At 36.6% G+C, this 72,089-nt stretch overlaps 1 protein-coding gene across 1 annotated transcript; it reads left to right on the forward strand.

Annotated features, from left to right (window-relative positions):
* Window positions 1-18,066: 18,066 nt before the first annotated feature.
* CLDN1 (claudin 1) lies at window positions 18,067-34,016 on the forward strand. The gene is made up of 4 exons (XM_079155941.1): window positions 18,067-18,736; window positions 26,991-27,155; window positions 29,696-29,780; window positions 31,462-34,016. The coding sequence occupies exons 1-4, from the start codon at window positions 18,514-18,516 to the stop codon at window positions 31,622-31,624; spliced, it is 636 nt and encodes a 211-aa protein (XP_079012067.1). The 5' UTR covers window positions 18,067-18,513; the 3' UTR covers window positions 31,625-34,016.
* The last annotated feature ends 38,073 nt before the right edge of the window (window positions 34,017-72,089 follow it).

Here is a 72,089-nt window from a genome sequence, read left to right on the forward strand (position 1 = left end):
TTTACTATAATTTTTTCTATTTCTATAAGAAATGCCTTTGGGAATTTGGTAGTATTGCATTGAATTTTTATATTGCTTTGGGTAGTATGAGCACATTAGCAATATTAATTATTTCCACCCATGAGCTTTGATTATCATTTCATTTGTGTTCCCAATGTTTTCTTGGTTTCAGTGAACAAATCTTTTACAGCCTTGGTTAAATATATTCCTAAGTAACTTATTTTTTGATGCTATTGTTAGACCGTTACTTGTGTATAGAAATGCCATGAAATTCATTTATTATATTTTACCAGTTTGTGTATGTGTGCATGTGTGTATTTGTGTGTGTGTGTGAGAGAGAGAGAGATTTTCTACATAAGTTTCATGTTATCTACAAATACAGATGATTTAAATTTTTCCTTTCCGATTGGAGTACATTTTATTTCCATATTCAATCTAGTTGATCTAAAGAGTACTAATAGTATGCTAAGTAGAAAATATAAGAATGGGCATACTTGTCTTTTGACAAATCTTAGAGGAAACTCCCTCAGTTTCTTCTATTGCTTATGATGTTAGCCATGGAACTTTCATTTTATATCTAAGCTAGTAAGATGTTTTATCAAGAATGGGTACTAAGCTTTTTTGATTACTTTTTCTGCATCAATTGATATGATCATGTTTTTTTGTCCTTCACTCTGTTAATGTGATATATCATATCAATTGATTTTCACAGATTAAACCAGCATGCGAAGGATAAATCCCATTGGATAATAATGTATAAGCTTTATAATGTATTGTTGAATTCAGTTTGCTCTTTTATTGATGACTTTTTCATCAGTGTTCATCACAGATCACGGGGTTTGTTTGTTTGTTTGTTTTTTGCTTTCACAGTGTTTTGTTTATAAACCTAGTATAGCATTTACCTTGTTTGGTCTTTTATAACAACCACCAAAGTAGGCACATCTCATTATTAAAACTATAAGTTCCTCAAGGATAGTAGTAATTTTTTTTTTACACATGTAGAAAAATAATCGTAAGGCCTTATACGTGGTTCCAGTTCTCTTAGGAAGTTAAGACATTTTAATCTTTAAATGATTTTCACTGCCTACCTATCATTCAAATTTACCCCAACGTGCTATCTCCATGGATATTGAAGTTTAAGGTTTTTTCAATCATTTTCTGGATTATTACCATAACCTATTAAAGGATCTTTTTACAGCAAGACTTGCCTTTCTCACAATCTCTCCTGCAGTATGCTGCCAAACTGATCTTTCTAAATGTAAATCTGATCCTATCACTCCCAGCTTTCCCCTGCATTTTTATTCAGGATTGTGACAGGAAACCAATGTCACATGCAAATGCAGGAATTCAGAAAGTTAAATGAAGGGGTTATATTCAAAAATGTTAGCAACATTTAAGGAATGGTAAAGCTCCAACGACTATCAACAGGGAAGCTAAGTCTCCTAAGATGGCAAAGGAGATTCAATCTTCACCAGAACCTAAAAGAGAGGTGTACACAGAAAATGAGCACCAGAGGAGACTGTGATCCTCAGAAGAGGAACACAGCCTGCCAGTGCTACACCCGGTTGGTTTAGGCCAGGGAACCAAGAAGTGAACATGAGGTAGGGGAATCTTGTGCATGTGATTTATGGAGGAAATGCTCCTTACAGAAATCTATAAGAAATTAAGTAGAGCAGGAAAAAGCTAAGGAGGGAGTTAGGCAAGAATGCAATTTCAGGAGATGTCCAGACAAAACCTAACTCCATAGAAAACTCTAGAGCATCGATTGTAACCAGAGGTTTTCCTGCACAGAAAAAAAAAAAAAAAAAAGACCTATACTGCCACATCCCCCCATCAGTACCTCAGTGACTACAGACTAACCCTTTGAGGAGAGAAGAGTTTAACTCTTCAACTATCTCCGGGTGATATCTGCAATGATCTTAGAGCAATCCTTCAGAGAAATGTGCCAGTTTGAACAGTTTTCAGCAAATGGGGGAATGTGTGCGCCAATGTGTGCACCTGCCCTGCCATAGGAAACTGAAGAGGTACCAAGAGCTTCAGCCAAATTGACAGAAAAAGCTTTTTCTATTTATTCTCAGCTTCTTCAGAATTTGGGTTGGTCTTAATTTCTGGGAAAGCTTGTGAGAGGGGCTTTCACAGGATAAATTACAACCTTCTCTGCTGCAGTTGTTCTCAAGACTGCAAATATTACTTATCATCTCTTTCGCCTATACTTCTAGATTCTCTTACTGTCACTGAGAACTTCTATGGTCTTGGTGGTTTATATGACAAGAAGATTGATTTCTTAGTTATAATGTCCTCCCCAGACAATGATTACTGTACGTCTAAATTCATGGTTAAAATTGGTGGTACCAAGATGGACCCTATGGTTCACCTGCATATCAAAATATTATTCCACACCCCTATCAATTAGCAGAGACTCTATGTCCTTAGACAAACATGCTAAGAGATCCCAGTTCATATTAAAGTATCTCGGTGTATTCAACACTGCCCTTATGACAGTCTTTCCTTTGCTTGCTGGTCTATGGACAAATGTGAGGTATCAGGTATCAGCCATGTTTTTGAGTTTAGTAAAATTCTTGCTATGTCACTGATTAAAAGTATACTGCTCTGAGAAACAGAACCTATAAACTCACAGTTCTAAAGAAAAGAAGACAGGAAATTGACATCTCCTGCCAGGTCCTGGAGTGATGTAAGTACAGATACCACTTCCTCTATCTCAGTTGCTGAACTCATGTATTCTATCTATTGAGGACCCAGCATGCTGAAAAAGACCCCCAGTTTATGATAAATGTACTAATTCCTAAAAGATCATGTTCTCATTTGAAGATGTCATCTCCAAGCTAATACTGCAGTTGCACCTTAAAAGTCAATCTCCATGCTGTATCAGGTGTGTAATCGCAAATGATTCAATGTGTTATAGAACCAGAGGGGTCTATAACAATATTCTCTGCAACATTCCCACTCCAATACCACCTTTACAATAAAGGGGGTTCTCCTGGTTTGAGTTGATATTATATGGAAGCCTATTCAATAGGTTTCTCCATGAGCCTTTTGGAATGATGCTGAGATTTTTGTGGTAGGAAAGGCAAAAGTGTATTTGAATAGATATCAATACTACCCAGGATGAATTGTTACCTTGGTAAGGATGAGAAAGGTCCAGTTTGATCAGCTTGCTACCAAGTGTCTGGCTTGCTTTCTCAGAGGATAGTATCATATCAGGTTCTAAGCATAGGAATTTATTCCTGAATAGGTTGGACATTTAGCCATGGCATTAGCTGTATAAGTTTCAGTGAGAAGAGATCTCATGATCTTGGGTTCACAGATTGTCTCCATCTCTGCCACCTGCTGGTTTATAGTCTACTGGTCTAGTCATTCTCTATACTTCATTGGGTTGTGTCTCTTTGACAACAGATGCTCTGCAATTAAGTCCTGTAGCTGTTCAGCAGACATTCACTTGGCCTACTTTCCAGCAGCAGGTGACCAGATACAATGGCAAGTTACACTTACTTTGTTTCCATTACCATATGTCCACTCACATTTTTCTTCCCTGGACCAAATTATCCCTAATCTGAGAATTTTACTCCCTTCAGGCCAAATTAGCTGAGACCTTCACCATTGCTCCTACATTCAAACATGTGGTTACATGTGGTCTTGCTTTCTATAGTTTCAAGTAATTGAAACTATAGGTAACTGTGGTCAAACATGGTTAGAAATTATCAAATGGAAATTTCCAGAAATAAACAATTCATAAATTTTAAAATTGAATACCACTCTGAATATTTTGATAAATCTCACACTGTGCCACTCTTTCTCATCCAGGATGGGAAACTTTCTTTTTGCCAGATACCAATACTATGTACAGTATTCCTGTTTCTTCATCCTTGTCTCCATTAGAAGATCTACTATCAAGGTATCTCAGTGCTTGTGTTCAAGTAACCATTATTTTACTTAATAATGGACCCAAAGCACAAGAGTAATAAAGCTGGCAATTTAGATATGCCAAAGAGAATCCATTAATGTGCTTCCTTTATGTAAAAAGATGAAAACTCTTAACTCTATAAGGAAAGAAAAAGTTATATGCGGAGGGTGCTAAGATCTAGTAAGAACAAATCATTCTGTGAAATTATGAGGAAGAAAAAAAGAAATTAGTGCTACTTTAACTTTTGCTTCTTGAACTACAAGTTAAAACACATGTGTGCAAAGTGCTTATTTAAGATGGAAAGGGCATTAGATTTGTATATACATGTGTATGTACAGAAAAAGTATAATACATGTAGGGTTTTGTACTATCCATGGTTTCAAGAATCCCCTAGGTCTTAGAACATATCCTCTGCAGAAAGTGGGGCAACCAATGGGTCTTTATTTCAAGTCATTTTTTTTCTCCTAACAAAATGTCATGATGAGTAACACTGCCTGCAGTCCTATCTTCTGTTGGTATCTTGTTATCACTCCTGTCTTTCAGGGCTCCCCTGAGTGGGGATACATTGTAACAGCAAGCCATGTTTAGCTGACAATTAAGCACCAAGGTGAACCATCCGCAGACCAATGTTAAGTTATTTTCTTCTTCTACTCGGTGGTCCTAAGAATCTTCTGTGAGGCTACAAATGTGAGTCGAGTGAGACTCACTGGTGACACAGGAATCTGAGATACTTACCAATACAGCTTACTTATGACCTTTCGATCTGTTTGAGGGTGATCCAAGACATAGCCCTTCCATTTAACAAGTAATTGCTGCGGGGGTTGCTCAAGCTTATGATTTGAAGGTTCTGCAAGCTCTCAGCTCATGACAAACGGCTTTGTTCATGGTTATTTGATGTCGCTTGCACATTTACTTCTCATTCCCAGGAGCATTCTAGCATCTACATTTTCAGTGCTGTTCTTTGCTGCAGATGGATGGCATGGACTTACTCCAGAATCTCAGCTTCTGTACTCTTCTGTTGGGGCTTGCTGGAGACTCCACAAGGCATTCTTACCTCCTACAGATAATTCCTGTGCCACTTGCAGAATCTGTTGGGTCACATGAACTGCATGGTAGGACTGTTTATTCTATACAGCCTGACATGCTCTTTCTTGTTCATGGCCCCACTGAAAACTGGTGGCTTTCTACATCACTTGCAAAATCTTTCAGGGAAATATTCTGAAGTGTGGAATTTGCTGCATTTTGCTTCTTTCTTAATGGTCTGATGCACACGATGAAATAATTTTACTTCGGGGGATTTCTCAGTATCCCAGAACACTGGGTACTTAAGAGCATCACAGATATGGCAAGCTACTCAATCTTTTGTAATTTGTCTTTTGTTCTCTGAAACCTGCATGTCTTATCATAACATCCAGTCTTACCTAGGTTGTAAATTCAACCTTCTCTGAAATTCTGCATTCTCACAATTAAGCTCAGTGCCTGTTTACCAGCTCAGTATGCCTCCAGCTACAAGTGATAAGTGTCTGTTTAAAGATTGCCAAGGTAGAACTCTAACTTTAGCACCTAGTTTTAAATTAATAATCAGTCACTTAGTCTCCTGAATATGTCAAATACTGCTCACTAATAGCTGCCCAATACCACATTACTCGTTCTCCCCTCAAATGCCGAAGACACAGTAAAAGCAAATGTCTATCTATCACCTTAGAAAATGTGCTATTAAAAAAAAAAAAAAAAAGCTCTTCAGCCACATCAATGTACATTGCTGCTCAATTCACCATAGCCAGATTGTGGACCCAACCTCGATGTCCTTCAATTGATGAATGGTTAAAGAAACTGTGGCATATATATATACAATGGAATATTACTCCACCATAAAGAATGATAAAATTATGGCACTTGCAGGCAAATGGATGAAATTGGAGAATATCATGCTAAGTGAGATAAGCCAATCTCAAAAAGCCAAAGGACAAATGATCTCGCTGATAAGCGGATGATGACATATAAAGGGGAGTGGGAGGGGTTAGCGTTAGGGTTAGGATTAGGTTTAGGGTTAGGATTAAGGAGGGGGGAAAGAATGGAGGAAGGAAGGACTGTATTGAGGGAAAAGAGGGGTGGGAGGGGTGGGGAGGAGGAAAAAAAATAACAGAATGAATCAAACAACATTACCCTATGTAAATTTATGATTACACAAATGGTATGCCTTGACTCCATGTACAAACAGAGAAACAACATGTATCCTATTTGTTTACAATAAAAAAAAAAAAAAGCTCTTAATATGCCACAACACTAGGGATAGGATCTTCATCGCCATCTAGTTGGGGCATGTCCCAATTCCAGAATTAAATCTTTAGACTTTATAGAAGCATTTCTGGCAACTATTATCTTAAATTGGTTTGGTTTGGTTGCTGTTGTTGTTTGTTTGTATCTTTGTTTTGGAGTACTGAGGATTGAACCCAGGGGCATTTAACCACTGAGTTACATCCTCAGTCCTTTTTATTTTTTATTTTGAAACAGGGCCTTGCTAAGTTGTCAAGACTGACCTCAAACTTGTAATCCTCCTACCTCAACCTCCTGAGTCACTAGGGTTACAGAAGTAGACCATGCACAAATTAAATTGGGTTCTTTAGAATCAAAGTCTTAGGGAATCTTATCCTATTCATTTAGGCTGTTAGGATAATTTCTTGGGGTGGGGAGGGGACCAGCGATTCAACCTAGGGCCTCATACATGTTAGGTCCTCTCAGGATAAACTTTAAAGAGGAAATAGAAGTGAGATAAAATAAAGGAAGAAGCTAGTCAAAGATAAGGTTTGGAAGAAATTCATCCCTAGCCTTAACCTGTAAAAGCTTTGGCGTATTGTTTATAAAGGTGTACTAACCAGATACAAGGGACTGTGTTTTCATATCAGGTCTTTAGTCTTCCAGTGCATACTGCCTTATTTTATTTTAAAGTAATACAGAGCACCTCTGAATTTCTCAGTATTGTGGTGTTTTGTAATCTTAACAACCAATATCTGCAGGACATAGGCAATGGATATACCATCCTAACAAAGAAGATGGGGTTGGGTACCAACAGCATCTAGCACACCAATCTCATTCTCCTGCCTTCTAGTTTCCTAAAGGTGGTGCTCTTTGGCCAAAGCCAAGGGGTAAAAGATACTAAGGATGCAAATGCAAAGACTGGCCTCTTGGAGCTCAGCACAGGGAAAGATTGCCTAATAGATAAAGAGGCACATACAAACAATATTCAGTCCTATCATGTAAAATCATTCAGGGCTTCCACATAACCTAAGAAATAGAACCTAAAGGTTTTAGCCTGGCAAACTTTTCACAGCTCTCCTCCTTACCCATTTGCATTTCAAGGCTCCCTACCTTACAGGACAAATATACTGGCCAAAATTTTCACACACTTTCGTTTATGAAATACTTCTTGTCTAGTATCACTCTCCCCAATATCTCAATACACTATAACTTCCCCTCACTGTGCCAAACACATACACACACACAGACACACACACATTATCATAACAATTCCCTCATATTTATAAGTTATTTCTCAAGTAGAGTTTGAATTACTTGAGAACAGGTGTGGCTTTGTGTTGCCTTTCTTTGGCACAGAGTAATAATGAGTGAATGAATCAAGAAGCAATGAATGAATCATTTGTGTCTGTCATGGTTCAGTTTTAAGTAATATCATTTTAATGACCATCCTGGCCTCTGCTTCCCTGCCTCAAATTTTAGAAACCCCTCCTAGTCATTTCAATATACCTATATTTCAATATACCTATATTCAATATACCTATATACCTTTACCTATATTTTTCATAGAACTTAACATGGGTCTATTACAAAAGTCCTATCAGGCTCCTATAACTTCCAATGGAATATGAACCTTTTATTATTGCAAGGAATTAAGACTTTAAAGAATATAAAAGATGAATAAATGAGTGAATGGGTGAAACACGAGAAACTAAAGAATCTATGTGAGGGAAAGCATATTTTATGTTTTTAGTATTAGAGAAAAAACTCCTAACCATAATGATATGTTAATAAGTGTGGTGTGCTCAATGGGCCATGCAACGTTAAGCAGAACATCATAGCTACATGAGAGATTAATCAATAGATAGGAAAATTATAGGGATGATATAGAAAAATGATAGAGATACAGGCTTAGTAGTTTTACACAATTTTCAATTACTATAAGTGAAAATTTCCAGTTGACAATAAATGTAATTTTATCCATAGGTTTTAAGTAAGAATACTACATTTAAGTTAGAATGTTTAAGGTACTCAACACAGCCAATTTAATGATCTATTTAGAATAACATTAGCCCAAATATTTCTAAGAGTTTATTTGATTCTCAAAATCAAAATCCTTTTAGAGAAAATAAATTACTTTAAAACACTTTGATCTGAAAGTTGTGACTCCTCAAAGTTCTTAAACTCCAGCTTATTTCATTTGAAATGCTTCTATTTGCCTAATGTTATGGGGAAAAAAGCCTTCATGTCACTCTTTGGGATGACCTTCAATGAGATACCACATAACCCAAGACTAACATCTATAGCACAGAAAGAATCTGCTGTTTATGAACCTTGTTAGGTGCAAAGGTTCATTTGCTTAAGAGTCTGATAGCATTTGATAGAACTGTTGCTCTTTTTAATGGCAATGGTGTTCTATTTTTTTTTTTTTCCTTCTAAACATTGGACTAAAAGCAGGGAAATGAAAAGTTGTTTAAATGTGTTAGAATTCTTAATCAATATGAGTCTAACTTACCTGGACCTACAAGTGTTTCTTTGGTATGCCCGCTTCAGCCTCAATCAGTGAGATAGTCAAGTGAGCACCATCAGAGGTAGTGGGCTCTGTTTTGACTATTTTTACTCAGTTTCACAATTCTTTATCCACAGTATATCTTGCAACTAAAATTTAGATGTGCTCTGCTATATCTGATTAACTCATCTCTCTGCTGTTTTCTAGTACATACTGTCTTGTTTTATTTTGAAGTAATACAGAACACTTCTGAATTGCTCAATATCATGCTGTTTTGCAATCCTATCTCTTCTGCTACCTTAATTCATAAAGGAAATTTTTAAGACTTGGAAGGGACATTAGAATTAATTTTATCAAACATAAGTCCAGAGAAATTGCACAACTGAGTAAGTTTCCATGCCACAAAAAAAACCCTCTATTTTTGCGATCATTATTCCCTGTGTTTTCTTCCTTTTACACAATGTCTGTATTCACTAATTCATTCATGAGTTCATATATGCAAGCTCTTAGAATCTTAGCCTATACTGCCTGGCACATATTAAACAAATCATTAATATCTTATTTACCTTATAGTTAATTATTTAAATTATTTCATTATATGTAATCAGAATTTTATTAAATTAGAAACATGAAGGATTATATGTAATATACTTACAGAGCCTCTGTCCCCAAGGAAAATCACACCTTGTAAAATATTTACTCATCATGGTAGGTAAAGCAACAAACTTGCCCCATTGCAGATGTCCATGTGCAAAGAACTCAAGCCAGGGAATAGGTTATGTCACATGGAAAAGGGGGGGCTTAAGATTGTGGGTGGAATTAAAATTGCTCATCACTGTTGTCACAGGAGTTCTTTTAAGGGAAATAGGGGGCAAAAGAGAAAGAACTAGTGGCTGGGGTTGTAGCTCAGTGGGGTAATGCTTGCCTCATCTGTGTGAGGCACTGGGTTTGATCCTCAGAACCACAAAAATAAATAAATAAAGGTATTGTATCCATCTACAACTTTATATATATATATATATATATATATATAAATGTGAACCTTTAAAAATAGAGAGAAAGAACTAGAGAGGTGGCTTTAAGAAAAGCATTTGGCTCTATGTTGCTGGCTTTGCAAATGGAGGAAAACAGTTAGCCATGAGTCAAAGAATGCAGCCAGCCTCTAGAATCTGCAAGGACAAGGGACAAAGCCTCCAGAAAAGTATGTGACCCTAGTGACACTTAATTTTAACCCAGTGACACCCATCTGGGGTATTCTGAGATATAGAACAAAATATTACATGATAATAAATTTGTTGTTTGAAGTTGCTAAATTTGTGGTATTTTGTTAGTGTAGCCATAGGAAATTAATATGCTCATTTTTAATGTATATAAACAGAAAATTTCAAATGATGCAAATGGATGTTGAATCCAATTTAGAACTATGACCATACAGTTCTGGTGCCACGCTGAACGACACAAATGTGTGATGTGATGTTGTGTTCTATGTCTGTACTTCCCTGTAGCTGGTCAGAACCCTTGGAATGTGGCCAGGACTAAATCCTTTATGCTAATTTTAATTAGTTAATAGGAACATTGCCACATGTGACTATTGTTTATCAAGTAGTCTGGATTGTAATTAAGCTTTTCTCCCTATAACCTGCCAAGAGTTTGAAGACAGTTTTCACAAAACAAAATTATACCAAATCAGGAACAAGTCTTTACCTGCAGTAAGTACTAGAACTATGTTTGGTAAACTATGTGTTCAGTAAATATTTAGTGCAGCTCATGGGAATGTGGTGATAGCCACTATTAACAAAAGATGGTAGGGAAAGACGGTTATGAGGGAGAAGATACCAGCTGTTGGCAACCGAATTCCAGCCTGTTTAGCCTCTGCAGCAGGAACACAGGCATTTCAACCAGCCAGCTGAACTAACCTGTAGGCTCTGACGCCAAACATGTGGCATCACAAATCAGAGCAACAGCAAATCAGGTTCAAATTCATTCCTAACTATAGGAATTCTGCAATGTTGTGTCCTTTGTGCTCTATTTTCACCATTATTTATTGCTTCTGGTTTAACCTCTAACTTGTGCAAATTTCATAGGATAAATTGTTTTTGCTAAGGTTTTTTCATGGGGAGAGGGTTGAAACAGAGGCAAACTGCACTTTGATAGTTTAGTTTTTTTCTTTGGAAGTAAAAATCATACATACACACTGGGTCATTAGAAAATTATTTTTAGATACTTCTGGTTATTTTACTAGTAATTATAAGATTTATATTATTCTTATTATTTCACGGCATCATAACAGAACTTCTCCTATTGCAAAATCTCTCACCTTCACTCCACTTTCCATTCTCACCATAAGATCCTCACATCTTCCCCCACACCAAGTATTATAAGAGCTACGATTTATTGAGCCATTAACCTTTTCTAAATGTGTTACATGTAATAACCCACTCCTTGCCATCACCAGATGATGCCAGTGACACTATTCTATTTGTTTTCTTTTTTGGCACATGAAGAAAATGAGACACCCAAAGCATAATAAATAACTTGCCTAATATTGCACAGCTGGCACCTGCAAAGCCCGGACTGGAATTCGAGAACTCGGGAACTACACTTCCCTAGACATTTTCACCACATTGACTTCAGCATCCCAATCATGACACATGGCCAAGGAGCATCAGGTAGAGGATAGATCCCAATTAACTTGTTGCTATTATTATAAAATAGCATCATTAATTTAATAGTGTAATAACTAATTAGTTTCTGCATCTGAAAGTCTCAAGGCAGAGCTCTTAGAGGAGTGGGCATGCAGTTAAAATCGATCAGTGCTGTTTTATATACCCAAATTGGGAAATATTTGTAACTAGTGCATATGGAATTGCGCATAATTCTTGCATTTGACCATATATATGACTCAGTGAGGTGGGGAAGGTTGAGATCTCTATCCTATAACATTTCAATTAGTCCCTTAATTAGATGGCTAACTGGTTTCCAATTTACCAGAATACTAGTAATCTAATCCCATCATACCATTTCAAATTTTTTTCTCACTTTTGTCTCAGTTTGGACTCTTCAGTCCTGGTCTCTGTACTCCAGATTACAGCAAGCCCTCCTTCTGAAATGTGTTGATCCCTCCCTAAGTCATTTTTCACTCCTTAGAGTAGTTTTAAAATGCAAATCTATCAGGTACTGTGTCTATTAAAAACCTCTCAATGTCTTCCATTCCCTTATTCTTCCTGACTATTCCTCCCTAAATTTTATTTTTCCTCCAAATACAATATAGCAGAGTTATAGCTTGTGGGTTAAAATCATACATAATGTAAACCCCTTGAAAAATCCCTTAGAATTTTTTTTTAAGACATACTATATCAGGCTAAATGATCCAGTTTCTCTTCCACCTCACAGATGTTAAATCTGTGAGAGGGAACCATGGTCCTCTTTCTCATTCCTTACTCTCCCTTAGGGACATGTATAAGGTCTCTGTCCTGTGTTAGTCAACATCACCCAGCATTTTTTAAAACTATCAGTCAGTTTAAAATAAATACTTGAATTCTCATGAATTCTCATAAAGGCACACACAGTTCTTATCTACCCATCTCTGGCTGGTACGCCTTTCTATCTCCAATGTCCCTGGGCCTGTGTCCTTCAAAACTTGTTGACTACTCATTCCTACACTTTGCTGCAATTTCTTCATCAAACTAAACTTTGTCTCTGCCTTCTGCCACCTGGAAAAATCTTTTTTAAAAAATCTACTGAAGTTCCTGCTTGAAATCTCATAATCATCCTTTTTTGCCTACTGCATGATAAAATCACTGCTTATGCCAGGTACTGCCTATGCAGACATTGGCACCAGATGTCTGTAGGGCCCAGGGAAATGGCATAAATGAATGAATGGCAGACACTCTGGAGAAACAGGAAACAGAGAGTACACCTGGAACTGCACAGTATCATAATCTCTTTCAATTATTCTAGACAACCAGATTATCAGGTATATCTTTGAACAATACATATTTTCAGGTCAAATTTGAGGTGCAGTTTACCAGTTTGTAACTCTACTTGACATTTAGACATAAATTTATTCCTTTATCTGGAATGTTCTCTCCCTTACATAGCTGTAATTTCAATTCAAATATTTCATTGAGCATGATCAAATGAGAGCCTGCCTTCCTGTCTCCATTCAGTGGCAATGAAACACTTCCCCAGGTTCTCACAGCACGGGTATCATTTTATCCAGCACTTTCTGTGTTCCAGGTACAGGGCACAGTGTTCGAAATCATCTCAATCAATCTTATTCACTTTTCAAAAGCACTGTAAGTTACATATATTTGTTTTTACTTGACAGGTGGGGAAAAGCAGCACAGAGGACACTAACTTGTGTGACATCACACCTAATGCAGGAAGATGGTGATGTCATAGACTAGATTCTGTCTTAATCTTTTCTGCATTTACTACATCTTTTTGTTTCCATGGGTTTTTTTTTTTCCCCCTACAAAAATCAGGATGTCATTGAGAGGCAAAACTTCTTCCCCTCACTTTTGTGTTCCCAGTGCCTTAGATTCATCATCATAGAGATTAGTGATTCTTCCACCATCAGTTCATCCATCTCCTCACTCACTCATTTAGTTACCCAGCACTTACTGATCACCTGCTATTCATTCTGGTTTGACTCTGATTTGGGGAGTGGATGAGGACTGGGTTTGTGGCTATACAATCACAGAGGAGGCAGAAGTGAAGAACTGGCTTCAAGTGTAGTTTAGTGAACTACATCAACTGGCTTAGAAGCCAGATCAGCTGAGTTTGGATGACAACTCTGCTCTCTGCTGGCTGTATGTAACTTGGGGTCAAGTACTTTACTTCTACAGATCTCAGTTTCCTCATCTCTGATGATTGTTAACTAACTCACTGACTTTTTTGAGTACTAAGTAAATTCATATGAGTAAACTTTTATATGTAAATGATTAGTTGAGCATGCGGTGGTTAATTTTCTGTGTCCACTTGGCCTCCTTTTTGGTCAACACTAGCCTAGATGTCACTGTTCAAGGTAGTTTTTAGATGTTATTAACATTTAAGTCAGTAGAATTTGAGTGAATCAGATCACCCCCCATAACATGGTGGGCCTCATCCAATTAGGGAAAGACTGAGGAGTCTCACGAGAGAAGGAATTCTTCTTAAGACTCTAAGATTTCAGACTCAGGACTGCAGGGCCAACTCTCACCCCAGTGTCCAGGCTCCTGGGACACTCTGCAAATTGCAAACTTAGCCATTCCCAGAACTGCATGAACCAGTTCCCTAAAGACCCTCTCTGTCCCCCTCTCTCTGTCTCTACATACATACACACACACACACACACACACACACACACACACACACAATCCAATTGCCATTTAAAAAAATTTTTTTTTTATTTTTACAAACTGCATTTTGATTCATTGTACACAAATGGGGTACATCATTTTTCATCTGGAAAACCCTGACTAATACAGAGGGTGTTACATTAAGGAGAGTAGAATTAAAATTCTATTACTGATTTGATATCAACTCCACGATCAAATTAGTTGTACACCTAGACTCCCTAATGATTAAAATGAAACACTTCCCCAAACAAAGGAAAGGAATAGAAAGAATAGTGCCTCACCTTCAAAGCAGATATCTATGATTGAAATAGTATATTTTACAGCTGAAATTTCACATTTTCCACATTTTTCTGAATAGAGCTATTGGACAAAGTTGAAGGGAGACCTAAGGGGGAGTTTTATATCTACATAATAATAATAATGCAGATATTTGATCATAAAAATCTCAAACGAAAGCTTTACTTTACTTTCCCCTTACCCTCTAAACATCCTCCTTGGTCTCTAGGAGTCATTTGGCATCATAGGCATCCGATTCTCCCTCAGTTCCTGTCCCCCTTTTCAGGAAGGGTGCCTCAGGCTTTAGTCCCAGTCATGGGAGCTATTTAGCACTCAGATAGGGAACCTCACAGGTTCCTGGAGCAGGGACCTGGAAATCTAAGCTAATGCCCACATCCCTCTCATTGCTGCATTTTCCGTTTCTAGACACAAATTTGTGTCTTTCAGATAGAGAACTGCATGTCTTGTCACCATGATATTAAATGAGATGATCATAAAATCAAAGCAAGAAAAGTTTTTTCCTGAACAAATGTAAGGTTCATTTGTAAATGATAGGATCAGCATTTTAATAAATCCGATCTGCTCAATATGATAATAAATCCCATTTCATCTGTGCCTGTCATGCCAACTACTGTTCTAAATACCTTACAAGTATTAACGTGCTTAATGCTCACAACAACCATGGGGTTTGACTCATTTGAAAGAAGAGAAAATCTAAGGACAACAAGGACATTGTATGAATTTTTGAAGTTTCTCTGTGAATACATATAATTAGGATTGAAAAAAAAAAAAAAAACCATTGTTGTTTCTAACCACAGCTCCTCACTAACCTCTCACAAGCTCCAAGGAGTTTCAAAAGACTGTTTTAAGACGTTACATTAGGCATATACCAGTATAAGTAACCTGCATATTCTAAAATTCACATTAATTTTTTAAGTTTGAACTGTGATTGCTCTCTCAAGCCCTGAATAATTACACAGCATATTGATTATTTACTTTAGTATTATGTGCATCCATTCTGGCTTTACCACCCGAAAGAAGTCTGGGAAAGTTCAAGTGAACATCTACTACCTCTAAGTGAGAACTTACAGAGGTTGTCTTTCTCTCATCATTAGTTGTATCAGTACTCTGTTGTGCTGCCTCTTGGGACCTTGTTTCTTTTTCTACATGCTCTTCTATCTTCGTCTCACCTTTACTTCCATCTCTTCATTTATCTCTTCTATTGAGGACTATTTCCGTGGATCAGGGCTAAACAGGAGCATCATTCACGTGCATGGAGTTGACCCCTAGTGGCGTTGCTGTTGTCCTGTCTACCTCCCTCCCTGCAGCAGTGGAGCCTTCACCACATGACTCCAGAGCCTCAAGATAGAGAATGTCTGTGGGCTGCAAGAGACTTACAGAAAGGACGGTCACAGTGTTATATCTCACCATTGCCTGGAGCCAGAAGCACATGACGAGGATGTCTAAGCTCATCCAAAATGACAATTGTTCTCAGTGGACTTGGTTCACATGGAGAAACTCTAGCATAGTGGTTGAAGACGTGGCTTCCAGAGTCAAACCATAGTTTAGAATGCCAGCAATGCCTATACCAAATATGACCCTGGGTAAGAAGCTTGACTTTTTTCTCTGTCACCTTCACGTAGAGATAGCATATAAAACCCTGAGCTCAACACTTGAAGAGAATATATTACAAAGAAGTATCAGTTACTATTTCATAGAGTCATAAGACTTTAAACTTGGATGACCTTTAGATTTCAATCCTTAACTTTTATTGATAGGAAAAACAAGGCTGAGAGAGAAAGTCTGAGTGTACATAACAGATTGTCTTCATACACGAGGACATTTGCCACACCATTGCCAGTCTCTAGAATCTTCTGGATCACAGCACTGCCTTTATGGCTTACATGAAAGACTAGTGTCTATAAATTGTTTTTCCTCATGAGTTAATGGAGTTGCACTGAGCTATTATCTCACCTGTTCTCTGCTCTGAGGCTAAGGACAGAAAAGTAGACAGGATTAGGATGCCAGAGACAGGCATGGGTCACAGAGGAGCAAACAGCATTCACCACAGCCTCACAAACAGGGTTGTGGGCAGTGAGGTAATCAGCCTCACACAGACCTGGAGTAAAAACACAAAAACACAGGCCCTGCTGACCACAAAAGCTATCCCTCCAATTCCCTGCCAACTTTAGGTTAATGGAAACAGATTCCAATGCAGATTAAAAGGGCTTGTAAACAAATACATTCATTGGATTCAAATTTTGTCTTTTAAAAATGGTTTTAATTCTGAAAAGACTGGAGGAACAATGGATAAGCTGATATGATTCACAGGGCTCTGGATTAGTCCTACAGTTCCTCTGATCCGGGGAATAAATAAATAAATAAAGCATGATTGATATCTCCTCGTCCGCAGCACTGACAGGCCCCTGCAGAATATTCATATGAACCTAGAGAACAACACTGCTTGCAGACCTAGAGACAGGGGACAACATGTGGACAGAGTCTTGCCCTACAGATACTACTTGGAGCCTTTCCCAGGTATGGGGAGGCTGGTGGAAGGACAGCACTCACTTGTTTAAATATTGTTTAATTGGATCTCTTCTCCAGCTCCTTGTCACCCTCTTTCTCGCAGCTCACCCCAAATCCCGGGCCGGCAAGTCCTGTATCCTTACACCTTCACACAAGTCACCTGGAAGCAGCCTGTGGGGCACAGGGCTTTGCCACTCCTTTCACCCTCAGTGTGAACATGCTTTACCATTACTTCCTTGTCCAATCCACAGTTCCTTTAGTGTGTATGTGCAGCACTTGCTTGCTCCTTCGTGGTTTTTTCTACCTCCAGGTTTCTTCTGTTTTTACCAAAGCCATAGAAGTTTCCCCTCCCACCACACTTACACCACACACACACACACACAGAGTTGCAAAAACATTTTAATTATTCTCAACCACAACACCACTTCTGAGAGCTCTAGAGACCCATAGCTAGAACTAAAGTTTCAAGGAGATCAAAGCCTGGGAATGGCAGAGCTCTCACTGCAAAAGCCAGGATGGGACCGCAGACTTCCTAAATCCCAATAGGGTCCTCTACCCACTGGGGGCTGTTTTGATGTCCTCACCTCTGACGAACACCACTTGATAAACCATCCACTGGAACATCCTTGAGTAGGAACAGGCACTAGCCCATTCTGATAATTTGAGGTGCTGCTCTAAAACAAACTCAGGAAGCGACTGTTGCATATGAAGGGGGCGCCTTGGGGTTGGGTACTACTAGGCTGCATTTTCAAAAGGAGGATAATATATGAAAGGGCACGTGCTTCTTTCAGCTTAAGATATAAGGGCAAACACAATGCGTTAGGACCCACGTACTAGATACGCTACTAACGAGCTGTGAAATTTTATGAAAGTCGCGTTTGCTCTCTGGGTCTCAGTTTCCTAACCTCTAAAGTCTAAGGATCTCTGAGGCCCCTTGTGGAGACAGATGATGACAGGACCTTGAAGAGAGGAAAAGAAGAGGGAGAAAAGAAGAAGGGGAGGAAGCTGAACGAAGGAGAGGGAACCTGTGGAAGGAGGAAGGGAGGGCGGAGTTGGGAATGTTTTTAATAAGATATTGGGGGCGTTAAAAGTGAAACTGAAGCTTTTACCGGGGTCCATTTTCCTTTTCTTGGGTGTGTGTTTGTGTGTGTGTGAGTTTACACATCCATAGTAATTTGGGGGTAACTACGGAGTGAATGAATAAGAGACCTGACCAGTGGGAAGAAAAATGAGAGGGAGCAGGCACGGACACACTCCTGGTCATTCTCCGGTTGTCCCAACATCGCTGGCGGGACAGTCCCGTCCGGGGCGCGGTGGCCTGAGCCGACTCCAGCGCTCCGGGTCGCGCTCCTTGTGAGCCGCCCCGAAACCGCCAGGGGGCGCAGCGTGGCTGCAGCAGGGGGCGGAGCTGCTTTAAATCGCGGCGCCCAGAGGTTGCGACTCTCAGTGCCTGAGCCTGGGAGCAGCGGCCACTTCTTGCAACTAGAGTCCAGCGCTAACTCGGACTGGGACCCTGACCCGGAAATAGAGCCTCTCCAGCAGCAACACAGCAAGCGGGATTCCTTTCAATAACTTGCTTGGAGCGGCCCGGCTACCTTCGGGAGCCCTAGGTGCGCACCTGCAAACTCTCCGCCTTCTGCACCTGCCACCCGGAGCCCGCGCGAGCTCCTGAGCAAGCCATGGCCAACGCGGGGCTGCAGCTCCTAGGCTTCATTCTAGCCTTCCTGGGCTGGATCGGCACCATCGTTAGCACTGCTCTACCCCAGTGGAAGATTTACTCCTATGCTGGCGACAACATTGTGACTGCCCAGGCCATCTTCGAGGGGCTGTGGATGTCCTGCGTGTCGCAGAGCACAGGGCAGATCCAGTGCAAAGTCTTCGACTCCTTGCTGAATCTAAACAGTGAGTGTATCCCCACCTCATAGCAATCACCTACAGGCCCGGTCCTCCCAGTGGCTCCCTCATGGAGTAGTGGCCCCATTATGTTCTGTGATTACATGGTCATCAGTCTTCAGGTGATCAGGTCTTCTGATCATGTGATCTGTTGTGAAACAACCCTGATTAGGAAAAAGGAGGCCCAGGCCTAAGCTCTAGGTTTGTCTCTAACAACTCCCTGCCACACTTTTCTGCCCCCATTTCAACCCCCGCTGCAGGTGTGGTTTCATCTTAAATTCCTATGAGGGTGGGTGGAGATTGGAAAAGTAAAGGCCAAGTTTGAACTTGATCTCTTAAGGCCTCTTCTAGACATTCTAATTCTGTGTAACTTCAGGATTGGTAGGGTTCAGGCAAGAAAATGGCATGCCTTGTGTAGGTTTATCAGTGTGCAAAATTAAATGCATGATTCCAAAATATCAAATAAAGAAGTTTTTTTTTTTTTTTTTTAAACTTTACTATGACTTTTCATAGTAAAAGTCACTTTCGTACCTTTTATTTCCCATCTCAGTATCTTCTATTCACATTTGAGGCTGGATCCTTTGTTTCTTTGATATTTAAGATCTAGTAAGTGCACAGAAGCCCCTTTCAAGACTCCTTAAAGAAGCCTCTTGATATTTGCCCTGAATTTTAGTTTTCAAGCCCACATCTCCAGAGGAGGCAGAGTATATAGTATTATTTTAGAAAGAGAAGGTTGATAGCAAGTGGGGAAAGGTCAATGAGAAAAAAGGCAGAATTCTAAATGAGCTCTCCATACTATAAAGGGTAGTGGGAAGACCTGGAAGAGAATGCTGGAAGACAGGCAGCTTATGAAAGCAGAAGTCAGCTAGGGAAGAAGGCAGAAAGAAAGCAAGAGAGATGGGTCTCCTCCAGGTTTTCATCTTCTCAAGGACTTTCTGGTTGATGGAGATTCACTTCTCATTTGTCAAGTTGGAAAGGATTATGTAGAGAGAAATAGGTATATAAATGTTGGGGAGACTGATGATAGAATGGCTTCTCCCATCTTTCTCCCAAGCTTTTGAGTGCCTTGTTAGAAAAAATCACTAAATTCCCTCTTAGGTAATAAACATTCATGACTGGATTACCTTCCTTGAGCAGTCACACTTGATGTTGTGAACCACGTGTCTGTTTTTTCCTTTAATCAACTTGAAGAAAAGCTTCCTCAGTTTTTGTCGAAAAAGAAGACTGCCCACCAATCCCCATGGTGGGCCCAGGGCAAGCACCTTGGGACTGCTCAAGTTCACTTTACTTGCTTCATCCACCTCCATTGAGGAACAACTTGTAATATGGAATGTTAAAAGTCATATGGTTTAGAGTTATTAAACCTGCTTCAGACCTGATTGACACCTGGAGAATTTGATCAATGTGTGTGGTGGTTTTGTGTGTCGTCATTTCAACTTTTCAAGATTCCCATATCAGGTCTCTTTTATATCAAAATTAATTTATAAATTTAGTAATTGTGTATAGTTTATTGCCCTTCTGGGATATATTTATACTTCTAAAGTGAACAATCAGGAGTGAAACATTGAATTTCCCCATGGAAAGAGAAATACATTGAAGGAAAGGATGTCAGGCATTTTGGGGTATTTTTGGCTGATGAAGAAGGTAATAAGGGCAATTCCAGAGATGTCTCAATATCAGTTTCATTCCTTTAATTAAAATGATTCATTTTTAACATGTTTAACTAGGTTTTCTCTATAACTTAAGTGACAAAATTGGATAAGATTGATTTATGCTGTAGATACTCAATTAGATCATCTTTAACCATAACACGGTGTTAAAATGTTTCATTTTCATTCATTTCTTGCTAACATAGTTATTATAGTTTTTAAAACTGTGATGGAAGCAAAATACTTCCCTCTCACATGTGCACATTTTAGAGACTTCTAGTTTGTTTCTTTAGTGAGAACAGATTCTGCTTTCTGCTTTGGTTAAAGCCATGGTTTATCCAAGATGGAGGTAAGACCTTTCTCCCAAAACCAATTCCCAGGAGAGGGAATCTTGACTCACAGGTTCTTTCTCTTAACTGGCCAGTGACTCACTGGATGCCTTTGGATGGAGCCCAGGAAATCTGTCTCTGTTTCTCCACCTGAGCCGTGATGCTCACGCCCACCTGATGAGGAGATCTGGGGTGGTGTCACACTGACTGGTTTTGGTGTAGTTCTGTGACATATAGAGATAAAAGGACTCTCTGTGTGCCTAAGTAGTGTGCCTCATCAAAGGTTACATTTCATGAAATGCTTTTAGATGAAAGCTTGACTGTAGATTTCCTAAAATTGTGCCTTGCTGTCTTTGCCAGTAGAGCCCATTTAGCATCTTCACATTCACGTAGGAGAATTTCTCAAGGTGTTAGCACTGAACATTAAATTTTTGTTTCCCTGCTTTAACTGGTATCAGTTGTTAAAAAAAAGAATGAAAAAAAAGGACCTTCAGGAAGTATCTTAAGGAACACAGTGTGCTTACACTGTATACAGAATGCACTCTATATAATGTAAGAAATGAGATACAGCCAGACTTCTTTTAGGTAGCTCTTCCCAAGCAGTTTATAAAAATGAAACTGAGGAGATACTTCCTGGAGAAACATCTGTCACACAGTGTACTATGATTTACAGGGGATAAGACAACTTCCATTGTACCCTATGTGATGTCCGTCGACATTGTTGACTCTTCCAGCTGAAAGGTGAAATATCCATATACAAAGTAGAGTACCAGATATAACTGCACAGACTTTTCTTAATTAACCTGTACATTTTGCCTTGTTTTAATGAAATTCTCAAATTTTGGGAAGCTAGTGCCTATTTTGCATGCTTAGTTAATTGCCTCTCCTTGCTTGACTTTAATAGCTAGAACTGTCCAAAGATTGGGCTGTCCAGGGAGGCTGCATGTTGGGAGATATCCAAGCAGAGAAAAAGTAAGCATTTTGTAAGAATGCTGTTGGGAAGATCCAAGCACCAGACAAATGGGAGGTTAGGCTAGACTCTTCTTAAGTCTCATCTAACCCTGAGATTCTGTAATTTGTTTATAAGCTACTCTAGCCTGTTAAACTTGCTTTGCATGAATCCACATGTGTGTAGGTGTGCTTAATGAGTATTGGTTGTCATGAGGTTTTCCCAGCACTCTCGCCATGATGTCAGGCCCAGTCAGAGAAACAGAATCTCTGACTTAAACAGTCTTTGAAGCATGGGCAGAGAGGAGGGCACCCACTTATGCTTCTCCAGACTGCTTTATACCTACTAAATCGAGAGCATTCAAAGGGTGATTGTTGTTCAGATGTTTCAAGAGTTAGTTCTGACAGTTGGAATGATGAAAGTTGAAATTAAAAACCCCAGGCTTGAGATCAGAAGTTCTCAATTCTTAGCCTGGTTTTGCACTAGGTAGCTGTATGATGGAGGGTGAGCCACTTGATCCCCCTTAGCTGAGTTATTTTCCCCACATGTAAAATGAGGCAGAATAGGTGGAACAGAGATGAATTCAAGATTATTTCATCCATTCAACATTCCTAATCGCACTCTTAGGGATATAACTGGAATGATCCTATGGTTCCTTCTAGTGCCAATGTTCTGTTACTAACTTCAGTGATGGAAGAGGGAAAAGCTAGTGGCACATCTTAAATTTCCTTAAGTGATGAGTAAGTGACATGGAGGTAATAGAGGAATCCAAATTTAATCGTGAGGCAATTTCTTTAAGACACAAACCAAAGAAAGGTAGTGAAACCTCTCAGGACCTCCTAAAATGTATGAAGTCCTCCCTTATCCTGGAGTTACTGACTGTGCTCATGTTCTGATTTCACACCAGCTCATGCACCAATAAAATGGAAATGCTAACAATGAGTTCTCTTGTGAAACTTTGAACATTAGTAAAAGTGAAAGACTTCAGAAGTGAAAAGAAAAAACATAGGAATATAATTTGTGACAGTCTTGATGAGCTCATTTAATTGCAAGGGAGCCAAGAGCACTTTTCTTGTCACACAGTGGTCAGTTCCTTCTTTTATTCACCTCATTCTTATTAGCAACTATGGGTACAAAGAACTATGTGAAGATATAGTTAGAATAGAAATTAATTTTTTTTATGATATACACTCCATAGGGTAAGAATATGGTAACATGGTTAGTAAGAAGCATGAACAATGTCAAGTGTTTACAGGAAACTCTGCTGCTTGTGTAGCAAAACTTTAAAGCTTTAGGAAAAAAAAATCCACATTCTTGTCTGTGCTTGTCTTTCGACACTTACGTTGATTAATCTAAGTGCAGTAGATCAGTACCATCCAACTCATTTCTTGTCTTATAAGTAGAGATCTTTGTAAGTATTTTTTAAATTATACTTTCAGGTTGAAAATGGTGAGAACTCCTTAGGAGGTCTTTAAGCTCAAGATTATCAGTCTGGCTAAGTATAATTAAAAGACTGCCTTCTCTGTTTACTGCTGAATAATGAAGAGAAACAATAGTATGACTTTTTGAATGTTTGCTAACCAGATTCTCCACAGACAACTTTAGTTAGTTTTAATATTGTAGAGGTATCTGCAAATTCAAAGGTCCAGGAAAGGAACACGCTAGATTTGATCCAATCCGACCAATTCTGAGCTAATAGCACAAATCTATATTATAGCTCTCTGATTCAAACTATGATTTTATAACTATTAAACATCTCTTTCAACTCTGCCCTGCCCTTTGTCATTCCATTAAGGAAAAAAAATAGGAATTTCATCTTGAGAGCTCATTGGACATATAATTATTAAAAAATAGATTAAATTAATCAAAAGTATAAATGTTTCCTCTCTGTATGAGTTTCTTCTAGCTTTTAATGACCTAAAAACTATGTCTGGCTTTATGTATCAAGATTTTTATCATCCAAGGCTCTTGAAGGAATTGTTTCTCTATTATTTTAAAGATTAAGATAAACACAAGAACATCTATTTTTATACATCATATTATTACAATTTTAAAGGATAAAGATATTGCTGTAATTTAAATTCTTCTTTAAGCATAGATTGTCAGGTTTGATGCTCAGTACTCTGGATGGAAATATGAATAGATATATAACTCAAGTCATCCAGGAGCTCACAATTACATATTTTAGTTCTCTGACCTAACAGCCTTCCACAGGAACTTGGTTTTAAGAATTCCTCTGGCTCCAGCTTAAAACTGTGCAATATAGATTTGATCTGTACATACAGTCCTCATAACTTGTAACACAAAATATTGCTTAACTTGACTTGAATTTCATCATTACACATGCCCAGCTAGTGAGTTTTTATGCTGTCATGATTCTCAATCTTTATGTGTGTGCATCATTTTTACATTTTTCTTACATATCACTAAAGTTAAGAATTCATTCAACTGTCCCCAGTGAAATAAGATGAGGTTTTGTGCTTGATGCCAGCTAATATTATAAAATACAAAAACCAAAATTTCATAAGTCAGTGGCTGCCAGGATATAAATAGAAGATTTTTTTTTGCAAAACATCCTATACTACTATTTTGTCACATTTAAAAAAAAATTTTCTTTGGTTGTTGATAGACCTTTATTTTATTCATTTATTGAAATGTGGTGCTGAGAATCAAACCTAGTACCTCACACATGCTAGGCAAGCACTCTACCACTGAGTCACATTTGCCCCTTGATCTCCACGGTTTATGCAATCACCAGTTTCATTTTGTCTACTTTCTCCATTTGTGTGTGTGTGTGTGTGTGTTAGATAAATAACACATTATTCTATAAGGAAATGAAACACTGCAGGATGGTTAGTAAGTGTAGAGCAGAATATCTGTTCCTCTTCCTTGGAAACCTTGCAAAAGAAGTGGTTTATAATAAGTACGACAAAAACCAAATGTGTTTTCTAGATAAAGGGGAGAAATTTAGATTACTATTGTGAATATTAGATCATTCTAGGCAGATACAGGTGGAGCCTGGAGTAGTTTATACATGTGTATGTCTTGCTTGAGAAATCAGAGGTTTTATACAAGCCTGACTCAGGGGCCCAAAGCCCAGTAGACTCCTTGTTAAGGATGCCCTGTGCTTTCTCAGTGCTGAGACCTGCTGTTTGAGTGGCTGCTGTTTTTACTTGACAAACAAAAGTATGATTATTATATAAGCTAGGTAACATTTGGGGCCCTATAACTTGAACACAGTAGAAAACTTGGAGAGAGATCAGAGAAAGCAATAAAAGCCATTAATATAGGGTTGGAAAACTGAGTATTTATAAGAAAATAAAGTAGAGGTGACTGTAAGATGGAAAAGGTTATACATATTTGAAGGGCTATCATAAAAGGAATATTTTCTAATTATATGATGTAAATACTGAGAGAAAAAGTCATGTCACCCTTGCTTTAAGATCCTGCAGTGACTTCTGATTACAGTTAGAATAGACTCCAAACCCCTACCCTCACTCTGTACAAAACTCTTGATAATGTATGCCTTCTGTGGACTTGCTGAACCTCTTTTCACTTTCCACATCTTATTCTCCCAGTTTTCCCAGGACCCAGGGCCCCCTTAGGATGCTGGACAGTTAGTTTTAACATGAAGACAGTCCAAGGAAAGCTGTCCTGAGTGGTTACTCTATCCTGCAGGCACATGGATCATTTTTGATGCTTTTGACTTCTGTCTGTGATGCTTCCCTTTTAAGTGGAATCTTAGGACCACATCTAAAATCTGTGTTATGGATGAGAATGTAGTTATTTTATTTCTAGTTTTCTTTCTAAGTAATGATTTTCTTTGCAAAGGCATCTGGTGAATGAGAAAGAAGTACACACCTTAGCTACGGAGTCCTTGGTACTGTCTTTTTCATACCCCAGTATGGTTTGTGATTCCGCGGAAAAAGTTGTGCAATGACCTTGTAAGCAGCTTCACTCCTGTGAACCTGTGAGTTGTGGAACGTGTTTTGATTCCTCAGTTTCTCTCCCACCCAGAATATTTAGATAAGTGTGTTGGTGGGTGTGTATAAATGTTCATACACATGAGGAGGTGGGTATGTTAAGGGGAGGCAGAGATTATCTGTTTTCGTTTTCTAATGAAATCAAGCAAGAAATTATTTTGGTTTCCAAAATATCACTCAGATACTATAAAAATACCTTTGATGCTTCTTAGAAAGAGATTAATATGATTTGTCATAGATCAATGATGACATGAATGGAAATATCAAAAAATGGAAACTTAATGATGCTTCAGAAATGTATAGCTTTAATTTTGATTGGTAGCCCAAGTTATCAATCCTGAAATTCTGAGACTGAAACTGGGTATAAATTAGGTTTGAAATTCAGAACTTGTCCATCATCTCAGCCACTTTTGAAGACCAGAAGGAGCCATTTATTCTAACTAAATAAAATCTAATCTGTTTAGTTTCCCCTCCTTATTTATTTCAAGTCTGCACCTTTATGCCACAATGATGGTCTTAAGATTTTTCTCTTTAAGAGATATATTGGCATAATCTCTCAAACCTGATCCTGTCTATTTGATCATGATTTAGTATAGCAAAAACAATACAGGGAATTAGAAAATTAGTGTGATCCTGAGAAATACCAAAATGAATTATCGTGTCTGCTATTTTATAGCATGACAGCTCAAATAGTTGGAAAAAATTGGTGAAACCTTTGAATGTGAATATACTATTGTGTTCCAAGTTAACTTCTCAAAGATTATTTCATTTTGTTTTGAGAAAATGGGTTTGCTATTCTCCCTCTAGTCACTGGAGACTCAAGCGCGGCTTATCCAGCCACAATAACTTTGGAAAATTCATTTGTGTTTCATATTCGCTGTTTTTTCTGAAGCTTGGTGATTGTGGTGTAAAGCTGGTGATAATACCAAAGACATGCTGTAAGCCATTTAAATTACAGTGAACATCAAGAATAATATGTATGATTGTTATTTCAGAATTAAGATACTCTGTTAGTAAGGATTAAATAGATATTAGTTAAGCTAAATGTATTCAGTTAGATCATTGCTCATTTTTCCAGTTGATCTTGAATTTAATTTTTAAAACACAGAATGTTAGGACTGGAAAGTCTGTTTGGCAGCCAGCCTAGGTGTTTTTATAATGTTTGTTTGTTTTGTTTTGTTTTTGAGGAAATACAGTTAGCTGCCAGCAGAAACATCACTAGAACAGAGGCCGTCTAACTCCTACTTCAGTTTCCTCCCTTCCATACAAGACTAAAATACATTTGGTCTCCTAACACTCTTTTCTTGTTGGTCTAGGCATTGGTTTTACATGTTTTAAAATATTTTCTTTCAGGCACTTTGCAAGCCACACGTGCATTGATGGTGATTGGCATCCTGCTGGGACTTATAGCAATCTTTGTGTCCACCATTGGCATGAAGTGTATGAAGTGCTTGGAAGATGATGAGGTACAGAAGATGCGGATGGCTGTCATTGGGGGTGTGATCTTCCTTATTGCAGGTAAGAGAGCCTGGCTCCATGATTCCCATTACCATTATGGTTTGAGATTTAGTGTTTGGTTTCCTTAGGTTATGTCAAATGAATTGCACCTGAAATTATTTTCATCCTTTAAAATCTGCAGACACTGACCTATCATTAGTTGATTGTCATGTTCTCAATGAAAGCCAAATAAAAATATCACATATGCTCACATGTCAGGTCTATTCATTAAGGTTTCAGATGCTCACTTTTTTGTTAGAACCAGTCTCCCCAGGTGAAAAGAGATGTTTACTACCTAGCAAAAATTCAAGAGCAATTTTATGTAATTTAGAAAAGGTCTATTGTGTCTCTACAGATACTATGTTGAAAGATTAGGGAGTAGTGAGAGGATGCATAAATCACCTGCTAACCATACAGATCTATGAAAGGGAGACAGGATTGGGATTATTGGAGAAAAATGAAGACAACATTCCAGATGGGAAGAACTCATTCCAGAATAAGAAGGATATATCCATAGATCAGAAAAGAGAAAGACCAGCTGGAACGGAGGTGGATTGCTGAAGTTAGATTAGATAAATAGGAAAGAAAATAATATGGAAACACCTTGGAAAAAATCTTGATAAAATAATGTTATTTTTACCATAAAAATAAGGACGTTTTGCTGTTCTATTCAAGGGTTAGGTTGTTTGTCTTTTGAGAAAATAAAAGCTAGAAAATGGACAGCACCATTTCACATCTTTACAATAAGGCTTATTTTAATATGCCTTTAATACATCTATGGATGTATGCTATACATATATCTCCATATGTAGATAAATCTGTATGTACATGTATAGAATATAACATAGCATCCTATATATGCTAGTTATTATGTGTGAATATAAATATAAATATTTATTAAATATGTATGCTAAATATGTATTATATACATATATAAACCCATTATTTTGAATAAGATATAAATCTATTACTAGAAAAACTAGAGTTAAACTTTCTTAATATTTTTATTGACCAAAGACCTAGAGGGGCTTTGATCCAGCACAACATGTGAATTTAGCCAGGAATAGAGGGAAAGTGTGACTTTGCTGAAGATGTGATTCAAGTAATGAGTGATAAAATTTCAATTTACTCAAGCATGCATTAGCTCCTGTCTGAAAAGACATGAATGGTGTTTTATTCCTAACCATTTCATCTTGAGCCTTGAATAAACTCAGTATGTAGCACTCTTTCTTCGCTTGCCTTCTTGTAACTCCCATAAATAATTGCTTCACTCTCACTTCAGTCTTGGGAACTTCCTCAGGCGTGCAGCTCACAAGTGTGTGCACATGGTCTATTTGAACAGCCAAAAACCAAAGTGTTTTCTGTCATGCATTAGAGACAATTAGATTGGACCAATTTTTTGAGGAGAGGAGAAGTAGTATAGAAATTCATCTCTCTATATTGAATGATCAGAATTGTTACAAAGTATATTAGTTTCTTTTTAAATTTACTTCTTTTTTTAATAAATATTTATTTATACATGGTGCTGAGAATCAACCCAGTGCCTCACACATGCTAGGCAAGTGCTTTACCACGGAACTACAACCCCAGGCCCCAAATGTATTTCTTGACAGGTAAATTTGCAGCTATTTATCATATATATTGAAGAATAAATAAACTAAGCTAATTAATGTCTTGCCTCACATAGTTACCATTTTAGTGTTAAGAACAATCTATATATACTTTCTTAGTACTTTTTCAAGAATACATTAACTGTAGTTAGTATTTTATACAATAAATCTCTTGAATTTGTTTCTCCTATCTAACTGAAATTTTATATACCATTTATGACTTCTGGATAAGAAAATCTGAGGCATTTTCTATTTCATTATAAACATTTTATATTTATATTGATGGGATAGGTGTTTTTGATGAAGTGATTTCTCTGGTATTAATGGATAAAAAATGTTGTGTGAAGCTTAGCTTGTATTATTTAAAGCAATCTGATATGACAGCCTCAACAAATTATTCCAATGTTCAGTGTTACTCTGGCCAGTGGGGCAGTAGGGATTCAGCTGTTCTGGTTCATTCTGAGATAGGTCCTGCTCTTTTTGCTATTTAGTTGTTTGTTTTGATTTTGTCCCAGCAGAACTGTAAATTTTCACTTTGATCAAGTGGAATGTAGAAGGATTTTCACCTTACTTTTTTAAGCACAACTAATACGAACAACAGTTTTATTAAAAGTAGCTTAGCATATAAACTATAGTACTACAGTACCTTTGAAGGAGATCTTGAACTATATGAATTTGCTGGATTATTTCTAAAAAGCATTATTTGTGCCAGGGACCATGAACAATAATTAAGATGTCATGAATAGTTAAACTATGCCTAATTCCAACTTAATATTTTTGTATATATTAACAGAACACTTGGAATAAATCATAACTAAATCAAATCTGTTGCTAATACTAAGATAAAAATGTCAGCACTATTGATGAGATTTAATTCTTCTAAAACACATTTAGATTTAACAGGCTCACTGTTCCATAGTGATTAACAGCCTTTGTTTTGCATTTCTGTAGGTCTGGCTATTTTAGTTGCCACAGCGTGGTATGGCAATAGAATTGTTCAAGAATTCTATGACCCCATGACCCCCGTCAATGCCAGGTAATGCTATTCAAGCATAAAATGGTTTCTTCTCTGAGAGAAATGCCCTTTTCATGTTCAGCAAAGTCCTGCTAGTGCCATAGTTCCTCAACTTTGCTTTCAAAAATTGAATGAAATCTTATGTTAAACTTGCAAACAATTCAAATGACCTGTGACTCATGTTAAAACGAATTTGATAATTGCTTTAACAGCCTATATTGATGACAAAATGCACTTCAAAGTAGAAAAGTTCTAGGCTGTGCTGTGTACTTCCCAACTACATATGGCATCTTTATTTTTTTTCTCCAAATACTAACAAGTGTTAATATATTTAAGATTTTCTTCTTGAAGTATATTCTGATGTTTACAGCAACTAACTGTGATTACTTGTAACTAATGCAGTTAATGATGGATTTTAAAAAGCATGACCATAGTGCTTAATGAATAATACTTTATTCTTAACAGTTAATTCTTACATGTAAAGCCATGATGTATTTTTCTAGTATATTGAGCTATACCTTTGAAGCTTTATGTTCTATTACCACTACAAAATTGACTTTATAAAGATCATCTTTCTTATTTTCCAAGTTGTACAAGTTAAAGAGCCAATTCTTGGTCCTCACATAACAACACTCTTTGATCAGGGACAGCACTTATTGTCTCACTGTCTTCACATCTTTAAAGCTTAATAACTACATTCAAAGTCAGGATGTTAAGATGTAATTATTGTTTGTAAGTCCTAGGATGAACAAATGAAAAATCTCAGTGTTCTCAGAGATAAGGTGTGCTTCTTTTTATATAATCACCCACGTACGGAACACAGACTGCAATGATTATGTTGGAGCCTGTCCCATAAGATTTATGATGCAGGGACAGAAACTGCTGGAGGTCAATAGGCCAAAATTTTACCAGAGCAGTAATACCAGTAGTGCATGTGAAAGCAGATTATAAATTGCTGGACACTATGCACTTGTTGTTTACATACTCACACATGATCCTGAAAGTGGTCCAAGGAGGCAGGTGGGATTATCCTGCTCTGAGAGAAGAAACTATGGGTGAGAGGTGAAGTTGCTCTCCCATAATTGTTAGCAGTTGAGAGTTTGTATCAGGATCCAAACCCAGGCCTTAAAACTTTTAGATCCAGTTCTTTTCTCTTTATTGCTCATAATCTGTCACAGATACCTGACCCCAAGAAACTGGCTGGCTTAATATATCCACCTGGATCAGCTTAATCCAAAGTGGGTTATGAGCTACTCAGAAGTCTTTTTATAAAAAATAAATTTTAGATTTTATTTTACATAGTAGGATCAACTATTAAAAACTCTGGTAGTCTCTGCCACAATCTAGCAGTTTTTTAAAAAATATAACATGATTGATATTTGATGATAGCCCCAATTAATAAGCTTTAGTCTAGGAACTGTGGTCCAATCCCCACTCTGAAATATATAAATATACTTCACAAGTCTCCTTTACGTGGAAAAATCCTTGGAAATATTCATGTAATTAAGCTGGCATTCCACGTCATAATCCTGATATACTATTGTAAATTGTCAACAGTTGCAAAACATTCTTGTGCCTATGTGTTCACAAACCTTACCTCCCCAAGGAATCAAGGAAGAAGAATGTGCATTATATCATTTCCTTCCTTAGAAGAATTGCCAGTGATTCATTGAGTAACACATGCATTCTCTCCTCTTTTTAGGTATGAATTTGGACAGGCTCTGTTCACCGGCTGGGCTGCTGCCTCGCTCTGCCTTCTGGGAGGTGCCCTACTTTGCTGCTCCTGTCCCCGAAAAACAACCTCTTACCCAACACCACGTCCTTATCCAAAACCTACACCATCCAGTGGGAAAGACTACGTCTGACAGAGGCACAAGGAGAAAATCCTGTTGTCACAAATACAGAATAGACTTTGAAATACTCTCATTGACATTAAGATTTAGACTTTTGACTATTGTAATCTGAACTGTGGTTTTACAAAAGAAACCATATTTTTATAAATATCCATTGCCACAAGTAGCTTAGTCTTATTTTATCTTCTTTTCTCAATGTAGGAGGGAAGCCCTTTCTGTCATTTTACTGCTTCCCACCGAGTAGTCATGCTCAAGTGGGGGAGGGGTGCCCTTTAAATATGTACAGATATGTGTATATTTATATACATGTTTTTCTATAAAAAAATTGGATGATAAAAAAACTCTTATTGTCATTATGTTGGTGTTAGTACACTCAGAATTTCTCTAAAATAGCAAAAATATATACTTTCATTTTAATTAAATAAGCTTATTAGCATATTTCTTTCTTTTTCTCCATACCTATATAATAGGTCAAATATCATTTAGCACCTGCCATCAGCTTTTATTGTCTTTGCCACAAGACTAAAACTGCTTTACCAAGTGTGACTTCTGCATGTTTGTCCTTTTCACATACTTTCTTTATCTTATTTTTCCATAATATTACAGCACTTACTCTTTATCACCCACCCACCGCCGCCACCCTCTTTTCTTTATGTTGGGCTCTTTTCCTGATAATGTATCTGGTAGTGTACATTGTCAGTCCTGAAGCCATTAAGAATCTCTTATAGTTCAGAGCTTCTGGGGCAAATCCTTCTGCATAACCAGATGATATTTCTCTGTTGACCTTCCCTCATGAACCCAGTACTTTGACCTACAGCACTCTTGTTTGCTTCAAAAATATTTGTTTCATGGAATGGCTGTGCTGCTCACCTGAGTGTCATAACACAGTCTTATTGGTTGAATTTTTAAGATACTTATTCACAGTTCCACATCCCCCAAATTACCTTTTTATTCCTCCCTCCTAAGCTATATTGTTTTTTTCATATGTAATTATCATGTAGTTTGCCTCTTCGTGGAGAGGAGTGGTATGTTTATCTGAACAAAGTGCTAGACTTGCTGGAGTGATAATATGGTGACAAATACTCTCTCTGTAGCTGTGAGCAAGTCACTTAATCTTTCTACCTCTTTTCCCATCTGTCAAATTGAGATAATTATGCTTAACCAGCTGGTAGAGGTAATGGGAGTATTAATTAGTTGATATGAGTCTCATTCTTTGAACATGAAATATGCCTAAGTAGTGTTTTTCTTTGCTCAATTGGCAGCTTTGAAGTTGCTGAATAAAATCTACACACAGCCTTTGCTTTGTGCGGTGGCTCCCTTTTTCCCCCAGTCCATTTCCTTTCATTCAGCTGGGTTGAGCATGTTTGTCAGCACTCTGTTCCATTTTAATGACTTCTCCTACCTTTCTAGTCTGTAGGAATGCTACTTCACATGAGCAAGATGATGTAATGGAAAGGGTGTTGACTCTGAGGTCTAGAGACCTGGATTTGAATCTCGGTGCTATCAATTATTGCCTTGAGTTTGGGCAAGGCACTTGGCTGCCCCAGATTTATTGCTTCATCTGTAAAAAGGGGTTTGTAATCCCTGACCTACCTACGTCACAGGGAGGTTGTGGGAATCCAGTGAGATGCAATACATGCGAGTATGGTTTTGTAAGGTGAAATGTGCAATCCTAGGGAAAGAATGAAGGAATTTAAGTGCGTAGTTTTGGGGGCTACTTTTAAAAGGAGGAAGAAGAAGAGAAATATTGACATGGGTTTTTTGCCTTAACCAGTCTCTTGAGTGATGAGACCCTAAAGTGAAATTCAGGTCACTAAATAGAAAGGTTCCTAAGAAAGTCTTCATTTTTTCAGACAGAATGGATTGATGCTTTTGTGGCTAAGCAGATGTAATGGAGGAAACAGAAACCTGAGTGTGGGCAAAGCCACCAATATGGGAGTCTGACATGTAACCTGTAAGGGGATGTGGAGGTTATTTGTTAAGTGATAACCTTCAGCGTTCTTGCTGTCAGGTGGCAGCTAACAAGCACTGCAGAAGAGTGGGAATGGTACTTCATGGTAAACCTCAGGGAGAAGTAATCTTGAGTCTTATGAAGATTTGGACCAAGTAACTTTTAGCATGTCTCCCAAATCTGACAATCTATGCTTCTAGATGTTATAATTCAAAGGACCCTTGCCTCATATATAGAGCTTGATACATTAGTATAAATGCATATGGAAGCCTGTTGCTAAACTCCACAGACATCTATAGTCCAAAGATCCAACAGAATTTTTATGCCAGAATCTATCCAGTTTTGTTATTTTTATAATCTGCTATTGCACCTGGAAAAGACCAATAGATATTTGGGGGGTTTGTAATGGGAATTTGTATAAAGCATTACTCTTTTTAAATAAATTGTGTTTTATAATTAAAAAGAGATCCTTGGCTTGTTTTCTAACAACTTATTTCAAGACTGCTATGTTTGCCAGAGGAGGTGCTCCTGGGGAAGATCTTTGATGCTTCTGGGCCATCTACCAAATATTTTCCTGACTCTATTCAACTAGAATACTCCATCTCTCTCAAACTGGGATCATTACCAGGCTGGTAATAGAAGAGGTTCCAGGAAATTATTACTTGATTATATTTTTCATCCATGAAAAGGGGAAGTACATCAATGAATGAAGTGAGAGTAAAATCAAGCTAGAAATCCTTGTTATTTTTGTAATGATTCTTATCAAAACTACCTGTTAGGAAAGCAAATGATAAAACTCATTGCTCACTACCTTAATATATCAATAAATGAACATATCTTCAGTGTGATCTTTGGGTAATTTTCATATTACTGAGACCACAGAATGTGAGCAAAGGATGGCAGTTTTACTGTGGACTCAGCATGATTGGTGAGGGACCAAGATCATTGGGGACCAGTTTGATTTCAGTTCCCCTTTAACAGACACAGCAGAATCCACACTCTGTTTCTACAGAATTTAAATCTCGAAGGTGAAGTCCAGGCCCATGAAGTTGGTAGAAATAAAATTCTTGGGTTCTCCTAATAAGAACTGGAGGAAAGGCAAGATTGTAAATGACGTTCATCTCTGTGGGCGCTTGTCCTCATCTGAGTGCCTTTGTTCTACAAACTGGGTCCTTTTTCCTCCCTCTTCGTTAGCACTTTCTTTGTAGGCCAGGTTCAGGTATCATGCCACCTCATTCCCATATCCCCACACTTTTAAGCCTGTCATTAATTCTAATATGATCTGGTTGTGAATTTTTTTTCCTTTTGGCAGGTAACTCCTGTGATCGATTTCTGTTTTTTCTTCTTCTTCACTGCACACATTCCCTTCTGACCCCCGGCCTGCCCTAAAATCTCTTCATTTTAACTGGTATCATGGAAACTCTGATGGAAATCATGACAGGTTCTGGGGTTATATGGGGGCAGCTTGCTGAGGACCAAAAACACAGGACATCAGAAACTCCCTGTGCTGGACTTCTGAAAATCTCATGGCATTTTGAATACTTATTTCTGTTGACAGATTTTTTTTTTCTCCAAACAACGGGTATTTTGGCAAATGAAAAACAGGTATGAATTTGTAACATTGATATTTACTGAATACCTACCATGGGTCCAACTCTATTAAATGGAGACAGGCCAAAGGAGATATGAAATTAGTAAGACACAGTCCTGGGCCTGAGCAGTGTGAAGAATGTTAAATGGAAATAAATTCAGCACTGGTTCTACCACTGATCAGACTTGTGAGCTATGGAAATCTCCACCCACTATTTCCTCCTTCGTAAAACGAATAGCTTAGATCCATGTAGTGTGGTTCTTCTCCATAATAGGAATTTAGAATCACCTGTGAGCTTTTGAGACCTTCTCATGTCGGGGTCCTACTCCAAATCAAGGGAATCAAAACTTCTGAAGGGAAAGTCCTAGTTTGAGCTTCTCTTTCAGAGAGGTGAAGACAAACATTTCTCACATCCATTCCAACCAGGTCTTGTTGGGGAGATAGCTCAGCTGGTAGAGCACTCGCCTCATAAGCACAAGGCCCTGGGTTCAATCCCCAGCACCGCAAAAAAAAAAAAAAAAAAAAAATTCTCTGTTCCAACTAGGTCTTTCTGGTACTCAGATGAAACGACATCAAGCCCCATCATGTCCTAATGAAGCTGCTCATGCCACATTCTGATCTGTCTTGCACTTCAGAGAGAAAAGCACAATGCTATGGCTGCAATCTGATCAGAGCAGAAAAGCACGTTAGCCATTTGTTCAAAGAAAGAAATGTGTTAAAAGTAAATTATTCTGAATACCCCAAAACAAATTCTAACATAGGACAAACTGACCTAGGGTAAGATGGGGTGCGTAAGCTTAAAGGCGCTGCCCTGTAAGCACCTGTTTTATGGGTTTCACGCTTGCATATTCATACTGCTCCCTCTAATGTTCAGAATGTATTCTTATCCATGTCAACATATTATCTATTAATAAACTATTCTATTTTAAAGAGACAAAGTCAGAGGGAGGAAGACATTACTTTTTGCTTCTTTGCTCCTCATCTCCCCCACTTTCCCTTTAAACATTGTGGTTTTAATTGTAAAAAGCACTGGAGAGAAAAGGTACTTCTATCTGCCCCGAAACTCAACAATGTGCTCTGGAGAAGGGGATAAGATAAAGGGTACTGACTTTGATAGGCATTTCCATAGGGCACTTTGTGATCGCAAATGAGGAAGTGGTCGATTACATATGGAACTCTCAGAAAAAGTTGCCAGGAAAAAATGGTGCTTGACCTACGTCTTAGATTTGTAGATGCAGAGATGGGTACAAGAAGGGAAATTCCAGAAGGGAAATTCCCGGCAGAAGCAGCAGCTGAACACATGCATCAAAACATGAAGTATTACCACACATTCAGGAAGAGCGGGAGGAGGAGGAGGAGGAGGAGGAGGAGGAGGTAGAGGTGGAAGTGGAGGTGGAGAAGGAGGAGTGGGAGGAGAAGGGGACTTGTTTACTTGCAAAAATAAGGCAGAGAGAAGATAATTGGTAGCTGTCAGCCCCTTCCCAGATCTTCCACTGCACATTCCTCGCTACTCTCACCACTGTTAGGCACCAGGGCAATAATTCCAAACAGGATTTAAGTAGTGGGGCTTAGGCTCTTAGGCCTGGAGAGAATTCCACTTACAGATTTTCTAAACCCATGGCAAAATCTCAAGAGATGCTAATGATTTCACTTACTTTGTAATAGAAAAAGCATTAGAATTTCTCTAGAATCAAAGAAAAGTTTAAGGACATTTATACTAGACATCTTGTGCATGCCTGTGTGTGTGTGTGTGTGTGTGTGTGTGTGTGTGTGTGTGTGTGTGTTATTGTCTAGCATTGACTCCCTCTGCCCATAAAGGCACTATAGTTTATTTTGGAGAACCATCCTATTTTACATTCCATAGGTTTGATTCCAATGGCCCACCCTAACCCTGACCTCCAACTTTGAGACAGGAACATTAATCTGTTCTATATTCCCATAGAGCTATAAGTATCTCTATGAATATAATCACAGAATATAAAAAACTGCAAAAACAAACAAACAAAAAACTTGGATATAAATATACAACTTTACATTCTTATTTCATTCCAAAGAAAAGTGACGTGTCTGATGGATTCATCTTATCAATCTCAATCTTCCTCTTCGAGGACAATATTTAATTTGACAGCAAACTGTTGTCAACTCTACCTTCAAAATTTATCCTAAGAGCCACGTGTGGTCTTGCACATCTGTGATCCCAGTGACTCAGGAGAAATGCAAGTTCAAGGCCAGTTTGAGCAACTTAGCAAGAGATTCTTTCCAAAATAAAATGAAAAGTACTGAGGGTGTATCTACCTGCTTGCCTAGCTTATGTGAGGCCCTGGGTTCATTCATCAGTACTGAAAAAAAAAAAAAAAAAAAAAAAAATCATCCTGAATCTGACCAATTTTCTTCACTTACTCCTGTAGTCCAAGCCACTTGGATGACTGGGAAAACCTCCTAACTGATCCTATCTCTTCTCATGTTAATGTCCTATGTCCTACAGCCTGTTCTCCATGTTGTAGCAGGAGTGATCCCCTGAAGACACAATTTGGATAATTCTTTTGTTTCTCTACAGATTACAACCTTCCAGGATTTCCAACCAACTAAAGTAAAATCTGATGCTCATTACCTTCTTTTCCACCCTCATTCCCAACCACTGTCCTCCCAACATCCATCATTCTGCCCTAGCTAATTTCCTGGCTAGTCCTGAGACATAACAAATAAACTTCCTAAACTCACTGCTTTTCTCCCAAAAGAATCTCAAATATTCACGTATAAGAAAAGAATCTTGTCTCATCACTCTCTACCAAATAGTCCCTCATCATTCTCTATTCCTTTCCCCTACTTTCTCTTTGGAATATTCCAAGAATGGTAGAACATTAAATTTTTATTTATGTATGAGCGTGTTGCCTGATTATTCTACAAGAATGAATGTTTAATAGAAAAGGGACTTTAATATGTTTATTTTAAAAAAAAAACAAACTTTTTTACAGCATTATATCACAGATGTCTAGAACAGCCCCTATCACAAAGTAGAGATAGAATAATAATTAGCAAGCTAAAAAATAAACACATGAATGGTGATTAGTTGAAAGCAGAGCATATGACTCAAGTTGGACCAAGGTAACCGTAAGGAAAGAAAACTATTTCCCAAGAAGTTGATACCTTCAGAGAAAAATATCTAGAGGCAAAAAACAGAAAGAGAAACAAAGGAAGCCAGACCTTAGGGATGGAGAGCCTGAGAGCCCAGTTTGAGCCCCTTGGTCCAGCTATATCTGGAGCTGCTAATAACCCTGACATTTTCAGTTATGTGCAGAAATAAATCTCAGGTACTCTAATGCACTTTGACTTGCACTTCTCTCATTTACTTCCGAAAGAGCCTTGACTAATGTGATCACCAGTCTCTTCTTTAACAAATAGATTAAGATTTGGAGAAAAGAAGTTTTGCCCAAGCTCACAAAATTAATGATGAAGCCAATATTTAAGTCTTCTGAGTCCAAGTTCTGGCCTACTCCCACTCCGCTGCCTAGATGGCTGCTTACGTTCAAACTCTCCTGTGATCTCAAGTTGTACATTTATCAAAAAAAAAACACAAAAACATAAAAACGAAAATCAGTATTCTAGCCAGGAATCCTAGGAAATTAAGTAGATTGAGATAAAGTTCCCAGTGTTATTTAATCTTTTTAAATCTTAAACTGCTACCTCACTGTAGGGGAGCTCAGCTCAGAAAAAAGAAAAAAAATTCCTCCAAAGAAAATACCAGGACTAATCCTCTCAGTCTAACTTAAGCTATAGGTTTGCTAGGGAGAGGGGGAAAAAATGCTTCTATGAAGATTTGTTTATTCCCCAAAACTTGTTACATTTATACTTTTACCCTGAGTTTATTGCAGGTCTTAAATATTTTACATCCTGCCTTCCCATAAAGGCAAACCAACCACTGTTTCTCTGCACTGTTTACCCATCAACCCTCTCCAGCTCATCTCCCCACTGTCAGAGAATTTTAAGAAAGTATCTTGCTCTGTACCCGGCACATAGTAGGCAGCTGATACCTTACATTCTTAATGGTGAAAATGAATGTCTATGGCACTGTAAGTTGGTAAATTTTCAAAGGGACATAATCCCTCTATTGGATCCCCAGATAATCCATATAGTACACATTACCAGATGATTAAAATAAAGCAAAAAAAGATTAGCCTCCACATTATGGTTTAAGTCACTGGAAAAAACTATTTAATATGATAGAACTTACATAAACAAAGTCTAAATTTGTCAGAACCAACAACTTGGTCCTGGGACAAAATTAGGGTAAAGAATACTGTTCTTCAGATGAAATTGTTTTTAAATAATGATACAAAGGTAATTCTTATTGAATATGTCAGTCATTGATGTTAAAACAGTGGTTTTAAACTCTTGAAAAAAGAGCATTTTTAGTTTATTGTTTAAACCAAGTGTGTCAAACTTTGGTTTTATAATTAAGGGCGTTTCAAACTCTCATAAAAAAAGTAAATGAAGAACATACATTGTCTAGAAAATATAAAACTCAATTTGCATTCTGCATTGAAAGCTTATAGCATACTTATTCATCTTAAGTGTTAATATATTGTATATCCTCAATCTTTCATTCAACCAAATTTATGAATCAAGAACTCACAGCAATTGACTACCATACAGTGTGCTCTGACCACTTCCCTAATACTTGAAACTTGAATTTTGTTTTTTTAATTGAATTCAGTGTTTTCTTTTACTTAGTTGTAAGGCCAGCACTAGCTATGAAAATGATTAGACACGATTGAGAATTTGAGTGGCTTAGAGGACAGTGTTTTATGTTAAAGAAACCAACACAACTGAACCATCTTTTCCAACTGAAGTAAATCCCAACAGGAGATAGCTCTCAGAAAAATTGCATTTTTTGCAATACCCTTGACTATATTCTTTCTCAAATATGCATTGTTATTAGTTCATTATTAAATCCTGTTCATCATAGGTTAGAATCTATCACAAATCTGATCACTTCTCACCACATTAGTCAAAACCCCATTGTCTTTCATTTGATATTGATATTTTATTGCATTTTTTCATTGGCCACTGGGTTTTAATCTTTGTCTAATTTCCTGACAGAATCAAGATTATTTTAAAATCCAATTTATATTGTGTTGCTTTTCTGCTCAAAACCCTCTAAGACTTTTGTACTTGGATAAAATTCAAGTTTCATCCATTGGATGATGGCCAACTGGGTCCTATATATTATATGGTCCTCAGTCTCCTTTCAGGTCTTGTGTCTTCCCCTTGGTTCATTTTTCACTAACCTTCTTGCTCTTCCTCAGATACCAAAAGCATAATCCCAGTACAGGCTGTTTATATTTGCTGCACCTTCTACATAGGGAGAATCCCATCCCTATATCTGTATGATATAGTCCCTCAGATGCACTCAGCTATATGCTCAAATGTCACTTTATCCAAGAACCTTTCTTACCACCCCATATAAGCTAGCACATCACTCAACTCCTCATCACTTGCTAACATCTTGCATCTTTTATAGATTGTTCTTATCACCAACTAATACAGATATACTGGCTTATGTACACATCTTTTACATTCTCATAGGAATGTGGACAATTTTTCTGGTTGCTTCACTGCTCTCTCTCCAGTTTCTGGAAACACACCTACCTCTAGGCAGGGATTTATTAAATAATTAAAAATTAATTAACTTTTCCTCAATGCTTATGGTATGACTTTGTCTTACAGATTCCTATAAACACTATTCATCTCTGATTTCCCCATACCCTCTGTATAAGACAGAGTTATACAAGTGGTGGTGTGCACTTGTAATCCCAGCTACTTGGGAGACAAAAGCAGGCGATACCAAGTTGAGGCCAGCCTGAGCAACAAGGCGAAATTCCTACCTCTTCTAAGAAAAATAGGGGCACTTGCCTGCAGCACTTGCTTACAGCTCTGTGTTCAATACCCAGCAGTGCAAAAAAAAAGTAATTAATTAATTTTTAATTTAAAAATAAAAAATAAAAAGATAGTGCTGAACATTAGGTGGTAGGCATACAGGACAAAATATCTTGCTTAGTTTCTTGTTTGTAAAATTCCAGCAATGAATCGATACTATGATACTAGGAGGGGAACTCATAGAAAATGAAAATGGTAAGCAGTAAGAGAGTGTTTTTCTTTGCTCAAAATTCTCTTCCACCTGATACTGAAAGAGATCCTGGAGGTTAGATGGTGTAATTTAGATTGGCTTGATTGGTTTTCCAGTATCCTGGGAAATCTGCCATCCCCTCTACCTCCAAGACAGGAAATTCACTGAAATGCAGGGCCACAGATCACCCAAGTCAGAAACTTCTCCAGTAAGCTCCACCCTCTGGAGCACCTTTCACCACTTTACAAGGTTTTATTTTATTTATTCCTGAAGAATTTTCTTGTCAATCCCCCACCCCCGCCCGCAAAAGGAGAACCTTCCAGATCCTCTGCTGTTCTTCATATTAAGCAGTGTAAAAACTGTCAGCTTCAGAAGGTAAACATCACATTCTGCTCTCTGAAGGGTCTAGAGGCAGTGCAGCAAATTATCAGCTTTAGTCAGCAGGACTCAGCTCACACATCCAGCACAGGGATGGCTGCGTCCAAGGACCTCCCGGAGAGACTGCTGTAAGGAACTCACCCCCCCGGGTCATTATGGGAAAGGCTTGGCAGTGCCCATGAATGGTGGTGCCAGTGAAGTTCTGAGAATGAGGAGCCACCTTCTCTCTGCTCTTTCTCTGGTTGTTTCTGGAATTCACAGTGATTCTTAGCCTCATGACTTAGTTCTGCTGTGGTTTGGTGAGGATGTTTATCCTCTTCTAGCCTCAGTTTCCTCCATTCTAACTGGGACTAATGATAAATAATAAATTTATTGTGTTGTTGGTAGTATTAAATAAGTAGCTATGCATACTGGTCATAGTAGTTACTCAGCAAACATTGCCTACCATTATTTATGTTTTTCTGAAAAAGGACATGGGGAAAATGGGCTTTATCTTCCTGTATTCTTTGGTGTGGAGTTCAGTGAAAGTTCCCACTTATAATTAAAAGATCAGACTTGTCAGAATTTGTAAAAATATATTAATTACTCAGTGTTTAAATAAAATGTTTAAGAATATATTGCTATAATAAAAGATAATCAGGTACTTTAAGATTTATAGTTTAATAAATAATAGCATCATACATAGATAAAACATTTTAATTCAGTTATATAGACTAATATATATACAATTGAATTATATAGATTCATTTTTAGCTTAATCTCTTTTGGTTTTGTTTTCAACATTTATCCTCTGTGGTAACTAACACTAAGTCTCTCAGATGCAATGACAGTAAATTTGCTAGGCAAATGGTAGGGTGTTATGGTTAGATGTGAGGTGTTGATGCAGGAATGTTTGGAGGTGAAATGATTATATTACAGCAGCTATAACCTAATCTGTCTATCCTACTTTAATGGACTAGATGGTAACTATAGATAGGTGAGGAGTGGCTAGAGGAGGTGGGTCGCTGGGGGCATGCCATGGAAGAGTTCATGTTCTCTGTGGCCCCTCTCCCACTTCCCTCTCTGCTTCCTGGCTACCATGAATGGAGCAGAGCTCCTCCATCCTTCCCTTCCACCATGATGTTCTGCCTCACTTGGGCCCTGAGCAATGGACTTAATCAACCATGGACGTGACATCCGGAGCTGTGAACCAAAATTAACTTTTCCTTTTCCTAAGTTGTTCTTGTCAGGTATTTTGGTAACAGAGACAAAAGTTGACAAACACATAGGCTCTTATCAATATGATAAAAGGAGTCATAAAATTAAATAAAGTCTTTTCCTGGCCTGTAGCATAAGCACCCAAATTAGATGGTTTTCAAAGATTGATACTGAACCTTCTAGGACACTCTGAGTTTTGTAATTACAAAACTATTTTCTTAATAATACTCATGTTATGTGCCTTTTCCACTGCAGACATAAAAGCACTGATGAGTGAAATTGCTGTCATCTAAATAAGGACCAAGGAAGTGACATCAAACTCTATTCAGTCATTACTTTCTTCACTGCCACATCATTCACTTATTAAAGAATGAACTTCATGAAGGAGTAAAAGAAAATTTGTTTTTCTTATCAACAGACTTATAAAGAATAGACATTAAGTATCTTCTTAATTTTACCTTCTAGTAAAAGGGTCACCTTAAATTGTTATTTTAGTTTGCATTTCTCTACCAGTGAATTTGAGCAGTTTGCTTGTTTTAATTTAAATCTGCTTATCTGAGAACAGCCCAATTTTCCATTGGGCTATCTAATCTTTTTGTTGAAATATACTAGTTCTTTGTATGTTAGAGGTCTCGGTGTTTTGTTTTGTTTTGTTTGCAAATATGAACCCTTGAGTACATCTCACACAGTTGCTGCGTACTAAAGTATGACAACTTCATTGAAGAAAGACCCTTGCATGAGTGTTTGGGAGGCAAACTGTACCAGTTGCCTTTTTTCATGGAGCATCATTTTTACTTGAAAAAAATTGTAGGAAGATTAGCTATTATTATTCAAACTTGTTTATTAAGAAAACATTTTCTTGAATAAAAATGAAGTGAGGTTGTGATGTCAAGGGAAACAACTGACAGTATTTGCAGTCAGTGATAAAATTTGCACTGTCAAAATGAAAGTATATTTGTGTGAAAGTATATCTGCTTGCAATCTGGAAAACACAGGTCGACAATCATGAACTTGGATAATACTTAAGCTCTTTCCTGATGAGACTGATGATATTCACAAATGAATAAAATGCTCTATCACTTAGCAGATTGGCATAATTTAGTGAACTAATATTTTACAAATGATGAATACATCATCGTGCAAAATCATGTGCTGATAAAATATCCAATCAAGATGTAAGATTGACTAACAAATTTTTGTGTAACACGTACAAAATATTCACTGATATAGTTTCACACTTAGCATTTCAATTAATCTTCAAGAAACTATTTGCTGTTATTGGCATAGCATCAAAGAATAATATTCACAATAATAAAAAATGGATATTGAATACTTTTCCAACTAACTTCCTGAGTGGCACTGCATTTTTTTCATAGACTACAAACAAAACAATATACTCCAATACACTACAGAAACAGCTAGAAGAATTTAGCTGTTTTGTATAAAGAGATATGCAAAAATTAAAAATAATGCTGCTCTCCTCCCTAATAATTTTTATTTTGTAAACTATTTTTTACATATAAATGTTATTTATTTAACATGTAAGGAGTTTAATATTGTTACTTTTAAAGAAATTAATAATTATTTTAAATCTTTCTCAATTTTATTTAAAAATATGTATAAATTGATAGATGTAACCCACCAAAACTAAAGCTATTCAGGTTCCTTTGAGTACAAAGAAGTAGTGAAGGCTGAGGGCAGGATATTATGATTTGGATAGGAGGTGTTCCCTTAAAGCTCCTGTGTTTTACAAAAATATTCAGAGGTGCAATGATTGGATTATGAGAGCTATAGCCTAATTAGTCCACCTTAATTTGAATGGACTAATTGCCTTAAGCTTGGAGAAATGATATCTATGGACAGAGACCATGATCCCCAAATAAACTTTTCTACCTCTAAAAAATAAAAGGAAAGAAAGAAATAGTGAAAGAATTCACTGTCTAATTCAATGGAAACTAAAGAGAAAGTCCTCATACATATACAAATCTTCTTTCCAAAAACAAGTCCATGCCTTTTCAATGGGACTGAAATCTATTCCTACAGTGTGAAGGGGAAGGTAAGCTAGAAAATGTAACAAAGATCAGAATCACAAAGAGTTAGAGCTCCAATGTTCACTGCAGCACCATTCACATAGCCAAACTGTGGAAACAACCTAAGTCATACAGTAGATGATTAAGAAAATGAGGCATATACATACATTAGAATATGACTCATCCTTTAAAAGAAGGAAATTATGCCATACAAAGCAATGTGAATGAAACCTGAGGACATTTTTGCAAGTAAAAGAAGCAAACCACACAAGGGCAAACACTGCGTGAACTTCCAGATTGTTCCCACCTTTGGATTACTACTTAATAAAGTTGCTGTAAACGCTCATGCGCACCAATTTTCATTTTTCTGGGGAAAATGTCAGGAGTGAAATTTATGAGTCATATAGGATTTTTAATGGTTCATTTTTTAAGAAACTGCCAAACCATTCTCCAGAATGACTGCACCATTGTTCATGTTCACCAGAAATAGACATACGATCCAGTTCCTAGGCATCCTTACCAGAATTTTATGTTGCCATTGTTCTTCAATTTAACTATTCTGATAAGTATTTAGAAATATCCTATGTGGTTTTAATTATATCTTCTTGATGACTATAGTGATATTGATTTTTTTTCATGTGCTTATTTTCTGTTTGTATTATGTTCATCAAAGTTCTCTTTATGTCCTTTGTATATTTGCCAATCGGACTGTTTCCTTATTATTGAGATTTGAAAGTTCTTTACATATTCTATGTACTCCTTTATCAGACACGTGATTTGCATTTTTTCACTCCATAGTTTGTCTTTCACAGAACAAAATTCATTAATTTTGATGAAGTCCACTTTATCCATTTTCCCTTTTATGGATGGTGCTTTTGGTATTAAGTCAAAAAACACTTTCTCTAGTTCTGGATTCTGAAGATTCTTAGGTTTTTTTTTTCTTTTTTCCTAAAATTTTATACTTGTGCATTTGCATTTAAGCCTTTTCCGTTTTGAGGGTTTTTTTTTTTGTAATAGAGTGTTAGTCTAATGTTGACACTCACTTTTTGACCTTTGGTTATATAATTGCTATTGCACTACTGAATTGTTTTCATTGTCAAAAGTTGATTTGGTATAGTTCTGTGAGTGTATTTCTGTTCTGTTGACCTATATGTCTGTCCTACAACCTGTGCCACACTATCTTGATCACTGTAGTTACATAATAATTCTTTAAGTAGATAGATCCTTCCCTATTTATTCCTCTTTTTCAAAATTGTTTTTAGCCAATTTATTACGTTGTCTTCCCATCTAAATTTTGGAATGATTGTGAATAAACCTATAAAATTTTATTGGAATTTTAATATAAATTATGTTAAATCAATATATCTATTTAGGAAAAACAGTTTTCTTTACTAATCCATAAATATAGAATGTCTCTATTTCTTAGATGTCCTTTGACTTATTACATTAGCACTAGATAGTTTTCAACATATAAGTCCTGTACATATTATGTCATATTTACACCTGAGTATTTCACTTTTTCAAGAGATTTAAAAAGGTATTTTAATTTTAGTGTTCATGTGTTTATTGCAAGAATATTTTTTAAAACCGTTGGTTTTTGTGCATTTATCTTGTTTACTGTGATTTTCTAAAATTGTTTTTGTGGATACCTTGTTCTGTGTAAACAACATGTCATCTGCAAACAGGGACACTTATTACACCATGTACACATAGTTTTCTAATCTATTGCACTAGTAGAAATTTTAGCACTTGTCTTTTCCTCATTGTAGGAGGGAAGCATTCAGTCATTCACCATTAACCATAATATTTGTTGCAGATTTTCAAAATTATTATTGTTATTTTCTGTGGTGCTAGGGGATCCAGCTCAGGGCCTCACACCTGCTAGGCAAGCACTGTACAACTGAGGTATACCTCTGACCCCTGCCATAAGTTTTTAATAATGCTTTTTATCAGACTGAACAAGTTTTGCACTATTTCTATTTGTCTAAGAGGTTTCTTTTTAAATCATAAATACACATTAAATTTACAAATGCTTTTGCTTCATTAGTTAACATAATCTCATGATTTTTTTCTTTAGTCTATTAGTATGTTAGATTAAATTGATTTTCAAATGTTAAATCAGTTGTGCATCACTGGAATAAATACCACATCATATAATTCTTTTAATATATTGCTGAATTCTATTAACTAATATTAACTTTTAACTTTATGTTATTAATGATAACATAATGTTTAACCTTTTGTTAAAGATTATCGTATCTATATTCATGAGAGATATTGTTCTAAAATTTTGCCTTCTATACTTTGACAAGTTTAGGGAGCCAGACAGAGTAATATTAGCTTTATGAAAAGGTAGTGTAGGATGATGGTAACTCCTTAAAAGTTTGATAGAAGTCTCTGGCAAACCCATCTGAGCCTGAAATTTCTTTTTGTGATCTTTTTAAACTTTTGAATACAGTTTTCATAATGTGATAGAGACATTCAATTTATTCACTTTCTGTTTGGCGAACTATGGTACTTTGTGCTTTTTGCTTTGTTTTGCCTTGTGTGGGGGGGGGGGCGGGGACACACATTGGGCCATTTTTTCAGGTTGTCAAATTTACTTGCATAGAGGTGTTATTAGAATTTTGATGTGTGAAGTATGAGTACGAATACTCTATCATTTCTGATACTGGTAATTTGTGCCTTTTCTATTGTTTTCTTTGTCATTCTTGCTAGAGGCTTACAAATCTTATGGATCTTTCCAAAACACCACTGTTTGGCTCACTGAATTTCTCTATTGCTTTTCTGTTTTAAATCTCATTGATTTTTGCTCTTAATTACTCCCTTCTGTTTGCCTTGGGTTTATTCACTCTTTTCTTTCTAGGTTCCTGAAGAAGGAACTTATATAATTGAGTAGAGCATTTTCCTTTTTTCCAATGTACATATATAAATTTATCTCTCAACACTGCTTGGATTGTGTTCCACTAATTTTGATGTGTTGACCTTGTGGTGAACACAGTTAGTGCTTAGGGAAACTTTGTGGTGAGATAAGGACTACAAAGAATATGATACGGAGGAAACAGAGAAAGGAAACTGACCATGTCCCGTCTCCAGTCTTCAGATGGGGATCATAGCAGAGCAGCTTTGGTTATAAGTAAAAGAATGTACTCATAAACACCTGAAGAAATCCACCTGCACACTGCACACGAAACCTATGACATACACTTCCCTGCTTGTAGGTGGTTGCTGCCTTCTATTTTGTCCCAGCCTGCTGCTGAGGAGCCTGCGAGTAATAAAATGTCCAAATCCTCTCTGCCAAGTCCTCTTTCTTCGCGAAACAGTACACTGGGTTTTTGTAATCCTACATTGTATTTTATGATTCAAACAGTAGTATTTTTACTTTCAGTAAATGATTTCAATGATTTTTAAAACTTTCCTGAAGACTTTTGTTGTTTGGTACAAGGATTATCTAGAAGTACATTTCAGTTTTTAAGTGGATATTTTTCTGTTATCTTTTTGTTACTAATTTCTGAAGAGCATGGTGTATGCTTTCAATCTTTTCAATATATTGAGGCTTGCTCTATGGACCAGGAGATAACACTATTTTGTAAATATTCAGTGAGTACTTGAAAGCAATGAATATGCTATTACTGGGCAGAATGTTGTAGAAATGTTGGAATATACCTTCTTGGTTGACATCTTTGGTATAATTAAAATGTGTATCCATAGTTCTTCTTTTGAGAAGAGTCTATTCACATCATTTTCCCATTTTAATCAGACATTATGTATAATTAATATGTTAATAAAACAATAAAAGAATAAAAGAAAATTGTTTCTATGCAATTAAAAGTGCTATGGTTTAGATATGAGAAGTCCTCCAAAGCGTATGTGAGACAATGCAAAAAAAATTTAGAGGTGAAATGATTGGATTATAAGAATCCTAACCTAATCAGTGCATTAATTCACTAACGGGGGTAACTATAGGCCAGTAGGGTATGACTGGAGGAGGTGGGTCACTGAGAGTGTACCTTTGGGGTATATACCTTATCCCTGGTGAATGGAGCACTCTCTCTGCTTCCTGATTATCCTTCCCTGAGCCGCTCTCCTCCAGCACCCACTTCCTCCATGACATTCTGCCTCACAATGGACCTAGAGCAATGGAGTCAGTCATCTATGAACTGTGACCTCCGAAACTGTGAGCATTAGCTAAATCTTAACTCCTCTAAATTTGTTCTTGTCAGGTCTTTTGATCACAGCAGCAAAACTGCTGACTAACATAAGTTCTCTCTCTCTGACAGAGAGAGAGAGAGAGAGAGAGAGAGGGAGAGAGAGAGAGAGAGAGAGAGAGAGAGAGAGAGAGAGAGAGAGAGAGAGAGAGATCTTTGTTCCCAGTTCCTGGCACAGAGCTACAAACACCCCTGGAATTTTCTAAGTGTTAAGAGCGTTTCTGTGCCAGGTGCAGTGGCGCATACTTGTAATCCCAGAAGCTTGGGAGGCTGAAGCAGGAGGATCGCAAGTTCAAAGCCAGTCTCAGCAAAAGTGAAGGGCTAAGCAACTCAGTAAGACCCTGTCTCTAAGTAAAATGCAAAATAGGGCTGGGGATGTGGCTCAGTGGTAGAGCAACCCTGAGTTTAATCCCAAGTACAAAAATATATATATATATTACTTCTGTTATGCTACTGAGTTGACCTTTTGTGAACCACTGATAACTTCAAGATGGAGGTTAATTACCAGGCAATTGAAGGTTTAGAATTTTAGGCCAGCAAAGTTTGCATTGTATATATTTTTCATCCTTTTACTTTCAATTACCTAAATACTTATATTTGAAATGTGTTTTTTACAGAGAGCATATAGTTGAGACATTCTATTTAATCCATTCTACCAATACCTATCTTCTTAAAAATTGAGATTCATATATTATTATATAATTCATATATCATAAAATTCAGCCTTGGTCATTATACACTTCAGTGGGTTTAGAATATTTACAAGGATATGCAACTATCATTGCTACCTAATCCCAGAACATTTTTATCAGCCCAAAAAGGAACTCCATAACCATTAGCAGTCACTTCTTTTATTCTCTTTCCCTAGCCCCTGGCAACTGATAATGTACTTTCCTTGTCTATGGATTTTCCCCTTCAAATAAATGGAACCATACAATACATGGCATTTTACATGTGTCTTCTTCACTTGAAATACTGTTTTCAACATTTACTGATGTTGTAGCTTATATAATTATTTCATTCCTTTTTATGGATAATTTTCCATTTATAGATATATGACAGTTTGTTTATCCATTCAAATAGGCATTTGAGTTGTTTCCACTTTTTTGGTTTTTATTAGGCCTGAAGGTGGTAATCATAACCACATTCTACCCAGATTTGAATAAATTAAATATATTCCTAGTCCTTTTACAGAAATAAAAATTAACTTTATGCTGTAATGCTTAGAGAATACCTAATGAAGAACATCTGAATTCCAAAGAACATTCTATTCCTATCCCCAAGAAATTAATTTATATACCTATTCATAGGTAGTAAAGTTGGAAATGTCAGGAGTCTTCTGCAGAGGCAAAGTCCATCCAGGAGGGCTTACCTGTTATTGGAGGATGCTGGGGCAAACAAAATACCTGCACCTGAGCGCTTGATTGGTCTGAAAAATATGAAAGGCTAAGCTATAAATGTGCAGCATCCTCTTCTGTCAAACTCCCAAACAAGATAAGTAATACTTATCCTATGAGTCAGAGAAATTAAGAGAAAGCATATTTCCCCCTTCCATATATCAAAAAAATACAAATTTCACTTTCATGCACTGATGTAGAAAAATAAATCAGAAAAAAGTGACTCTCCATCATATGTATCTTCCAATGTCTGTCCATGCACAGATAATTTTTTTCATTGCTATAATAAAAATATACCCTTAATAAAGTGCACTATTTTTCATTCAATATTATATTAACATTCTCTGTGGTGTTAATCTGCACAATTATTCTTTGATTATTTAATAGCCCATTAAATAGATGAGGTATATTTTACTTCAATATTACCTCACATTTATGTATTTAATTTGTTTTTTATTTTCAATTTTCATTTTGATAATGATCTTCTTTAACCCTTTTCCTTCTTTAAGTTTGCTTTGGTATATTTCCAAAAATTGCTTTATAGACTATTTAGTAGTACTTTGTATGAATTGTCAATTGCCACCTAACAGATGATGCTTAATTGCACCGCTTCCTCTAATGATTTTTTACAATGTTGGGCCAGTATTGGAGTCTATGAGTTTAATTTTATTTTGCTAATTTAATTGCTTTATATTTTTTCATTTAAAGTTCAGATGTTCTTATCTATCATTAATGTTTTATTTTTCCAAGAAGATGACTACATTCCCCTCTAGAATATATGCATTTCTTTAGAATCTAACTTTTTAAAAATATGTAAACTTACAAGCTGATAAGTTACACTTCCCTTTATTGTTCTGTATTTGCAATTATTAACACAATCATTGAGTAGCAGATGTAATGTACAATGCAAGGTGATAGTCAACTTTGTAAGAGGCAAAGAGCTTAGAGTCTAGTGAAGGAAAGAAGGCACACCCAACACCCATAATCACCATGTGTCCAGTACTCTCTTTGCAATTAAGTTGTTTTTTCTGATTCTTTTCCAGGAGTCAAGATACCACCCAGTCATTCATGACTGCAATTTATTTCTGGGCACTGGTAGTCACTCTGAAACCTAAAGTAAACAGAGGCTTAATTTCAACTAAGCTTGCTAGATTGACCTAACACCATAAGTAAGGGGAGTTTCAACTTTGAAAATAATGATTTTTAAACAGTGTAGACATGGTGAGTCTCCTCCCTACCTAATGGATACTTGATTCTGTCTCTTCTCAGAATCCTCCCCTCACACTGACTAAGAGACAAACTCCAGGACTGAACACTTTCACAGTTTCATTAGAGCAGGACAAGGTCAGGGAGCTTTCCAGTAAGGGAGAATTCCACCATATTCTCAATGCTACCAGGAACTGCTCCCTTGCCACTCTCTCTTTCCCTCTTCTCCTGTGACTACCCTCTTTCAATTAAAGTACCAGCATCTTGCCAGTTTAGAAAGTTAAAATTCCTGATTGGACCCTGAACATAGGTATCAAGTATCATAGGCAAAGATTTGGCTCTGCCTTTCAACTGTTCAGCATTGTGATCCTATTATTTCTGTAGCCATAGAATTAAAATTGGATGTTAATACCTCTGCAAAATCAAACATCTCAATCTCAACAGTTTGGTCATCTTGCTCTTCATACATTGCCATTTGAGATAATTTCATCCCGCTTTTCACCTTTCTGGCTCTGGCAATTCAGCTGATCATTTCCCAGCTGTTTTTCAATTATTTTCCTATACAGAACACCAGATTAATTCCTAATTCCTTGCACAGGAACTTATCTCCTGCAAGTTTTCTATAAGTTTTTCAGACACTGGTGTTTCTCAGGATGGCATTTTATTGTTTTCCTGATACTTCTTAACCAGCATAATAATGTTTGTCTAATCTCAATCTTCTCATTCCATTCCATGTGAACAATATCCACATTACATGATCTGATCTTTTCAAATCCTATTGCCTATGTATACATTTATTAACTTTTTTCTGATTCACAAAATGGATTTCTCACATAAATTTAGATGATTGTTTCATTATATGTGAGATATCTGTATGTATCAAAAAGGAGAATTTCCTTATAATCTGATGTTGTTAAGAGATAATAAATTGTGTTACTAAAATAAAAAGCAAAAGGACCTTACAACTGTGCTGAAATGTTCCCTATATCTCTTAGAATCCTTTTAGAAACTAGCACAAAGTCGTGCATATGGTAGGCAATAAGGTCTCTTTATTGATCCATAGAGCAGTTTGTCATTACATATTGGATTATTATTAATAAAATTGCTGTAGCTTTTATTCACATTACTATTAAAGTTAAATACTTATGAAATATCACTAGTAGATGCATCATTTTGTGTCAAGGTTCCAACTCTCTCCGGAGGACTTTGCAAGCAAGACCTGTTGAGGATAGACCTAGTGACTGCTAAGTTCTCATTTCTAAGCTGCTTTACTCTCTTAAACACAGTGGCAACTGCCATATGTGTTAGCTCATGAATTCCTAAGACTAAGACAGCTTATTCTCCACCTTTGTTATGATACCTTGAATTTAATCCTTATTTTTGGACTATGTACTTGGCCCCTTAAATGAATTCTCAAAGTCTTTCTCAAGGACATAACACACACACACACACACACACACACACACACACACACACACACACCACTCCTGGTGTTCATAAACATATCTGTTTGGTATGGTATCTTCCCATTCCTCTAGGGAGCTGGGTTTTGTAACAAATAGTACAATACTGCTTTTTTAGCCTAAGGAGATGTACAGGAGATACACTCTTCTGCAAAACCTGTTCCTTGGTTACATGATTTGCTGTTCTCTTCTGTGCTTGCTGGTAACAATGACCAGTGTTGCCATGGTAGCATTCAGTTGCCTCCCCCTTCTCTGATGCATGACATCCAGCTAATTACTGGTCACCCTTCCTTGCTCATTAGAAGGTAAAGGAGTAATTTTGTGAAGTATGCAGGGATTATTTTTTGGATTGCAGCCTTATCATTCTACAGAAACCACAAAACTGTTTCAGTCACAGAAAATGGTTGAAGGTGTTCTTCATACTTCCTTTTTCCCTTAACTCTCAAGTTTAATCTGTCGCCAAGTTGTACTGATTTTTTTTTTCATGAAATAGATTTCAAATCATCAACTTCTTTTGATTTTTTCTACCACCACCCTAGTTTAAGCCACTGAACTATTTCAATACTTCCAAATATGTATGCCCCTTCCACTGCTGCCCTCCCTGCCAGTCCTGGGTCTTAACCTTCAGATCAGTTCCTCACTTTGCCCATGTGCTCTGACAACTTGGTTATGTGTCAGCTACCTTTCAGCTGGTTCTGCCAGTTGTGGGTGGAGGGTGGCAGGAGGCTGCAAGATGGTATGAAAAGAAAATCAGCTATTTCTATCTTCCCTCCAAACCTGGGGCAGCATTTCTAACACTGCATCTCTTCTGCAATGTAGCTCCCGCCTCCCATGTTTTAGACCCTGGAGTCCAGTTTACCACCTCTTTTCTTGGCCTCTCCAGCCTCAGTATGTTAGAAGGTTTCAGCTCTTGCCAACTCTAAGTATCTCACTATCACTAGTTCACTTTCCATTCACTTTTAGTTCATCATCTAAATAATGAATTCATTGAATTAAATTTAATTTCCTGAATTAAATACTCTGAGTCTTTTCTGTATTCTTGGCCGTACCTGAAAATTCATTCCCTATTCTAATTATTTTTCTGCACTGCAATCAAAGAGGGCTTTTCAAAATAAAAATCTGATCAAGTACTCCAATCTTTGAAATATTTGGTGCCTTTCTACTTTTCTTAGTATAAAGACAAGTATACTTGACATTGGTCGGTAAATTCTAATCCCTACCTGCCTTCCCAACATCATGTGCCTCCGTACTTACTCTTGGTGATCTAGCTAAGCCATCATTTTTATTTTCTTGAATGCATCATGCACAACCTTGCCAACAGGTGTTTCTAAATGCTGTTCTCTCTGTTTAACAATTCCTATTTGTTTAATTACTTTTATTCTTCTTCAGATTTCATCTTCATGATTTCTTCCTAAGAAAAGTTCTCACCATATTATATGCTCTCAAAATATCTTCTACCTCTTTTCAGAGTTCTTATCAAAGTTCTAACTTTATATTTATTTGCATAATTCTGGATGGATTTCTGTCTCCCTACCACTCTCCCTACATTCTGTGAAGGTGGGATTTTTTTTTTTCTATCATTGAATCCGTAGTGTTTAGTACACACTATGAGATGGTGGCATGCTCCCAGCTTTATGGCCAAATGATTGGATAAAGGCTTGAAAGAAAAGGAGGAAAAATTAGGATGGAAGAAAGAAATGAGGAAGGAAATGAAGAAAAGAAGGAAAGGAACAAAGCCAGGCTCAGAGGTTGTTGTTTTAAAATTTCTTGTTTTTTCAAAACCAGATGTGTTTGTTATATTTTTGTTAGTTCTCAGACTAGCAGCTCTAAGAACTCTCTTGGCTGAACTTTGCAGATCTTGGGCTCGGTGTCCTCATATCTGCATAGTTGTGGTAAGAATGAGGGGTGTTTTGTGAAATTCTGATATTGCTACATCATGGTGATTTCAGAAGCAGTTCAGGCTAATGCTGACTGCTGAGCATTTTTCCAATTAAAATGTGTCATTTTTGCCAAAAATATATTTTGGTTTGAATTAAAGATACAATTATTACTTTGACTATTATATACAGAGTAAAAACTCACATGGACAACAGTGGATTAATTAGGTCAGATCTCAAGGCTCAGACCCAACTAGCCAGGCAAAGAGATGGGAGGTCAAGAGCTTAGGTAGATTCTTCCTTTGGGGAGAGAGGACATAGTTCATGTCTAGGTATAATTAATGCCTATGATACTAATGTATAGTACTGTAGATTAAATGTATGTGTCCCCCAAATTCTGTTGAAATCTAATCTCCAAACTGTGAATATTGAAAAGTGGAGCCTTTAGAAATGAATTAGGTCATGACTATGGAGTTGTCTCAAATGTGGCCTTAAAAAAGAGACCCCAGAAGGCTCCTTCCCCTCTCGTGAGGTTGTGTAAGAAGAAGACAGCCTTCTATGAACCAGAAACTGGGTACTCAAGACACACTGAACCTACCAGTGCTTTATCTTGGACTTTTCAGACACTAGAACTGTGAGGAATTTATATTGTTTACAAGACGCTCAATGTAGTATTTTGTTATAGCCCAAACCGGCTAAAATTCTTGGCAACCTGATTTTTAACTTGGACCTCTAGCCCGGACCTAACACCCTGTAGAACTCCCTGCTGGTACCATCTTGTTATTTCTGTAGACCATAAGTTAGAAGCAGAACCTTCCCTACATCCCTAGATCAAGTAGACTCCTGACAGACTGTAACTGTCAGAGAAAGAAAATTGAGAGTTTCAACAAGGAATTTTAGGGTCCAGCACTGCATTCCTACTTTTCAAGACCAGGACTAACTTCATTAGTACAAAATGATAAAGCTATGGCTATTTAAATATCCTCCAAAACCATATTGAAATTGTATTGCTACTGTAACTATACATGAGGTGGGTTGCACCCTCATGAATGGATTAATGCCTTGATCATAGAAGGTTAGTTTTTATGAAAGCATAATAATATCAGCATCCTGATAAATGGGTGTGGCCCTATTTCCTCTTTTTCTCTTTCTCTCCTCATGTGAGGCTTTTTACCATGTTATGAGATATCAAAAAGGCCCTCACCAGAGGTGACCCTTGATCTTGTACTTACCAGCCTCTAAAAACATGAACCAGATAGATTTTTGTTTCTTATAATTTTCCTGACCTGTGGTATTCTGTTTTAGCAGCAGAAAACACACTAAGATATCTATTATCATGGATTCATTGATGAGTATTCTTTGGAAGAGCTGAGACTACAAGATGACCCCTGAAACGGAAAAGGGACACTGTTTAAAAGGAAAAAATTGAAAAACAACCTAACGACTAAAAATGACTATGATTATTTATTCCTCACTTGGACCACTAATGATTGTTTACCCTGTGGGTTCTCTTCAAGTGTTTAACTCTTTCTTTTGGAATATGATAATTGTTGGGGGTATCTGTGTTGGGCTAGACAGGCTGCGCATGGAGAGATGCAGCAATATGCAAATGGTGTTAAGATGAAAGCTGCAGCAAGGAGGGTCTTTTTTGTCCTATTGTTTGAACAGTTACTGAGCAAAGAGTACCCCATGGGCCTGGTGTGTAATTGCAGGGTTTCTCTGCAGTGCATGCAACTCCATTTCTGTAGTCTTAGCAGTTTCTCAACAATGTTGGTGGCCAGAAAACACTGTTTAATCCAAACCCCTTGGATCACTGCATAATTTTAAAATATACTTGCTTTTGTATTCATATCACAGGGAAATCATACTTTGGGCCTAACTAGGTCTCCTTTCCATACAGACTTAATTTGCTGTAAGCTTATTGCAATTAAATTTGATAGAAACAAAAGGGCTTCAAACTATATTCAGTTAAATTCAACATAATGTTTATAATTTCATACCTACAAGAGGAAAACAGAATTTCTTTTAATAGAGTTTCTTAGAATACTACCAATGGTTTTAATTTCATCTGGCTTTTTTTTTTTTTCCAAAGAAAGAAATTGTTTTTCCCAAAGGTACTTTCACCATAACTTTTCTAGGTTAAAGTAAATTTATCTCAGTGTTTGTCTCTGGCCTTGTAGTGCAGTATATTGGTTAAGAGCATGTATTCCAAAATCACTATTTGAGTCCCAGCTTTAGAACTTATGAGCAGTTTAATCTTTAGAAAATTATTTGAAGACCCAGGGCCCATTTTCTCATCTTTAAAGCAGGAAAAATAATATAATTACTGGGAGGTCAATGGCATATTTGTGTGAAATATTTACCACAATTGCTTCACACCTACGAAATTTGATACATGTTAGCTATCCCTTCTCATTATTGCTTTTATTCTTAAAAGTTTACTTATTTTGTATTGATTTCTTAGGGAAAAGTCTTCACTCTATTAAATTCCTTTTTCAGTTTCACGCACTGAATCAAAACTGTACTTACTATCATAACTTATTGAACACCCTTATGTAATTATTCCATTAAAGTCAAGAACATGGAGTCATATAAAAACTATTAACTTCTATTTTACAAATATAGAAATTAAGTTTTCAGGGAAAGCATGCACTTTAAATTAAGCTCTTCGGCCACTAAAATTCAAGTTTTTTTCCCAGTTCTGTATGCAATCTGATGTACAGGATAGTAGCGAAAGTCAACTTAATTCTCCTGGCTTTTATTCTCTCTCCTTCTGCTCCAAGCAAACCCTTCACCCTTTTCTCAACCAACCACACATTTTTCAATGTCTTGCTTCCTTCGTCAGCTCCCAGTATCTCTCATTTCTGCTTTAGCTCCAAACAATTTTAACTTAATCCAATCATTGTGACAGTAGTTTTACTCATGACACTATGCACAAGTATACAAGTATTTTGAGCACATGCTTCAGCCCTTAAACATGTCAAACATTAGAAAATTCCACAAATGTTAATGTCTAATTGTTTTAAATTTTTTTTAAAAAACAGTTAAAAAAAGATAAGAAATGTATTATCAGGTTACAAAGAACTGAAAGAGATCACATCTTGTTAAGAAATTAAAAAAAAAAAAAAAAGCTTCACAGAGGAACCTTAAAAGATGATTATGATTTGATCATGAAGAGACAAAGAAGAACATAACTAAAGATTCCAGGAACCTTAAGGGTATTTTTGGCAGCACAGAATAGTCTGCCACAGAGTTCTCCTAAGTAAAGTAGGTAGCTAAGAGTGAGAAAGGGACAGGAACTATTTCGTGCAATACCTAAAATAATGTGCACGTGATTTGAAGGACAATAAGGAAAACTTCAATTTGGGGTAGCAGTGTTTATTGCTCAATTTTTATATCTTGTCATTTATTTTGTTATCTTGCTTCTAATTCTAAAACACATTTGAAATATAACAACACTCAAAATATAAGCATCAAATCTAGCCAATTCCTCAAATTAAAATACACTTTTTGGTTTATTAAGTTTTTCAGTCAACAGTGTCCTTATACTTTAAATTCTTTTGGTGTGAAAATACATATATTCATACTTGTGTGTCTGTGTGATTGCTTAGTCTCATTGCAAGCCATAAGGCATGTCAGAACAAATAAATCACATTCTCTTGCCTACTGTAAACAAAGAGAAAAATTCAAGTGTTTGGTTTAACTCATTTAATGAGAATTTTTTTCCTTTGCTAATAAAGCTTCAAGGAAGAGGACACTATGTTGTGCTTTATGTGTGAGAACATTAAGAGAAGATAAAATACATTTTTTTTATCAGCAACTGAGAATGTTATCCGTAGTCCCATGGGAAAATTAAGCTGCTGTAGTAAATACATATAGGAGGAAATGGGTCATTTATAAGCAACTGCTTTGCAAAAACAAACACAGCAATTACTAACTCACATTTTCCAAGGCACTAACCATGGTAACAATTTCTGTCTCCACTGTTACATGCACTCTCTTTTTCCAACCAGTAAACTAAAAGAAATCTATATTCTTCTGACTTTTTCCCCACCTGCTGAGATACATCACCAAGCTTTAGTCTTTCTAATAATCAACATTTGATTTGCTTGATCCTCACTACAGTATATTTGGGTTTATAAAATTTCATTTATAGCTATATTCTCCATGTCTTTCTTCTGTGTTACTGAGATTTAACCTGCTATTCTTTAAAAAACAAAAATCTGGTTTGGGTGTTCGGCTCAAAGGTAAAGAAGTGCGTGGCATGTGCAAAATCATATATGTTCAATCCCAACAGTATTACAAAAAAACAGATTTCCTTGAGATAAATACTTAGGTCATTGATTTTCTGTCTCACTTCTTTTCTAATATATGAATTTAAACATAAAAAAATTTTCCTCTAACTACAGATTTAGATACATCCACCAGGTTTTGAAATGTAGCATTTTTGTTATTCAGTTAAATACATGTTCTAAGTTTCATTTTTATCTCATTAACATGGATTATTTAGAAATTCACTTATTAATTTCTAATTAATTAACTCATTAATTATGAAATGCTTTTGTACTAGTTTCTTAAACAAGCATAAATTTCAATATTAGTTACCTTTTGGTCAAAGAGTACATATTGTGGTATCAGCTTACATAGTTTGCTGAGATATTCCTTGTGGTGAAGAATATGGATGGTTATTGTAAATGTTCCTTCAGTGATTGAAAAGAATATGTCTTCTGAAGTCTGGGGTATGCTATTTAATATGTGTTAATCAGAGCAAATTTTTGGTTTTAGTTTTCAAATATTGATAGAAAAATTTATTTTTTCTAGTTTATTAAATAACTTCTTATTCAGTATAGTTGTCTTTATAATTAGTTGATTCTGTGCTCTTTGCATACAAATTTAGAATTGTTAAACTTTCTTAATGAATTGAACCTTGATAATGATCCTTTTATGTCTAGAAAGGCCTTTTGCCTTTAAAACCCACTTGTCTGAACTCATCATTGCGACACTAGCTGTCTTAGGGTAACATTTGCGTGGTATCTTTTTCCATCCATCAGCTTTCATTTTTTTCTATATTCTTATGTTTCAAGTCTATCTCCTGTAAATAATACAAAACATTTGTTTATCCTAAATGGCAGTGTTTTTCTTCAGTTGCAATATTCAAATTCCAATTAGACCAAAATGTAAATTTATATTTAATGTGATTATGAATACATTTTATTTAAACTGCATCTTACAGTTGTCCCTAGTTTCAAATTTATTTTCCTTTTCTTTTTTTATTTCCTTTGAATGTATTATTTTTACTGCATTTTCTGCCTATTTTGTATGAAAATTATATACCTTCTTATTCTTCTTTGAGAGATTTCAATATTCTATCAGAGATTGAAACATGAGTACTTGATTTATTAGGTCTAATATCAATTGGCTCTTTGATCTTTGTCTTGGACAAAGGCAGAGAACACTTTCCCTTTTCCCCATTTCTGACCTCGACACCTTTTTAAGAATAGAATTCAATATTGTCTATATTACAGACTCAGTAAGAGACTGCCATTAATATAGTTCATTAATATGCATTAATATTTGTCTCTATCAACCTCATTTATGGACTCATAACCTACATTTTGGGATGATTTTCATTCTGTCTAAAGAGCATCCTTTCATATTTTCCCTAAAGCAGTCTGCTGGGTTTAAATTCTCTAGTTTTGTTTTTCTTAAAATGTCTTTATTTTTATCTTTATTGTTGAAAAATAGAAAGAAAATTCTAGATTTTCAGATGGGATAGATCATTCTATAATTGTTATTTAAAAGTCAGTTGTTAATATCTTTGAAAATAATCCTCTTTCTCTGGCTGCTTTTAAAATTATTTTGTTGTCTGATTTTCATCAACTTGATATGACTATTTTGGATATGGATTTTTCCAAAAAACTGTTCATTGTTCATCTCATAACTTCCAATGTATTAATATAAACTTAATATGAAATTCAAACTAAAATATCTATGATTTACTCTAATAGCACATATTTATTTGTTCTAAATTTTCTTCTTGATTAACCTTGATTATCTTTATCTATTGCTCATTTTTTTCTTAAGTAACTTAATAGAGGCAGTAAGTTCTGCTTTCAAATTTTAATTGACTGAATTTTTTCTGGTTAAACTTTTGAAACTAATACCTAATGTTAGTGCATTGTGAATCAATATAATAACTGTCTAATTTCAACTCTTCAATATTCCACTTTAATCCTCATACATAGGATTTTTAAATGATTCAATGAAAACAATGGACATTATTTGACTGTACAAATACTGTTTTTCATGTTAGTGATACTATTTTTTAAAAACTTTGCCTATTATATTTGCCAATGATATTTCAAAAGATTATGTCTTCCAATGTGAATATAATTTTGCAAAATTCTAAAAGTTTTAGCTTATGGATTATTCCAGTGATAGTCCATTTGTAAATATTCTATTCATGTGGATTAAACTTTTTTCCACATAAAATGACTATTTTGATCTTGTATAATTCTTTTTGCCCTGAATTCTCTTTCATAACTTTGGTGAGTTCTTATTGTGGAACAAAACTACTCACCTCATATCCAGGGAGCAAGAAAGAGGATGGGGATCCATAATCCTCTACAAGGTCATGACCCCAGTGACCTGGAAACTTGGCCCCACCTCTTTAAAAGTTTCCACCACCTGCACAAAACTCAACCCAAAAATCAAGGACCTCGGAATTAGACCAGAGACCCTGTACCTAACAGAAGAAAAAGTAGGTCCGAATCTTCATCATGTCAATTTTGGACCAGACTTCCTTAACATGACTCCCAAAGCACAAGAAATAAAAGTGGAATCAATAATTAGGATAGATTCAAACTAAAAAGCTTTTTCTCAGCAAAGAAAACAATCAATAATGTGAAGAGAGAGCTTACCAAGTGGGAGAAAATCTTTGCCACACACACTTTAGATAGAACACTAATCTCCAGAATCTATAAAGACCTCAAAAAACTTGACACCAAGGATACAAATAACCCAATCAATAAATGGACTAAGGTTTTGAGCAGACACTTCACAGAAGATGTACAAGCAATCAACAGATAAATGAAAAAATGTTCAACATCACTAGTAATGAGAGAAATGCAAATCAAAACTACCCTAAGATTTAATCTCACCCCAATTAGAATGTCTATTATCAAGAATACAAACAACAATAGGTGTTGACGAGGATGTGGGGAGAAAGGTACACTCAAACATTGTTGGTGGGATTGCAAATTGGTGCATCCACTCTGGAAAGCAGTATGAAGAGTCCTTAGAAAACTTGGAATGGAGCTGCCATTTGACCCAGCTATCCCACTCCTTGACCTATACCCAAAGAACTTAAAATCAGTATACTACAGTGATGTAACTACATCAATGTTTATAGCAGCTCAATTCACAATAGCTAGATTGTGGAACCAACCTAGATGCCCTTCAATAGTTGAATGGATAAAGAAACTGTGATATATATACACAATGGAGTTATTACTCAGCCATAAAGAAGAATGAAATTATAGCATTTGCAGGTAAATGGATGGAGTTGGAGAATATCATGCTAGCTGAAATAAGCCAGTCCCCAAAAACCAAAGGTCGAATGATTTCTCTGATAAGTGGATGATGATACATAACGGTGGGTGGAAGGGAGGCAAGAATGAAGGAAGGATGGATTGATTGTATACAGGAAAATGAGGGGGGGGGAGGGAGAAGGAAAAATAAAAGAATGAGACAAACATCATTACCCTGTGTATATGCATGATTACACAAATGGTGTGACTACTTTGTGTACAATCAGAGAAACGAAAGTTGTACCCCATTTGTGTAAAATGAATCAAAATAATAATAATAAAAAAAAAGTTTCCACCATTTCCCAATATTCACCTTCTGGGGATCAAAAATTTAACACATGGACCTTTGGGGAACATTTAAGATCAATGTATACCAAATAATGTGACTTAAAGTTTGATTCTTAAGCTTCTACAAAGGTAGATAAAATTAAGTTTCATTCTTCTCTAATTTCTTGTTAATATTATATTAAGGAAATTTAAAACATGTATTTGGAATCATATAGCATGGTATTTAAATACTGGTTCTTCCAATTACTACCTATGTTACTGGCCTTGAACAGATTTATGAATTTCTCCAAGCACACTTATTTTTTACTATGAAACCAGAGATGCTATGGCTAGTAGCCAAGTCCCAGATTCTCAGATCAGAAAGGAGCATCGAGACAGCTTCTACAATACTTTGAAGTCTGAGTCTTTTACATTTTAAGCTGCCATTCAACCTTCTACAATAGACATGGTCAAGTAACTATCAAATTGGAAAAAGAGTAAAAAGAAGAGCATTGACATGTGCCAAACAGTGAGAAAAGTATAAAAATGATCATATTATCCAACTTTCACAAAAATTATATGAAACAAATTTCATTATGTTCTAAAGTTCAGGACATCTATATGGCTTGACAAAAATCACAAGAGATCAAGTACACAGATAAACAATGGCCAGACCACATGTAGACAGAATTCTGACCCAAAACCTGCAGCAACCATCTCAGGAAAGTAACCCTGTATCTACAACATGCAGGCCAGCTAGCTGCAAGAAAGCCAGGGTGCCATCTCTACTAACAACCAAAAAACTGAACAATAACTTTTGTAACAATCTGTCCAAAATGACCAGAGCTTGATTAATAAGTGACGATTTTCCTAATTTTTGTCAGAACTACCAGTTTAAGACCAACCAGAGAAAACCAAACATAAACCCTTAACCAACTACATAGGATGTTCTATTTCTAGTTAGCCACCTTCAGTTTCCCTTTGACAAAAACCTTTATGGGGGTGCATCTTTAGTGTTTTCTCACTTCCCTATGCCTACCTTGAGTCTCTGCCACTCTGACAGTGGATGAATCCATTGCTACAGAAGTAAACAGCTTTTGTTTTCCTTATTTGGTTTGTATTAACTTATTTTCAAAAAGGTTAGTAAAGAATAGGATTTAATCTGGAGGCTAAGGCAGGAGGATCCCAAATTTAAAGCCAGCCTAAGCAACTTAGTGAGGCCCTAAGCAACTTAGCAAGACCCTATCTCAAATAAAAACTAAAAAGGTGTGGAGATGTAGTTCAGTGGTTAAAATCCCTGGGTTCATTCCCCAGAACCGAAAAAAAAAAAAGAATATGATTTAAGAAATTATTGTGAATATGCAATAGGCTTAATATACAGGAGACTATTTATTTCTTTGTGACATAGTTTATGATAAGTAAGTGTCCATCAATAGAAGACAGATAAGTAAATTGCAGTACAGTCACACAATGAAAAAATTACACAACAAAAATGAAAAAACTACACTGTGGATAGCAATATGGATAAATATTAATAAAATAATATTGAGTAAAAAAAAGGAACACAAAAGAATTCATGTAGTTTTCAATGATTCTATAAAGATTAATAACAAAATCATATATTTTGGGGCATATATTTACATGATAAAACTATGGAAGGATAGGAATTAGCTTTAGGGAGAGAGTATCTGTGATTATAAAAAGGAGCACCCAGGTCAGACACAGTAGTGCATGCCTGTAATCCCAGCAACTTGGGAGACTGAGACAGAAGGATGGCAAGTTCAAGGTCAGCCTCAGAAATTTAGTGAGACCCTGTCCTGAAATAAGACCTTTAAAAAAGGACTGAGGATATTGCTCACTGGTGAAACACACCTGGGTTCAATTCACGCCTCCAAAAACAAAGGAAGAAAAAAAGAAAGAAAAGGAACACCCAGGGAACTTGCATCATGCCAGCATCTGATACTAGTCTGTCTTGATCCTCAATCTGGACTCCTTTGCTAGAGTGTGTTCTTTTCCTAGATAAAGGGTCACAATTATTTTTTTGAATTTGAATTTTGAATGTGAAGGGTGTGGAAAATTTCCAGCTTTCAAAGGATGGGTTCTGGCTTTATCCTGAGAAAGAGTCCTTTCTTAGGAGTAGGAGTTGTCTTTAAAATTTGCTCCTAAATTCCTGTCTCAAGCCAGGTCTATGCATCTCCCACAATTACAGTTAGAATTTTTCACTCTAGAGGTATAGGGAAAGAAAGACTGCTTAGCACAATTGTTTTGAGACTCTACTGGATTCCTAACAGAATTCTGGCCCATGCAACTGGGTTGAAGTAAAGAGTCATTTCTTAGATTTTTGTCCAAGTTTCTTCTTGTTATTGAAGGATTTCTGGACACACTACCCCAATATATAGCACCTTGGAATTTGAGAAACCAATAGAAGTAGGAAGGTCTCTGCAATCTTCTCCTGCCCTTCTCTCCCGAAGAAGAATAAAAGAATTCTCTGATCTTTCTCTGAAGTAGGCCATAAGGCCATTATCCAAGACATACCTTCTTACTCCAGAGTAAGGGAATGTTCCTATTTCTGAACATACAAGGAGGGACACAGAGAAGAACATGAACACACAGGCTTGCAAATCTCTCCCTTAACTAATTATGCTAGATGATACTCCCTTTGTCTAATCAGACTTCTGCATCACTGTCCACGCTTCCTTAATCCTAAGCATTTAAGTACAATAAAGTTCCTATTTAAATGCTTAGGTTTTCCTATTTCTTTATTTTTTAATGTTCCTGTGTCACAAACTAGTGTTAAAATTCAGTTCAATGAGCTGGGCATGGTGGTGCACACCTGTAATCCCAGCAGCTTGGGAGGCTGAGGCAGGAAAATTGTGAGTCAAAGCCAACCTCAGCAACTTAGCAAGGCCCTATGCAATTCAGCAAGACCCTGTCTCTAAATAAAATATTTAAAAAGGCCCTGTTTCTAAATAAAATATATAAAAGGGATGGGAATGTAGCTCAGTGGTTAAGTAACTTTGGGTTCAATTCGCAGTACCAAAAAAAAAAAAAACAGAAATTTGGATTCAGTGGTACACAATTATCATCTCAGTTACTTGGGAACTGAGGCAGGAATATCCCTGGAGCTCAGGGATTAGATAGCAAGACACCTGTTTCAAAAAAATTATATATGTATATATGTGTATATATATATACACACACACACACACACACGTGTGTGTGTGTGTGTGTGTAGGTATTCCTTTCTTGTTAACATGGTTAGCATGTCCATTGTTTTAGGTCCTCTAATTGAACTTAGAAATGGATGAGAAAAGGAATATTTTTTCTCCCTCACACTATCTAGACTATTTCTTAACCCATCTGTCAGAAATCAGTAAAAAGTCTCTGAAATTATATCACAGAGCTTAATTTCAGTCATAATGAAATTCCTCTTCATCCATTGTGCTTACTTCCTAATTCTCTGTTTTCCAAACACTCAGAAAGGTATGCTCTTGAATATCCAAAGCTACGTTGGGCTGGGTTAAGATGTACTTCCTCTCTCATGATCTTGGCAGCATCTGGGATCCTCTCTGCCAAAATTCCAACAGCTGTATAAAATCTGGTGCTTCTGAATGAGTAGACATATGAATTAGATGTATGGTGCTATTGTTTAATGAAAATTTATAGGTTTCCCTTTTGAGTTTCAGGTTTATAGTATATGAATAACAAAGTTGTAATTTTATGTCTCAAGTTGTAATTTTATTTAAGAATGCAAGTACACACATCTAACACTGTAGTGTATTATTACACTTTTACATTGTAGAAGTCTCATATGCTTTATGCAATTATTACACTTATTAATGGTTCTGATGATTAACCTAAGAGTACTAGACTGTATATAAGATAGTTTGGCCCTTTCTGTTGACAAAACACTTAACACTTTTCAACTTATTGAGCCTTGACTCTGTGCTGCTTGGCACAGAGATGAATGCAAAATTGAGTAAGATACAGAACATACATTTCTTTTTCTTATACCATTCCAAATCCAATGTACTTCCTCTTTGATTAATCAAGAGGGATTCAGAGGACTTCTGGTTTCACTTTGATGGTGTAAAAAGTTTGAAAGTCAGCATTCCTGTCCTTACAACAACTACAAACTTTACAAATTGAAAATAAATGACTTTTTTTGGATTCAGCAGAAAAATGAGATCATAGGGCAAAACATCACCCTGGAGAAATAGATGAATTCAGAAAGACCCAGCAGAGATCTGCTAACCTGGAGTTGAAACTACTAGAGTTATAAATTGATAGGAATATAAATGGGAATTTTAATGAGCTGCTGGCCCTTTAATACAAAATAAAAGTAGACAACATAAAAGAACCGATGAGTAATGTAACAGATATTTGGAAAGTCTAAGAATCAAAAGTAAGTACTAGAAATAAAAAGTGCTATAACAGAAATGAAGAATGCTTTCAATAGGTTTATCAGGAGACTGGACATGGCTGAGGAAGAAATCAGTGAGTTTAAAAATAGACCAATAAAAACTTCCCAAACTGAAAAAGAGAAGAATAAAAGGACATACGCAAGAACAATTCCATAAAATCTGGGAACTGTGGGCCAATATCAAAAGGTGCAATGTGTACATAATTGTAGTCCTAAAAGGAGAAGCAAGAGAGATTGGAAATGAGAGGTCGAAACTGTGATCTGGATGGAATAGTGTGAGTAATTTATATCTGTGTAAGCATGCCACTTTGTGAGCATGGAGGAAGCCATGGAGAGTCTTAAAAACAGAAACGAGATTTAACAGGTTAGAGATGGGATCAGGAACTTGACCAAATTTATTCAATATGAACTCATACCTGCTGCTAAGTGGCTACAGGGGCCTTCTACAGTAAGAGAGGTTCTCACCATGATTTTTAAAGGTCAGGCCAGTCAGGTTTGGGTCACAGCTTTGCAGTCCTTTGTGCCACCACCCTGCTATGTATAAAAGAAGCATGAAAGAATCTCTAGTTGCAAATACTTTTTTCTGGCCCTTTCTGGAGCATCTCTGATACCCTATGCTTGGTTTGCAATACAATCCTGAATCAATACATCCAGATTAAATTATGTCTAAATTTTCCCAATATTGTTATGTCCTACATAAAAATTTTTTCTAACTAATTCTCCAGAAGGCTGTTCAAGACCTACCAGGCTAGATACTTTGAACTTAATCCAGGAAGTTAACATAAATAAAAGGTTTGCCAGCAATATCATTTAGAGTGAATTTTAGGCAGGCAAGACTAGTGATGAGGCGATCAAGAAACATACAGGTAATTTACATGAACATCTAAACTAATGTTGTGATGGCATCCAGTAGAGGAGGAGTAGATTGCAGAAAAGAAGTGAAGACATGGGACCAATGTGAACACTGGGGAAAGACAGAGAAAGGAATTTACCTCTTGATGGTTACATAGACTACATATATTCCCTAGGGAAGATATGCTACTCTTCTTATTTATGAGAAATGAGGCTCAATAAGTGAGTGGAACAGTGATGAAACAAGCTAATGGGAAAAGAGCTTATAGTTTTAAGAGTGAGAGGAGTTTGAAAGTGAAGGAGGCAGGTTATGAAGTCACAGCACTTTGATATATTTGCATATGACAACAAAGTCAACAAAGAAGGAGCCAAGTGAGAGCCTGAAGGACATCATGCGGCAAAGTGAATGATGAGCAGGAAGGGGAGAGGTTCAAGGTAAAAAAATCTTTTGCAGGATCTCAATCAAGAACTGAGGAAGACTAGAACCAGGTGATCAAACAGGGAAGTTGGAGAGGACTCCACATGGATCCTGAGCACATGACAATACACCTAACACCTCAGCTTCTCATCTGTAGAGGAGTGATAGTATGGTCGAATTGGTGTCAAAGCTGCAGTATAGTATAATGGTTCTGAGTACACAGTCTGAAGTCAGATGTTGTGGGGTTGAACCCCAATTCTGACACTTACTAATTGAATATTCTAGGGAAACCTCCTGAACTTCTTGACCCTCAATTTCCTCATCTGTAGGACGGAACTTAAAGCAATGCCTGCTTCATAATCTTGCATGAAGGTTGGGAGAATACATATACACAAAGAACTATGCTCAGTGTATAGAAAATGCTATGTAAATCTTGACTACAATTATATATTACCTTGTTTGTTACCAAACAATGCCTAATAAATGATGAGGCTTTTATTTTTAAAATATAATACAGGGAAAGTATGATACTTAGGTAAGGATGCAAACGTCACCTAATTCATTTCCATTTAAGACTCATCTCCTTCTCTTATAGCACCCTCACCTTGTAGTTGCTCAACCTTGGCTTGAACCATTTCAATAGCAAGAAGCACAGAAAAACTTTTCATGGAATTTGCCAAGATGGGTGGAAGACTTGCTCTCTGCTTCCACCGCTTTCTAGCATCTACCAAATGACCATGAGATTTATTCTTGGTAAGTGTCATAACACAGATGCAGAAGGGCCCTGGCTTACATCCAAAGGCTGCAGCACCATGTTCCTCAGTCTGTGGCTCTCCTAGAGACTAAAGAGGGTCTATTCCTTTGCTTTTAACTTGTGTACATCTCTTGGACACTAAATTATATCCTCTACCCAATATCACAATCCTATAAAACATATATTCCTTGTACTTATCAAGATTAAGCAATGTCCTCTGCATTAATTTGGGATCATTGATACAAAAAATCTAGAACTTGCTATTGAAATAATTCAACAACTATTGTTGACACTGTGTTGAAGATAAGACTAAATGTAAATCAAACGTCAATCTTTCCTTCTAGGACCTAGTTGGAAAATAAACTCATTAGAACAAATAAAATACAAAGCAGAGTAGGAAACAATCTTTATTAGTAATAGAGTCTAAACTTCTCCTTCTGAGACTCCAGGTCTTCACTTCTCTTGGCCTATTCCAACAATGGTCATTCCGGAACAGGGGACTGTTGCTGGAATCTACTGGCAATATTTTCAGGACCTGGGATACTTCTTAATTTATTCTACTGTACTCAGGTTATATTGGAATAGGTCAAGATAACAGAACTTGTCTGAGAATTTAAATATTGACAATTAAACTTTAAATTTGAATGATGTTGTTTTTGTTTTTGTTTCTTTTTTCTTTTGTTTTTAACATCAGAAATGCCATAACAAAAATGACAGAAAATGTACAGTTGCCAAAAATGTTTTTAAAAAATTAGGGATTTCATTTTGAAAAAAATTTTCTAACTTTTCTCATCAAATCTTTGAATAATGAGGACCAGACATGCACATCTTGAAGGTTTTCTTCAGCCCTGATGTAAAGTTCTGAAAGTGGAATATCTCTCTTAGGGGATTTTTCAGAGAGAAGAGATGAACGTCAAAGGCCAAGTCATGAGACAGATATTCATGGGTTAGTGAGGTGAAAGAGAAGCTTGAAAAATAAGCAGGAGAAATAAAGAAAACACCTGTAAAGTAGAGGAATACCAGGAAAGAATAGTCCCATAAAACATAAAGGTTATGAGAGTTTCAAGCAGAAAGCAATGGTCAGCAAATTCCAACCTTCTAGATAGGTCAGGAAAATCGTTGACCATGAATTGGCCAAGTGAGGTTCCTAATAAAATCTGAGGTAGTTTCAGCGGAGTAGGAGAATTCAGTGTGCCGAACTGGGAATGAAGGCTTGCCTCTCATATTAGAAAGTACTCTAGTCCATGTCTTTGGGAAGGGTGACAAGCAAAACTGGAGTCTTTCTGTCAGTATATGATGACTCCTCTTTGGCTCAAGAGGAGTTTTGCTTTTATAGAGCTTGATGCTACTCTGAGCTCTGCCTACCAGCTTCATGATCCTTTTATTTTAAAACCACCCTGATTATTGTGCCTAAATTTGGATGTTTCTTTCATGAAATCTCCCAATAGGACACAGATGTCCTAGAATCTACTGGCAATATTTTCTGGACCTGGGATACTTCTTACTCCATGCTGTTTTAGTCATTTGATAGTCCTTTTGTGTTTCTCCAAGGGGCACCCACCAACACTGTGCCACTAAAGGCACAGTCAAATGAGGCGTGTTCCTGTCTCATGCAGAAAGATTTGCAATAACCATCTCATGTGTCGTAAAGATACACACGAGGTATTGCTCTCTCTTCCTTCCGCTTTCCTATTTCCTTCATGCTTACTTAGTTTGTGGGTAGCAAGTGTTGTTCCTAAGCAGATGGAAAGACGTCATTTTAAGACTATGTTCCTGATTCCCTTGACTTGCCAGTTAATGCCCCAACTGACTCATGGTGCCACAAGTATTTATTGCTCAACAGGCCAGGTGTGATCGCTCTGGGAGATTGAAATCCCACAACCACAATGAAGGCTAGAATTTTCATTTAGTAAACAACTTGGTCCATAATTTGGATTTTGTTCTCTTAGTTAATTGAGCTGTTGCCTGAAAAAATACAGGTTTTCAAAAATACATATTTTACTTTACATTTATTTCAAGAAAGTGTACCAGTTTAACTGAAAATTTGGAAGAAACTTCCTTTCTCTGTTTTCTTGAATGTCTCATTAAATGTGGTGTTTCTTATAATCTTCTATCTGCACACAAGGGAACCTTAAAAATGATCTGAATGGGTCTTCTGTGTTGTCCTTGAATCAGACTCTCTATTGCCCCTTCGTGTGGACATTCAGCCTTCCAGTTGCCAAACAGTGAGTATCATACTGCTTTTCTTATGAGCACTGCATTCATCAAGGTTGTTTTATGAAGTAGACTATTAATTCCTTTTATCTTTTCTAGCTTTTAGAACAAAGGCTTCATCATAACAATCCTATTATCTGTAGATTGTTGCACAATTTTCAAATTGCTTTCACTGTGTTTCCTCACTAGATTCTTATATTCCCATGAAGAAGACAGAACTGGCACTGTGACTATATCATAAGGACATCCAGATGGCTGGGTTACATTCACCAGTTTATATCATGGTGATGGTCAAAATCTTTTCCCATTCCTGTAAGACAGTCTCAAAAGTCTTTGTCAGCCCTTGACTTATGAAGCTACAGATTCCTGAAAGACAAATGTGTTATGTACTTATGTTCCAAATAGATTGCTCTTCTTCATTGTGGTATTTAGAGTTGATTTTTTTTTTTTTTTAAGTAGTGAGCTGGGGATATATAGCTCAGTTGGTAGAGTGCTTGCCTCACATACACTAAGGCCCTGGATTCAATCCCTAGTC

Source organism: Sciurus vulgaris, assembly GCF_902686455.1.
Source record: "Sciurus vulgaris genome assembly, chromosome: 10".
In the NCBI taxonomy this organism is placed as follows: domain Eukaryota; kingdom Metazoa; phylum Chordata; class Mammalia; order Rodentia; family Sciuridae; genus Sciurus; species Sciurus vulgaris.

Bases quoted from the DNA above. Each gene is read 5' to 3' on its own strand.
- CLDN1 (XM_079155941.1), top strand. From the start codon at position 18,514: ATGGCCAACGCGGGGCTGCAGCTCCTAGGCTTCATTCTAGCCTTCCTG. The intron at 27,156-29,695 runs GTAAGAGAGCCT...GCATTTCTGTAG, and splicing joins TGTGATCTTCCTTATTGCAG to GTCTGGCTATTTTAGTTGCC. The intron at 29,781-31,461 runs GTAATGCTATTC...TCCTCTTTTTAG, and splicing joins ATGACCCCCGTCAATGCCAG to GTATGAATTTGGACAGGCTC.